Here is a 72089-nt window from a genome sequence, read left to right as displayed (position 1 = left end):
CCACCGTAGTTTTTTTCAAGGGAGAAAATGTAAAGGGAAGGAGTGTTTCAAAACACTGCGAGTATCGGAGTTGAGCAAGGGGGTTGTTGTAAGCCTCAGTGTTTAAACGGCCACGAATACAGAAGGCGATCTGTCATTCCCTTGTCCTCCTGCAGTGAGACTGGCCAATGTTCTCCCTGTGAAATTTCCTACTTCAAAGGAGGCCCACCTGAAATGGGTCACAGTGTTCTGGACAAGGATGTATTTATACTCAGACACAATTCTCATGGGAAACCAGAAATCAGCCACAGGCATTTTGGTGTGACCAAAATCACTGTGCATTTCGTCTTAATGTTTTATGCTTGTGACTGCAAAGGAATCTTAATTATAGATGTCCCCACGAGAATGTTAAATGTGTTGAGTGCATCCCCTGAGTATACAGAATTGCACAACTGAAGCAGTTCAGCAGTCTGAGAAAGGATCCACTCAGCCAGGAGGACAGGCAGAGGCCTTGGCACAGATGTCTCAGACAATGCTTTTCCACACCCCTTCCACCTTGACCTTGAAGACTGGCCATACAGAATGCAAGGCCCCATTGTGTGGACATGACTGACCTGATGGTCTGGGTAGTGCCTTCCAGGGTGTTTCTGGGAGTGGACTGGCCACAGCCATCATATTTGTTTCTCTTAAAATTAGGAGGAATCCTAACAATGAACAAACCATAGTGCACAGTTGGATGGGAAGAACCTGAGCTAGGAGTTCCAGATCAAGGTGTTTAAATCACACTGCCAATGTTCACATCTGTCCATTGATTTTTTTTTTTTTTACAAAACCAAGTAGTGTAAAGTGTGAAAAACACTCAATGTAAAAAGTATGAACACTGGCCAGGCATGATCGCTCATGCCTATAATCTTAGTTCTTTGGGAGGATTCATTCAAGGTCAGATTGGGGAAAATGCCCATGAGACCTATCTCAACTAATAAAAACTGGCATGGTGGTACACATCTATCATCCCAGCTATCCAGGAAGCCTAAATAGGAGGATTATAGTCTAAGCCAGCCAGGGGAAAACAACAGACCACATTTGAATAAATAATAAAGCAAAAAAGTTCAGGCACAACTCAAGAGCCTCTCTAGCAAGTAAAAGGCTAAGAGCTCAAGCCACAGTCTCATCCTTACCCCCACAAATAAAAGTATGAACATGATATTATTATCATCTATTCAGTAGTGGGAGTTTTTTGTTTTTAGTTTCTTACTGTGTGTCCTGGGCTGACCTCAAAGTCTCCGTCTTCCTGCCTCAGCCTTCTAAGTGTGATACTTTTTTTTAAAAGTGTCATGATTCTCACATTAGTAGAATAATCAGCTCAGACAGGGCTTCTACTCTCTACCACTGAGATGTTCATTGGTTTATAGATTTAAGTCTCAGGAACTGATGTTGTGAGGGCTGGTGCATCATCAGCACTGTGTGATAGCTAGTTCCTTAGAGTCAGGATTACCTGAGCACTAGACAAGAGCAATTCCCTAACAGGAATCCCTCCGTCCTACCAGGCTTTAACGATGAGAGCTTACCTGTGCCATCTGTTCCTCAGTGTTTCCCTTGGAACCCAGGTAGACCATGGCCATGGTGGATGAAATGCTCCATGGGGAGAAGAAGAGATTCTGGGTGGGGCTTGTCTTCAGCAGATGCTTGAAGAAATTGAGGGCGAAGATGGTGTTCGCTACGTAAAGATCTTCCATGGTCTCAATCTAGAAGGAACAAAGAGGAAGGGAAAACAGCTGTAAAAGATGGGATCGAGTTTTGGGTGGGATCCATAGAATGATAGAGGCTGTCCCCTGTGGAGACTCGGGGGTCCTTCCCTGTTCTTCCTCCACAGGAGACAAAGAGTTTCGAGATCATTACCACGCCACCACCATGCTCATGCTGGGCGCAGGACGCACCTGACACCATCTTGGAATTCCCAAGGCCATGTGTCTCTATTGCTCACCCAGGCCCTCTAAATTTCATAGCCAGTCGGAGGCAGAGTGAACAGTCATATGATGGGTAGGGACACCTTCTGGTGCTTCATGCAAGAACATGGACAATACCAACAATAGACAACGGTTATTGACTTCCTACGATCTAACAAGAATGTTTCCACACACTTTTCTTGTACTATTTCATCCTCGCTGAAAGGCTGACAAGGAAGTGTTGCTGTTTACAAAGTGTTTACAAAGGAACAAACTGAGTGGCCACCATCAATCAACTGCAAAGCGCAGGAGTGGGAGCTGGAATCACGTAAGCTACCTCTAACCCCAACTGTCACATCTTTGCTACACCCATGGGCACACACATACTCTCTCCTTCCCTCTTTCCTGCTCCTCTCTCCTTCTCTCCCTCTATCTCTTCCTTTCTGACTCCCTTCCTCTCTCCCATTCTCACACACGTTCAAATGTACATCAAATACACCTATGTTCTTCTTGGCTTCTATGGAGATAATCAATCTGCTTTCTAGTAGTGGTTAGACTTGTGTTTAAGGGTCAGCTCTTTACCAAGCTATGTGCGCACACACCCTACTTACCACAGTCTTGCTACAAAAGAACTTCTTACACAGGGAGTTATTTCTTGGGGCCCCATTTTTGTCACCCCCACTCACCAGTGGAAAGTCAGCATCAGGAAGGAGTGCAGGGACAGGAACGGGTAGATGAAAAAGGACACACATGCACTCAACTTACCACCTGTGACCTAGGACTGTGTAACTAGACGCTTGGACAAACCCAAGTGAGCATATGGATGTGCATGTGTGTGTGTGTGTGTGAGAGAGAGAGAGAGAGAGAAAGAGACAGAGAAAGAGAGAGCGCACACATGTGACTGGCAAATTATCCTATTTTTAATTGTATGTATTTCTTTTATCATCACAGTTTAAAACATACCTTATAATTACCAACACGCCTAAATAGACCAACCAACCCTGATAGGCATCATCTGTTTAGAGAGATCAACAGCAGCAGTGGCTTCTAAGAGCAGCCCGGGAGCGCCGGGAGCCCCGTGGGAGGAGGCATGCCGGCAGCCATCAGCTTCACCGTCTCCAGCTTTGGTCCTACCTGGCTGCGGGGATGGGGGGGGGCAGCTCCCCAACAAGGAGCAGCCATCACGTGTCACTCATCCAGGAGCACCCCTCAGGAAGCCTGGATTGATTAATAAGCTCTGCATTGTTCATGAAAGTGATCAGAATTTGCACGGAAATTTGTCATTTGAAATAGGATCCAAATTTTATTGTATCGAGACAAAAGTAGTAACTCTGTCCCTGACATTCTAGCCCTTTCCCCTTGTCTGTTCATTTTCATCTTGGTGGCAGCCACAGGAGGGTAAGTATCTGTCTGATAGGTTACATCCAAAAGTTCCTAGAAGTTAAGGAACCCGTATAAAGTCGCACTGCTCATATACAATTGGACAGGGATTCATAGCCAGGTCTGTGACAGGAAACCCTCTGTCTCTCCCCTGTGTCACTTTTCATGCATAACTTCACTATGATGTGCAAGACTCTTGATGCAAGTGATAGCTTGAGAAACGCTGGAAAGAGGAAATAAAATGAGGAAATGGTGGCTCCACTGCTCCTAGAAAGTTTACTAAATTAAAACAAAACACGTTTCCTCTTGTTTCATCACAGAAGCTAGATTAATGTGGACGGTTCCAAAAAATTGTTTTTTCCCCCTACTGACTTCATAATTAATCAGGATTATTCAATAAACTTTCTAAATAAATTATCTCAGCACTTGCTGGAGACAGACTGATTAAAAATATGCACAAAATATTTTTATTTCCATCTGAAAATCAAACAAGATAGCAGAGCTAGAAAAGGAAACTTCAACTCCTTTTCTAGATCTTTTATCACAAGTCACATAGTCCATCCATGACTTTGGCTTTAAACAAGATTTACATGTCCAGACAAAATCTGAAAAAGGACTCTTAATACTTAGAATTTAAGGATGTTTGATGAAGAACAAAAAGTTCATAAAATCAGAGGAACATTGTCCCCAAAACATTTCCTTCTTTAAAAAAATCTATGGCTGGAAAGACAGCTGCCTAGTAGAGACCTTGCCTACCCTGTGTAAGGGCCTGAGTTCAGATCTGTAGCATTGTACTAAAAAAAGGTAATAAAACCTATTCTACCTTTTAAATGAAGCGCAATTAATGGCATTTCACATAAATGATATTTAAGGTCTATAATGTCGTTGCCTAATGACTTCGGGCTACTTTTTTGTTTAATTTGTATAATTACTTGCCTCAATAAAGTTTAGGAATTCCTGTTACACTACGGACAGAGATGTAGCTTGTACAGATACTGCCTTTCAGAACCCAGGCCAGATTCCAGGTTTCTGATCTCAACTCTAGTGCTTTTCCTGCCAGCTTTTCAAATCGTGTCTAGAAATTTGTAGCATTCAAAATGAAGGATATAATATATATATATATATGCAATATATAATATAGTGTATAATATATATGTATGTAGATGATTCCCTGACACTCAGACAAGCCTTGTATTTGCATGTCTTCAGAGACAATACAAATCTGAAGTCATGGAGTGACATCAGGAACTCAGCCTTCGGAAGCAGGCTCATTGTTGAGTTTCCTAATAGTATAATAAGCCACACAGCTCCATTTACTTCCGAATAGTATGTCTCCATTATTATTTAGTGTTATCATTGGGATGAGTGAATGGAAATCATATACAGGACAGGGCTGGGCTCCAGATGGCTCTGTTGTTTCCTGCAAGGCAAATTGGCAAATGCACCACTGAAACTTGGCAGAGGTAATGAATTTGGGAGGTGCCAACAGGTACATTCCATACACCCTCTCCTCATTGGCCAGGGATGTTAGCTTGGAATTCTTTCTAGCATTCAGAACAAGGTTTTGAGGGACTATTGTAATGTAATTGTGTTGAAACTGACCACAAAAATCAGTAAAAACTAAGATCAAACAATAATTACAAGGACCACTCCCACCAGTTATGACATTTCCCTCCCCAAATAGTTGATTTTCATAATAAATTGCTACCTGCTTCTGAGGTAGTAAAATAAGTATTTAGTTGACCTGTCAATAAGTTAACTGATTTTTCTGTGTCAAGAAATTGGACCATTCTTGAATTAGATTCAGTAAATATATTCTCATATTGGATTGACTTAGCTCAAATGGTTACTAAAGTCTCATATCTCATGACTCTTAGTTTTAGATAAAAACAAAATCCTCTTTCTCTTTGACTTACACATAAAATTGGTTAAGGGAAAACACTTTATGTAATAATTTCTGTAAAATTCAGTGTCCAAAACAATCACTGCTCTACAGTATACTTGCTCAAATATATTCAATTACAGTAACATCACGACTTGAATGAATATACCCCTTTGGTATATTCATTCATACCCTTTGGTATATTCATATTGGCTCCTGATACTCAAAACTCAAATCTTATTTTACATTCACCTCAAATATAAAACTAAAATAGATCAAGTCAAACAATCAAAGAATGAAGCAGCACTATAATTTGCACTCACCCTCTACAAACATCCCACAGCTGGATTTTTAATACATTAATAATATCTGTAGGAAGGAAGACAAGAAAAGAAACCATGTAGCCCACAGAGCAGGCTATGAAAATTGCTGAAATACCTGAGTCTCTGAGCTGTGTCTGACAGGAAGTGCTCTTCGCAGAGTTGTCCCAGCCTCGACATCGTAATGACTGGGTTTATAAAGCTCTGCCCCTCCCACACAGCCTCCTTTTTTTTTTTCCTTCTTCTTACTTTGTATACTTTGGGTGATTCAACTTTTTACTCAGAAAGGCATCATTAGAGAAGAAACTCTTGTTTGTAAAAGGCACAGTTTAAGAAACTTGAGAGGATGACATCATTGAGAGGTTTAAGAATTTAGAAATATCTGAAAGGAGTCTATCAGAATTGGCTAAGAGTAATAGGAGGAGGGTCAATAGAGTCAAAGTATATTACATACCTGTATGAAAGCAACATCACTTCCCAATACATACACATGGTACAATTAATAAGAGTTAGTAAAAATAAAAGTATGGAAATGTAAACAAAAAGTGCTTCTCCTCACCACCACCCTTCAATACTTTTTCTTCTCCACTTGGGCTCAAAGATAATATTAAATTCTTCTAACATCGAACATCTACATTTTCCTTACTCTACAATATAGAGAGATAATGTGGTGCTTTTTCTTTTGAGGGTAAGCAGAACCAAGCAGCCTTTCAGACAACTTTTCTCTTTCCCTGAAATTCTCTATTCCGAACGATTCTGTTTTCTCAGGATATAATATCCTACATCAGTCTGCTTCCACCATCTCCTCCTCTCATGAGCCCCACCCAAAAGACTTTTCCTTGCCCTCGTTTGCACCATAGAGCACGTCCTACTTTAAATAGTGTAACCTGTAATTCAAGCTGAGTTATAATTCCGGGCAAATCACACATGGAGATTGTAAAGTAGGAATTATTTTTAAACCTATCTGAGAAAAATCATCACTTTTAGATACAGCAAATAAAAACAGAAATAAGACACTATTGATGCATCACTAAATATCATCATGAATCTTAAAAGGTTGATATTGTTAGAGCTCCTTGAAAAGCTTTCTATCAGCTTCTAATCTCTTGACTTTCGTGTCTAGGAGATTCAATGGACAGGAATGAGGAGAAAGGAGGGCCATGATTCCCAGCTCCCCTGTTACTGGAGAGGTGGGATGTCAATCGGAAGTGTCAGTAAAGCCAAAACGGGTTTTGTTTGTGTTTTAGAGACACAGTCCAACTATGTAGTTCAGGATAGCCTTGAACTGGAGGTCCTCCAGCCTGAGTCTCTAGAGTGCTGGGATTGCAGGTGTAAACTACCACACACAGCTTCACACACGAGCTTCTCAGCAGGGCTGTGAACCAGAGCAGCAGGCTTAACCTTACCTTGTCTTGCTGATTGTGTCTCTGGTTACAAGCAAATAGGGTGACTTAAACTCTGATTGAATTATTAAGGAATAGGGAGCTGGCATGTTCTTCAGAATCTGTCTGGCAGTCCCAAACCAAGTTTATTTTTTCAATCGCTGGAAATTTAACTCACATCAATAAAAAGAACTGAAAACAGACACCAATTCCTTAGATGATGGTTCCAGTACAGAAAAGGAAACCGTGTAGGCACACAGACTCTTTCCCCCATTTTGTAATACGTCATTCCTCAGTTCTCTCCAGTGCTCAGTGCGTGCTCTTGCTCTGTTGGCTCTCTCCTTTCTAATCACAGTCCCTGCCCAGCCCCCTCTGACGTGTCTATGCGACCACTCTGGAGGTTTGTGCGGCCATTCTTCAGCCACACATTGTGAGTGCAACAATTTCCTGTAGATAAGAAATAGATCTAGAACTTGAGGCAACTTTTACTCCAGTCATTCATCATACTGTTTTCTTCCACTCAAGTTATTCTTCTCATGGGAGATAGTAAGATGTTATTCTTCTGTCCACCGGTCCAAATCTGGGAGGTTTTATTTACATCTCAGCTTCCAGAGCCTTCCATAACCCTCAGTGAACCATAGGTGGAAAGGCAGCTCTTCACATGCAGGTGTAATTCATTCTTGCTGCTTTGTCACAGTTAGGCTCTTATCTGTAAGTATTTAATACACTCTGGCAAGAAGAATGCTAAGTAACATGTGGATTGTTGGGTTGTGCGCTTGTTGTTGTTGTTGTCTTGGTAAATTGAATACGAAGCTAAAAAGTTATAAAGAAGCCCCCTGGTGTGGCGAGTGAGCTTGTGGGTTCTGAAAGACTTGGGAGGGTCTGGTTTTGACCCACATTTTGTCCTTGATTGGCTGTCTAATCTTGCGTATACTTCTCTGCCTCTGTTAGATTTAATTGGATATTAATACTACATAGTTGGCATTGTTGATTGCTGAATAAAAACCATCTCCTTCTGAAACACATCCTTCTCGTGACTCCTGGATCCCAGCAGGGAAGGTGGATACATAATATCATATCTGGACCAGGAATTGTGGGAACATGTTGTGGAATGTTTGAGGAATAGCTCCCTTCCCACTCAGAAGGGAGCATGGAAGGAAGACCTCCACACCCCACACCGTCCTCTTCTACACCTTGTTGAGCCAAACAAGTTGTACAAACCCACAATACCAGAAGATTCTGCAGCTGTGTTCAAATCCATGGAGGATGACTCAAAATTTTGTAGATGCCAAATCAGAACCATGACATGGAGAGGCTCCCAGGCTGATGCCCGAAGCTTCTGACCTCCAGTTTTTGTTTGTTTGCCTTTGTCATTTGTATAGGAGATAAAAGTATAATAAGTCTGTACTGTGAAGCATTGTTAGGCACTTTGTATGCTCTGAAATTTACAGCAAAGAGAATTCTTAAATAACATGAGGTTTCATGACGAATGGATGAAATACTATCTATACCCAGCCTTTGTTCTGTCCTTCCTATGGTAAGTGTTGCACAGAGAGGCTGGCCCTCCGTGGTCATGTTTGTGAGTTGCCATCTTGCCTTGGTTACAACAATCTCACGTACATCAAAACAAGACTTCCACACAGCAAACCACTAGAGAAGAAATCCTCCACACAAGGCTCTTTACCATTACATCTAATTGCTCTAAAAGAACCTGAATGGTTCACAAAGAACCTGAAACCTCACATTGCTCATTCTGGAACATATCACTTCTATGCAAGCTGAGAACCTCAAACCAGAAAGTCGCCAATCCTTTCTTTCCTTTTGAAATAATCAAAAGTAAGGAAAGGATATAAAATTCTATATGCGGTAGGACTCCACCTGGGCAAATAAAATATGTACAGAAATACGACATGAGAGAAATATATCAGGAGGTAAATCTCTCTCTCTGGGTAGTGGCTCTAGCTATTTGTCGTTGGTTGTCATACTTTAATATGTTTCTACATGTTTCCAGAGAGAGAGGCATTTTTTCAAAATCAGAAATAGCTATCAATGCATCTATTTTCAGTGTGTTTACTCTTCCCTTCTTACACTACCAAGCCTGAAGTAGAAATATTCAAAAGAAGAAAACAACTTTTACGATTGAAGTGCTAATATTTTAATTTGGAAAGTTGTGTGCTCTGTACTCCACCTTGGAAATGCTTCTCTAATGGTAATTGAATGGAGGCATAGAGTGTCTCCCCACCCCTGCATGGCGATGGCCCTGAGGTCCGAGGTCATGCTGGTCTTCTCCAGTAGCTACTATAGCCCCGTGGTCCGTGGGAGGTGCTCATGAAGTGTAGGTTGCTGACTGACTTAATCCTGTCCAGCAATGCATTCATGTTCTCCCCACTCGGAACAGGCAGCCATAATTGACATTTCACCATGAGTTGCTGACACGTGGGAAAACACAATTAGGAAAATGCATCACCTTAGATGGGCAGAGGTGCCACTGAAACAATCCAAAACAAACTACCAGAAAGGCAGCACCTAAAATTCCCATGAAATAACCTTATCTTATTGAGGAGTTGCAATTAGACACACCGCTAATTTATCATTATAAAGATGATTTGTAGTCATTAGTCATAGGATTTAGATAGGATAGTTTAGAAATTTAAGCAGTTGTGAGTAGCAGTGTTGTGAACTTAGTGGTCATCTTAGGGAAACCACCCTCCATAAGCCTTTAAAAAAAATAATAGCAGATCAAATAATTTACTCCTAATAGCAATAAGACAGCATGTCAGTAGCTCTAAGGGAAACATGAGATATAGCTAACGCAGGGAGATTTTAGTGGGTGGTGGTTAGGTAGAGAGTTTCAGGGTGTGTGCAGAGAATAAGAAGGTTTTAAACAGTAATGAGCCTGTGCCACAGACAGAAAGGTCCCAAAATCCAGGGTAACAGGAAACAAACCTTGTGTATTTTAAGACATAGCCCTAGGCCAACCATGTGTATGAGAAAGTTTGCAAGAGAAAGGAGATTTGTTAGGGGAGTGTAACACCTTTGGCAAAAGAGTATTTATCTTGTTACTAAGTGATAAACCCAACACAGAAGCGTTGGCTAGTAAGCTGTGAGAACCGATCGCTTATTCTATGATTCAGCTTCTTGAGAAAGCCATTGAAGATCCTTAGGCCTGTCATGCCCAAACCATGCAAGGCGAGAACATGTGCAGAGCAGCCTGTGATGTGCTGTGACTCACTCACCACATCCACCAGGTGAAACTCAACGCACACAACAAAATAGGGCCTTATGGAGGATCTAATAATATAGGGGTTGGTTCATAGAGTCTTACCTACATCTGCCATCAAATCCCTATTATTCTTGTGAATTAGTATGGATCAATGGATAATTGGTATTAACTGAGTTTTACTTCTTTTGATTTGGTTGCATTGGGTCTCATGCTTGCCACCGATTGTCCTGGGCTATTCTCCTATTTAGGCCTCTTGCCATAGCTTGGATGACAGGCACAACTATCAAAACCAGATTTTTCTGATAGGATGGGGAATTGTGAACATGCTTCCCAGGATGACCAACTAGCACAATACTCTCCACCTCTGCTGCGTAAGTAGGTAGGGTTACAGGTGTGAGCCACCACACCTACCTCTAGTTTAGTTTCTGTTCTATTGAGCATGATGCTAGTCTGTCTGGCACACACACTATGCTTAGGAAAAGCAAGTATGCTTCATGAAACATAGTTGGTAGATAAATGCTCAACCAAATAATTATAGGCTGCATTCTAAATTGAATGTCAATTACTTATGTTTAGTCCTTTCAGTGTTTTCTTTTTTATGCCAAATATTTAAAAATTACTTAATATAAATATTTAACCAAATTATAATTGTTCATTAACCATATAATCAACCATAATTAGAAATGGTTCTTTGATATGCAAATTAATATTTTCAGTTGATTTAATTTTATGTTCCTAATAGGATGTTAAAGCTGTTTTTAATTTTTTTCTAAATAAAGAGAGAACCCATCCTTCCAGGGCTTTCTAGATCTTTTCTCCTTACAGTTGGATACAGGAGAAGATTGGTCAGCAGTTCCAAAATTCCAGTGACTTAAATGGAATCTGAGATGGTGGGGGAAAAAACGTACAATGACTTGCAAAGGTATCAGATTAGTCCTCTATACATTCACTAGGGGAAAACACCTAGATTTTTTCTGAAGCAAGGAAATATCAATGAAAAATTAACAAATTGTAGGACAGTCATACGTTTTACCACAGGGCTGGACAAGATAATTGACATCACTTTCCAGTTGTGACAGCCTTATTTAGGCTTCTGCACAAATGAGGAGGAGTCAGAAGAGATGACAGCTCAGTTCCTCCTGCAGATTAGTCATGAGGCCTTGGTGCATGGGCAGGAAGAGCAGAACACACATGGATGTACATGGTAGGAAGGGGAGGAGAAGAAAGGAAGAACAATGACTCTATAACTCTCTCCTGGCTTGACCTCTCCCTTCATCTTGGGGCTTTTAACTCCAACCTCTTCCTTTAGTGACCTGTCCTTGACAGGGCCACCATCATTCCAGTTTCAGTCATCTCACCCACTGATGATCACATCACGCCTCCATCATTTTCCCAGACCTGTTTCTTATCTACTCCTACCTAGCAGTCCCCAAACGGAATACCCTTTGTTCTTTAACCCACTGTCTTATTTACCATTTGTTAATTATGTCCCACCAATTTTACTTTCAAATATTTTTGAGCCCATGTATTCTATTTTCTTTTCCTCTCTAAAATTATTCCCTGGGCTCTACTCTTTATCTTTGACCTGATTTCTACATATCTACATCCTCTCCCTCAATCCATGAATTTGACCCCATAATTAAAATGTGATCTAGACATAATTGTTCTTAAAAACCTTCAATATGTACCCATTAAACACAGAAGAAAGTCTTAACTGGATTCATGAATACACCTCATCTATGAACTAAACATGGTTCCATCATATTCATTCAAAAAACGTTGATAAAATCTTCATAGATGTTATGATAAGTTGTGATTCATTTGGATATAATAAGATTAGTAAGATGGTGTGTTTCATTAGAATTAATAAGAAGCACTAGAATAATACTCTTGCCTCTATTAGCATTCTTAGACTATATCTAAGTTCTTTTTTTTTTTTTACCTATTCTATCTCCCTGCATAGTTTCTGACAGCAGAAGACATGAATTTTAATTTTTATACACATAGATGTATTACTATTTGGCCCATTGAACATTCTCATGTACTGTTTTTTAAACTAAGTTGAAACCTACTTTCTATCTTAAATTTAACCCTCCCCCGAAACTCAGAGACAGCTTCAGAGCAGACTCTCCCACATTCTCTTTGCTTCAAGGAGAGACAAATACTTTTAGGACAGGAGCAGTGATCAGTCAGGGTACATTCCAGGACTTGCTTGAGAGGCCAATCTGGGGAACAAGAATAGCTGCTTCTGGAGTTTTAAGTACACATGCTAGGTGGGCCTTCAACAGCAAAGGAACAGAAAAGGAGCCTGGCTGGATTCAATTGACTTCAATCAGCAACAGAAGAAAAAGTTTTTTTCTGCCCAGGGTTCAGGGAAGGGTCCCATTGGATCTGAAACCCTAATAGTTCTATGAAATGAGCCAATATTGAGCCCGAGAGACAGTGGTCAATGAAAGGCTGCAAGAATGAAAGCCATTTTATTTGCCTTAATTTCGTAAGTTTTCTTTCTTTCTTTTCTTTTTCCAATTAAACACTTGGCTATAAACAAGTAAACAAAGCTTTCAGTGGAGATACTTTTTGAATATCACATTTCAGATAATAGATTCCCTCCAATTGGCACAAGCATTAGCCTCAGAGAAAGAAATGAATTATGTGATTTATGGCATTAGGTTGGCATTAAAGTGAATGGGCTAATGAGATCATACAAAGATCAGAACATCTCAGATTTCCATCAGGCCAGAACTTGTAATGCCCTATTTCTTTTTCTTCTGCCACTTCGTTGTAGGCATTTAATCTAGCCCTTCAGAGCTAGTGTTTACCTGGAATCTGAGTCAAAACAATGAAACAAATTAGTATTCAACAGGTTTTGTTTGTGTCACCCTTCCAACATGATTTAAGTCCTATTTCTTGGTGATCTTAATATTCACACCCATATGCTATGGCTTCTGTGCTACTTTATTTTGTTATACCCAGACCAGGCATGGTGCTGGCCTGTTAAGTTGATTTTCCTATGCTTGTGAATTCTTTGTCTTCTATAGCTTGTTAATTCATCACAGCTGGCTACACTTTCATCTAGTTCCTCATCAAGCTATGCTAGGAACCTCAACTACAAAAAGAGACAGGAATCAACCAAATATTCAAGATAGACTTGACTTTCTCCTGTGTTTAAGCATGTGTATCTTTGTGACCATATGAGCTATACATGCTTAACTGTTCTTCCTCCACAACAAATTCCTGTTTCCATGGGTAGACATGTATAAAACCCATTTCTTAAAATATTTGGAAGACTTCGATATCAATGAAGGACCTTTAGTCATCACATTTTTGTTTAATGATGGATTATGACCTTTTCTCCTCCGTAACTCAGATGGAAATGGCACTGCATGATTTTCTAATATAGCTTCAAAAAAGTTGAAAATGAGATCTTCGTCTTCCTTATGGTATTGATATGGGAAGAGAAGTATAAAGCTTCCCAACCTTCAGATATGGCTCTTTAAAATACAATGATATGAATGGGTTCTAACAGCTCTGCATAAAATAATGAAGCACTATAGATTTGAAAGAGGCCTACACTATACACATATATATTTAAATTAAATTAAGTATTTAAATATATATTTAAAGCATTATTGGTATATGTGAAGTAACATACATAAAGTATAAGACAGATCATATAATCAATTACTATTATTACTTAGTATTGTGAAAGTACTGCTGGTAGATCTCTCCCCTGGGTACTGTAGTGAAATCTGGCATTAGCTGTGCAGTATTCTGCAGACCACCAACGTCTTTGAACTTCCCTTCCTTTACATAACGCTCTCATATCAGTTATATGGCCCCATATCATTTCAAAAACATTCCAGTGTGCATTGTCATATTTGCTCCTTCAACCAACTGTTTGAGTAAGTAAGGTAAATGCTCCTTTTACAGCTGAGAAAAACAGAGTCAATGGATTCAAGTCATTGGGAATGAATGGCGACAGATTAAATTAATCTCAAGTGGTTTCGATGAGCTCTCTTTTTCCCTGGCACAGCTTCTCATGCTCTTAAGTTTTGCACTGTGTGTTTCTGTTTCTGTGATTGCTTACGGAGTTTTCAGAAATATGACAGAAATAGTCATATCTTGACTACAACCCCGCCTCAGTGCCCGGCACTGGAACTAACCAGTGATAAATCTACAATACCCATGTCAAGTGTAACTTTCTCAGGCCCCACTGCCTCAAGCAAGGCATTTTCTAACGTCTTCTTCTACTGTGTAGCTCTAGGTTCTGAGCTGCTAGAAAGGAAGGGGAACTAGAAAAAAGATAAAGTTGTAAACCATGAAGCAGTAACATTGGATCAATCACTTCTGGGTGAGCTAGTGGATGTGTGGGGTTTGAGAGGGAGGACAGTGACTTTCTTTAAATAAAATCTGTGTTTAGACAAGACAAATCAAGAAATAGCCTTGTCTTGTGTCATTTTATCATAGTCCCAGAGGTCTAAGGTTGGTGTTCTGTCTGAGAACAACATGGTGTAGGTGTGAAAACAGCCAAGTTTCAGAATATCAAGATTGCTGCTCTTTTCCATTTTTTTCGTAGTTGAAAAGTGATTATTTCTAGGGCATTAAACTTTATATGCATTCAAGGATAATGTACTGTGCTGAGGACTTTTTTTATTGTGAAAATACTGTACAGAGGGGTTACAATTACATGGGCAAGGTAATGAGTACATTTCTTATCAAGCATTGTTGCCTCCTCCTTTGTTTCCCCTTCCCATCCCTTCCAAGCTCCCCCTCCCCACCCCCCTTCCCCCTTACCACGCCAAAATTGTAAAGTTTGTTTTTCAACATAGCGCCTTGTACATCTCATTGTTGCAATGGGTCCACCTGTATCCCTATTTAAACAATTTGTTTTTTCCTTTCCCCTCCACAAATTGTACCAACATCAAATACAGTGAAAGCAGGGGTCATACCATTGGAGAGGGACATATAAAACAACAAAGAAATCAGCTTATAAATATGTTAGAAACAATCTCAAGAAAGGAAAAAAAAACATCTGAATCCTTATCTTGGGATTCATTTCCCTAACATCAGCTTATCTGACCGTTTCTGCTTGTCGTGCTGAGGAATTTTTAAAGATAGTATCACATCCTCATTGGTTTACATTCTGAGTACTTTAAAGGCAAAAGCCAATTCCAAGTATTGCCTTATATTTTTTATGCTGGTCCTGGGGCTTAAATTCAGGACCTGGGCACTGTCTCTGAGTATTTTTGCTTAAGGCTGGTGCTCTACCACTTGAGCCATAGCTTCACTTCAAGCACTTTTGGTGGGTAACAGAAGATGAGTCTTACAGGCTTTCCTACCCCAAGCTGGCTTTGAATTTGCATCCTCAGATCACAGCCTCTTGAGTAGCTAGGATTACAGACGCGAGCCACATTTGCCGGGCAAGCATGACCATATTTTATGGGTTAATTGGATGGTTGTGTGGCTGGATTGGGATTTGATGGTCCTATTTAACATATCAGGTCTTATTCTTGGTGTTATTTTTCCAATTTTTGAAATTTCAATTAAGTCTATACATATTTGTGACTTTTCCTCTCATATTTCCCATTCCTCAAAGCCAAATATATTTAGAATGCCAAAGGTTTTTATCTTCATATCTCAAAAAACTGCTTACATTGCTTCCATGAACATTTCCAATATAATGTGCCAATATCTGTTGTTGACATTATGATGATTATGTGGCTGGAATTCATAGCTGGACCATATTCTATAATTGTAGCTTCTGTATCTTTTGTGTCCCTAGAATTATAAAATATCCCCGTTGTTTTATATACTTAGTGTTGTGGATACTAATCACCAATTCAACCACAAAATCTCTCCTAGCTTGACATATCTTTACATTCTAGTACGGTTAGGTTCTTGAGATTTGAGATGAATTGATTTGCCTTTAAATAATCATCAGACTCAGGATTTCTAACTGGATCTAACCTGAAGGAGGTGTTGCCTAGTCTCCCAAGGGTCTTAGATACCTGATGACTTGGACTCCTGAAACCTTTGCTATCCTGGTTCACTAACTTGTTTTAGGGGAGTAAACACTACAGAAACGACTTGAGAAAAGAGATTGACATTAAGATTTTTAAGGTCTTGAATGTCTGGAAATACTTCTCTCCTTTCTACTAAACCAGTAATTTGATGATGCTTAAAATTGCAGGTTAAAAAATATTTTCCCAATGGACACTGTGTTGAAAATGAACTATACAATTTGTGGGGAAGGATGGGGAAGGAAAAACGGAGAGAGTGAAGGAAGAGATGGCATTGTTCAAAAGAAATGGACTCTTTATCTGACTCCTGTAACTGCAACTTCTCTGTACATTACCTTTATAATAACAAGAAACAAATCAAAATAGTATTTCCCCTCCACAATGAAGGGGTTATTCCCTCACATTTTTAGATTCTAGTCTTTCTGTTAGAAAGTGCAACAACATTCTAATTTCTGGTGTTTGGTGTATGACTTAATTTTGGTCTCCAGAAATCTGTAGATTCTGTTTGCAGTGTCATGAACTTTGTTCACAAAGATGGGCCTTGGGGGTGGTTATAGTTCTTCAATTTTATTGGCACTTAGTAGGACCTTTTATCCTAGAAGCTCTTGCCAATCAGTTCTGAATTGCTTTTATTTATATTTTTGAAAAAAATCCTTTTTTCCTTTATATTTGGTGTTTTCTCAATATTCTATTTTAATTCATGGAAGGGAATATACGATTACTTTCAATTTATTCTGGGTTCTGTCTCATCTCGATTTCTGTTTTCCCTTCCCTTCCTCAGGCAAACACAATTCTATATTGATATGCTTCGGCCCTTAGTTTTATTCTTATATTTTTTCCCCTAGGAAACTCTGTCCAAGTAGTGTGTTATAAGATTTTGCCTCTGTGTGAGCTTTATAGAAATCTGATATTTGCTGTTGTGTATCTAGAGCATAGGTCATCAAACTTGTTTGGTCAGGAACCAAAATAACAAGTATCTTAGTCTATGCAGGCCAACAGTCTCTAGCATTCAACTATGTCTGTGGTAAGCAGGCAGATACCAACAGGTGAACATGGCTACCTTTCTATACAATTTTACTTACTAAAACAGCCACTGATTTCTGCTTCAGAAATGTTCTAAATATGTGAACAAAATGGCAGAACTTCATCTAGTATAGATACAAAACTGGACAAATTGTTTATCAAAAAGTTTTACTTACATATAGTTTTATATATAGTGGTCTGGATTCTTTATTGTTCCATTCTATCTTATGTTTCTAAAATGCAGCCAAGTTATTTCTTATAAGCATAGCTTATATTTTCATTCATCTGTTCCTCCTCGGAACAAATTATCACAATTTTCTTATCCACGCCCTTGTCAATATATATTTATTTCCTGTTATTTTTATATGCTTTTTTCAAATATATTTGCTCACCCAAAACATAACTCAAAAAACACACCTTCCCAATACTCACTACCATAAACTCTCTTGATTTTTGACAACCTAGGATGCATACACATAAGTCATAATTTGCATTTCCTTGACTGCTGAAGAAACTGAATACTCCTATGACATAATAATGATGTGATTTCCTCTTCTGTGCAATGCTTATTTGAAGGCATAACAATGTCCCCAGACACTGGACAGCTCAGGGAAGCGCTTGCGGAAATAGTGCCCTTTGTTACAGAACTTCAGAAAGAAAAAGGAATACATTTACAGGTTCATTCTACATTCTCACTGGTCCATGCTTGCACAAATTCTGTAGAAAATTAACTTTCCCACATGCTGTCTGGATTATAGCCCACAGCCTCTCTGTGCAGCCAGCTGCTGGGAGAAACATCTCTAAAATGAAAGAAAATCTGGTGTTACTTTTCACATTAGATATGTGGCTTCAATGTCTGTGGATACTTTTCAGCCTATTCATATTTTAGAACAGGACCTCACAAGTCACCTGGAACCTTCTCTGGGAAGCTGGTAGAAACATGTGACTGGCTTCGCTGGGCTGTCCTGCTGGTATCCTCACAATATATCCCCACAATATTCTTGAGTCTCTAGAAGAACTTCCCAATCTTCTCTGCAGAATAACAGCTGTTATATTTCAGGAGGCCCATGAGGCCTGTAAAATTCAGATTTTAAACCTGCACTCATTTTCACTTTTACCATAGCATCCCTGATCTTATCAATCTGTTGTTCTGTAACTCAAAGGTCTACCCTATATTACACTCTCTCCAGAGAAGCAACCCTTCAATCTCCAACCTTCTCCCTGGGAGAAAAATAGAGAGTCCTAACTGCTTGGTGAACAAACTATTAGTCCTTGGGCTTTTGCTATTGTTTAAGTCTTCCATTCCCCAGATACCTGGTGCAAATTCTTCAGATTTTAGAGACACAAATTTTTAGTTTTCCCATAGCTCGCTTTCAAAGATTCAGTTTTCTTGGTTCTACTGAGCCAAATTTTTTTACTTGTCATGGAGAATCTACTTTTTTGCATCTAAGAAGTTACTGTTGTATTCTCTTTGATTTCCTTTCCCTTTATGAGTGAATGCTGTAAAACAAAAAACTTCCCATTTTTCTTCTACAATTTGAGAGAGCTGAGCCTTAGTGTGTTTAATCTGCAATTGTCAATCAGATGTTTCCTAAATTTCTCATCACCGTTTTCCCAAGACAATGATATTCCCAATAGACGATTGACCACGTTGTGACTAAGAGCAGGAATTTTCAAACTGGTGGAAGAGACATTCTTGTACTGTTGGCCAATGCATTTACCCGCGATGTTCCCGCTCATGTATGAGCTGTGTTGTGACTCCCTGCGTGACTTTCATCTGAGTCAAAGGTTACCTGTGACTTTTCACAATGCTTCGCCAGCTTAAATCATGGGTCAGCTTTGAACCTTACCCTAGTCTCTGTTGGTCTCTTTCCTGTGTCAGCATCCAATCTTACTTCCATGGCCTCGTGTTCGCATGCCCTCTTCTACCCCTCATCACCCGCCAAATGGAGACTAATGGAGACCGAAGTGCCTGGGGACCCAGGACCTGCAAAAGCAGAATGAGAGCATGTTGTGGGGAAATGGGCTCCGTACTTTCTCCTAGGAAGGTCTTCATTTGCTCTTGGTTTTCCCTGGTATAAGCCACAGGGCCTTCACACTGAAACTTTGTAAGTTCCCCACGGTCCAGCAACTCTGATAAGACTGTCTATTCTCTTATTCTTCCTGACCATGCCAGAAGTCAACAGATCATTTCTTCTCTGTCTAACATGCTGTGCTCTTTCAACTCAATGTGCATCAATAGCTGCAGAATATGTTCCTTAATATGCAGATTCAGAAGGGACTAGGTCTTTGATGAGATCTTACATTCTGCATTTCTAGCAAGCTTTTAGGTCATGCATCACCTTTCCACAGTCTAGTCTGAAGAGCAGGCAGAGAAGCACACCTGGAGTAGTATGGTTCCAGGTGTGCCCTACACTTCTTCCTATACTACCAGAACCTTCCACACTGGCAGAGGGTGGTGGACTCGGCTCCTCACCCACATCTTCATCTCCCATCTTCTGTCTGGTTTGCAGCTAATGTTTTAAACCGAAAGCATTCACAGAATCTCTGTTGAGTGCTTGAATAACAATGATCCCAAAAATGAGAGAGAGAGAAAAAGAGAAAAAAGGGAAAGAGAGAGAGAGAGAGAGAGAGAGAGAGAGAGAGAGAGAGGTGCTTGGAAGTATTGCAACTCCCATAGTAAGCCCATACTCATGAGCTGATGATGCAAAGATGTTTAAGTCCATTTCATTTGTTCTAATGTGATGCAAACTCTGGTATCTGTTACCCCCAGCGCTCTCTGAAGATCAGCGTGTTCTGGGACTGCACGGGAAGTCACACCGTGTGAGCTTCTCCTTCCCTATTCTGCTTTTTCTCTCACCTCTGCTTTCCTTATGTTCATTCTGACTCTTCTGAAGACTTCTCCTTCACAAATTCTATGGATCCTAACCTGCTAAGGGTCTACTTTTAAGAGAATGTAATCTAAAATGAGTAGGCTCGTAGATTCCAGGGGAATGTAAGAAGAGAAGGATTATAGCAGACAAAAATCTCTACCAAGAGGCCAGGCGCTGGTGGCTCATGCCTGTAATCCTAGCTACTCAGGAGGCTGAGATTTGAGGATAATGGCTCATAGCCAGCCTAGGCAGGAACATCTGTGAGACTCTTCTCTCCAATAAACGACGGGAAAACGGGAAGCGGCGCTGTGTCTCAAGTGAGAGAGCACTCACCTTGAGTTGAAGAGCTTAGGGACAGTGCCCGGGCTGAGAGTTCAAGCCCCATGACTGAAAAAAAATATCTCTACCAAGAGACTGTGGCTGGTACTTGCAAGTACCCAGTGCCTAATGGCAAGTACTTCATCAAATTTGGCTGAATGGCTGATTGGATCACCTAATCCAATTTCTTAGTGGCCTAATCTGATTTCGGGATCATGGGGCTCAAGCCGAGCCTGAACATTCACCATACCCAACTACCAGCCTATCCAGCCCACCAAACCACCAAACCACCACAATCCTGTTCTTAGATTGCCAGGTGTTTGGGAAGGTTAAGCATCAAATACTCCAGGGCCCCGCGTCAACCATAGGATCTGTGCTGCAGGCCTCACCTGTACCCCTGATCCCCACTTCCTTGAGTGTGCCCCCCCCCGACCTTGCCACACTCTGGAAAGAAACAGCAAGATCTCTGTCCTTGCCACATCAGCCCAGAGCTGCCCACTGGACACTCCTCTAGCACTATGATCTCCCAATCGTGAGGAAAGGCAGGAAGATCAATCCACACGCAAACACCACTTCCTGCATCTTTCAGGGCCGCCCTGTAGTGCATGTGGACCCCACCCCCCGCCCCGTGCATGCATTCTTGCACTATTTGGGGAAGACAGGCCCAGGAAAGGGGCGTGGGTATGAAACGTCATCACTGGAACAATGAGTTCACTTGGAGTACTTTGAAGAAAAGGTTTGCAAAATCTTTTGTACGGTTCCTTGAAATTGCTGCATGACCTATCAAAATGTGAAATGCAAGAAATCACGTATTGTGGTTTGTGTGGGCAAAATGTGAAATGATAGGATTCTGTCTAGGCAAATGATATTGGAAACACATAAATAGAAAATGTGGAAAGTTAAGACAGAATATTTGCTCAAGTCATAGTTATCATCTCTGAAGAGAGGAGCACTTTATTTCAGTTTTCAGAGTGAAATCCATGATAAGGATACTTGTTTATCACTCTTCTTTACAGCTTCAAACAGTAAGGTTGTTTTTCTCTTTTGTTCCACTCTTGTTTTCCATTGTACTTTGCATCTGGCAATTCTTCACACAGTCTTCTCTTGCTTTCTATTTTATTATGCCACTGACCCATTCAAATCCCTTTGCATTTCTTACTTCTTGGTTTCATAATAGATTATGAGTTTTGCTAGGGTAGAAATGAACACTGACATTGTTTCTTTGTGTTTAATAATTATGCCTCTTTAGATCATTAATAGTGTGATCATTGAAACTGGTGATAGTCCCTCAAGTAATAAACCCTAGACTCACAAATAGAAACTATTATATTTTTTATTTTTTGCTTTTGAATGTGTTAAGCTATGTCATGACCCTTGTAAATTTGACAATGGTTGCATAAATGTTATTTTTCTATTATGAAAGTCATAAATTTGGAAATCTTGGCTAAGTTTGCACATTTTTCTTTCCTCTGAAGCCTGAGATTTACTTCCTTCTTTTTCTAAAATGTTTCTGCCTCTGCCTCTTTCTTTGATATTTATCTACCCAAGCCCCACCTCATAAAGCCCACACAAGTTCTACTGTTTGGTGCACTTTGGAAAGTTCACCAACTAAGATATAATAAAAAAAATGTTCAATACTCACTTTTATCTCTTAGAGGAAAATTAAAGGTTCTCCAAATAAGGACCAATGAGAGTAATACCATCTCTAAATCCTTTTACAAATCTTCAACTTTCTGAAGACTAACCTTGCCCTTACTCTCTGAATTTGTTTTTGAATTCTGAAGTTCTGATACGGCTAAATGTCTCACTTTACCATTCTGTCTGACCTTCTTTTCTGCTCTCCATCATCAGTTTTGCTTTTTAATCTCTCCACGTTCTCTCTGGCTTTTTCCTGTTTTCTTCTTCTTTTGTTTTTTTGGACGGGGGTCAGGTCGTGGGGCCTGAACTCTGGGCCTGGGCGCTGTCCCTCAGCTCTTCAGCTCAAGGCTAGCACTCTACCACTTGAGTCACAGCACCACTTCCGGCTTTTTTCTTTTTTTGCTTATGTGGTGCTGAGGAATCGAACCCAGGGCCTCAGGCATGCAAGGCAAGCACTCTACCACTGAGCCACCTTCCCAGCCCTTTCTTGTTTTCTTCTTGTCATACATGTTTCCCAGCCTCTCCTGCCTGGGAGCAAGGCCATGAAGCAAGAACTCTCTCCCAAGATAGAAGCCAAGGGTACAAGACGGAAGCAAAGTGTGGAGCAGCCTGGGAACACTCATTTATTAGTCATTCATTAATTTATTCATTTAACTCAACATAAATGATGAATAATTTCCCATTGAAAATGAAGATGTAGGTTATATTCAGCACAAAAAGCGTCGTGTCCCTGCATCAAACCTACCCCTGAGCACAAACGGCTGTGCAGAACAGCTGCCTCTCCTGCTCCTCACCACACCCGCGTACCTGCGGCTTGTTCTACCACACTAAGCGCTCTCAGCGATTCCTCGTTTCTGGTTCCAAGCCCAGTTTTACTAGCTGCCTTTGAGCCTCTTTTCATTTGGACCATTTTTACATTTCTCTTCACATAGGCTTTTGTCTGACTAGGGCTGGGTTTGGAGAGGGGAGATAACAACCTTCTGATCTAGCTTTTCATCCCATTTCGTTCTTCCTTGGTATATTACTGTCTCCTGGGATTAAAATGTCCCCCATCCTTCACTGGACACATCAGATTCACACAGGGAGTGGCTGACAGGCTTTTTTCACTAGGAAATGGTATCAACATGAGGACTAAAATCACAGGTATTTGGGACACTGTAAGCATTCAACAATGTTGACAGATGTGAATTTAACTGACTTATTTTCATAATTCCAAGACAACTTCTCGACCTAGCCCAGAGCTCTCCCCTTAATGCTTCTTGTTGCAACTGGAAGGAACTCCTCAATGAACTGCTTCACCTCTGCCTTCCTTCTCCCTCCCCCACAGCATTCTTCCTCTTGTTCTGGGCTGAAATAAATACTTCCCATTGCTATATACTCCCCTTTGCTGGTACTTAAATAAGGTAGATGTTCAATTGACTCAAGCTTTAAGCCAATGAATAACAATATAACGGTAACATTGTCCTGGTAATAGAGCTATTTTTATCATCTCCTCACTCTGTTATCACTATATGATAACAGAGATTGTGTCTCCTCCCCTTTTACCTCCCTGTATCCTCTCAATACTCACAACTGATTTCAGTAAAGAATAAACCTGCATGTTTGCTCAAAGCAGGATTTTGGAGCCTGGCCACTGTGGAAGAGCAGGCTAGCTTTGTTGTGGAAACTGTTCTTCCCCTCCCAATCTCTAGAGGGCAGTAGCACCCACTACCCATACACGGGACATTGCCAAATGCCAGCCGGTGGCATACATCACTGGAGAGGCATGATGCATGTGCTGCCTCCATTCATCTCTACAGAGATCATTCAAGGCTGAGCGGAAGGCCATCATATGAACTTCACGTCAAAGGAGCCCATTACCTGTAAGCATGGCATTCATCATTGTAAACAACAACAACACTGCTTCCCAGGCATGAAAACAGTCCTTTAATATTTCTCTGGTAACTAGTGATGTTATACATTTTTATGTACATATTGGCCATTTATATTTTTGTCTGTATCTGCACCAACGTTTTTGCCTGCTTTAAGAAATGGAGTGACTGTCTTGGAGCACAGCGCTTCTTTTATCTAGGACACATGCGCAATTGTTTCTTCCAGTCTATGACTTGCTGTTCTTTGTAAAGAGCTTCTCTCAGAGCAAAAATTTTCACTTCTGATGAAGTCTGCCTATATGAAGTCTGATTATATTCTTGGGATTCTAGGGAAGTTTTTCTTAGCCTAAACTCATGAAGAATTTTTTCCTACAATTTTGTCTTTCCTTTAGGTCTATTATCTCCTTCAAATTAAGTAAAGTAAGATATATCAAGGTAATTGTAAACTACTCATAATAAAAACTGTCAGATTACTGATTCTTGCAACTTAGGTTCATATCAAACTCAATAGGCTGAGTTAAAAGAAGACACACACAAAACAACACCATATATTTGCATTCATTTTAGAAAATATCAGGGGGGGTAGGATCAGGTAGGGGGGATATGGGAAGGGATGGGAAGGGGAAACAAAGGAGGAGGCAACAATGCTTGATAAGAAATGTACTCATTATCTTGCCCATGTAATTGTAACCCCTCTGTATGGTATTTTCACACACACACACACACACACACACACACACACACACACACACACACACACACACACACACAAAATTACCAGAAAATGAAGCCGACTCCAGAAAGAATATTAGTAGTTGTCTGAGGATAGGATTTAGAAATAAAATGGTGGGCTGGGAAGTTGGCTCAGTGGTAGAGTGCTTGCCTTGCATGCATGAGGCCCTGGGTTCCATTCTTCAGCACCATATACGCAGAAAAAGCCAGAAGTGGCACTGTGGCTCAAGTGGTAGAGTGCTAGCCTTGAGCTAAAGAGCTGAGGGACAGCGCCCAGGCCCAGAGTTCAGGCCCCACAACTGACACACAAAAAAAATAAGAAGTAAAATGGTTTTGAAAGGTGGATGATGAAAGTTTAGAGGGCAATGGAAATGTTTGGTACTGAGAGTATTTAAAATTGTCTAACTGATGAAATGGATCAACATAAGTGCAGTTTATTAAGCCTAATCTATGCATTAATAAAGCATATATATGAGATAAAGGAGTTATAGGATTTTCCTCTAGCCAGTTTATGAAGACTTAAGATCCTACCTTTACACCATACCAACCTCAGCATTTGCCTAACTCCACATAGCACCTGAATTCTCCATGACTTACCAGTCTTGGCCTTTTGCTGGGTTAGATGCAACTCCTGTCCTCTAGGGGGCAGACTTAACCAGGAAAACAGTTCAGGAAGCTACTAGAACACTGGGTTGGTCTTAGGTCTCTGGCTTTTCTCAGCTTCCAACTGCCAATTCAAATGCCATTTATTCCTCAAGGTCAACTCCATCCAGATGCTCCTATGACATGTCTTCTAATTTTCACACAGAGCAAAAACGTTTCTGCACGCCAAACTTGGATCCAATTTTCCTTTATTCGCTCGTATTGTTTCATTTATTTTATTTGATAGATCTTAAAACACCCAGTCTCCAAAAGCAGTGCCAGGCTTTAGAGACAAAGTAATTTTTACTCATTTTTCCTTCCTCCTTGTATTTTTCACAGAGGTATTTCTTAATAAATGTTTCTTGAGCTAAGAACAGCATTTTATGCATTCATTTTATTATTCCTCTATGCTACCAGAAGAGAGTACAGTCCCTATTTCCTTCCTTCAGTTCAGGTTAATGGTGTTTCTGAGAAGTTTTGCCATTTGGTCCTGTAGATAAAAACACAGGCAACTTTCTAAGTCCCTCCTGATTTGATATTTACAGCAAGTGACATGATTAGATTTTTTTTCTTTTGAAATGTCAGAAAAGCCAGGCCTGGCCTGCATGACCATAATCCTAGTGACTCAGGAGGCTGAGGCCAATTTGGGAAATTTAGTAAGACATGGCATGAAAATAAAATGGTCTTAAAGAGGAGTATAAGGATAGAACTTATATAAAAGTATAATATGCTTCCAAAACCAAACAGGGAATTTTTCAGGTGCTTTTTGAGATTAGCCCAACTGATACATATTGAGAAAGATAATGAGTGATTAATCATATTTCCATTTCAGTAGAATAGCCTGCCCAACTTTCTTATCTACCTTGCTGAAATATTACTTTCAGAACAAGTTCATAATCTAAATTCTTTCTGTTTTAGTATTTGAAAACTGCACAGAAGCGATCAAACCCTATAGTAACAAATTCTGTAATCCTTGTCTACAACCTGGATTGCTTGCTTACAACCAAGGAAGAAGGTCTTCTACAACTGAGATCCAATGTTCAGCCCCACACCAGGTCGTCACCTTCAGCTTACCAAGAGTGGATCGCAGGATATCTGTCTCTGATGTGATGTTACCCACATAATCATCATGGCCAAATGTCTAACGTACATCAAGCCACTTCCTACGATAAGATAAATTCAGGACATGAAGATTTATTATACATGACCACTCTCCTGAACTCTTCAGAGCATCAAGATCAGGAACTCAAAAAGCCAAGAACAGCTCCCTATTAAAAACAGAGATGGGACACACATCCAAATATAATGTCAACACTTTGTGGAATTGTGGGTCACTCAAAATAACTGTATGAAGCTTTAAGGCAATTCAGCAATTTATAGTGTCTTTCATAAAATACATGTGGTAATAATATTAAGGCTTTTGTTCCTCAAGTGTTATATATTGTGAAAAATATATTATGGAAAAAATGTCTTTATTCTTAGAAAAAGCATATTAAAGTATTTAGAGGAAACTATCTTGTTATAGTTCAACTTATATTCAAATTGTTTAGGAGGTGATAGATGCATAGGTAGATGTGTAAAAAAAATAAATAACTCGTGAATCTGAGGTGTGTGCACATGTTTTCTAAATAGTTTTTTTTAATTATTCTATAATTTTGAAGTTTTTCAAAATTTAAGGCATGAAGATTGGGTACAAGTCAATGACAATTTAAAAACTGTACTGCTGGACACCAGTAGCTCACACCTGTAATCCTATTCAGGAGGCTGAGATCTGAGGATCCCGGTTCAAAGCCAGCCTGGGCAGAAAAGTCCATGAGACTCCAATAAAGCACCAGAAAACCAGAAGTGGTGCTGTGGCTCAAGTGGTAGAGCATTCACCTTGAGCTGAAGTGCTTGGGGAAAGCACCCAGGCCCCATGACCGACAAAAAGAAAAACAAATAAGCAAACAAAAAACTGTACCAAGTTTCACTTCTTATCATCACCATTTCTACCCTTAGTAATTTTTATTCTAAATCTCTATAAGCTTTTGAAGAACTTCGTTGCATATGGAAGTGTATTTTCAATACAAGCGGAAGGGTCTCCTCTCCTCCTAACATTCTACCAAAGACAGGTGGCTGATAGATTTTAGATATTAAATGAAATTTGCAAACCCTAACCAGTCATGGACATGTGAGTCCCTAATGGAGGCATCAGTGGGTCTGAGTTTTGCCGTCACCTGCAGTGACTTACAGTGTCCCCAAAGAGGAGGATATAATCCTGAAGGAAAGCTCTGGAAGCCACAGACATCCCTGTGGCTGCTGAGTCAAACTTTATGCTTTTGCTTGTGCTCAGTTCAAGCTAGGAATGACTCAGGCTGATTAAGGTGAATTAGCTGATTAAGATGATCCATTGTTATAAAGCAGAGGAAGCAATTGCAAAGTGCTCTCCACACAGGGTAAGTCAGAATTCTTACCTGTACCACATAAAGGGCTTCAGCTCGAACTCATTTATTTTCCTCAAGAATTCACACTGAAAAGATTCTTTCTGTGAAGATTCTCTCGGCTGAACCCCATACTTTCATTCCATAGTCCTCATCAAAACGTGTAATTAAACATACACTTCTGGATTCGCTTTTGAATGTGTTTCTGAACTCCATGGGGTGAGTGGCTGGGTCTGTGTTGCTATGGAGGTGTGCTTAGTACCAGCTATGCCAAGCACCTAGCAGCAGTACCTCAGTATGTATTGCCAGAAGGCTTACTGAGGTCCCTCAGCCGGCTCCTAGTGTACCCAGAGGAGCAAGCAACACCTTCAAACCCATGTGACCACAGCTGCAGTCTCCACACCAAGGTAGTTCTCACTCCCCAGAGGTCAAGTCCACATCTGGGCAGCCAGAGCCCCAGGAAATAGGCCCAAGAACTGAGACTCTAGGGTTGATGTCCCAAGATGGAGGACCAATAGTAAAGCTCTAGTGTTTCAGTCTGTGTTCCCTCCCCAGTACCACCTATTACTTGGTTTGTATTTGTGCACTATTCCTCAGGCAGCTTTTTAAAGAATCATGGAATATGAGGGGCAGAAAACTAGCTATCTGGAAAACAATCTCAGAAAGTAAACCAACAAACAAACCTATGTTAATTGCATGAGTTAAAAACCTATCCTTGCTAAGCCTCACTCAGACATGTTTCCAACATTGTAGTGAACGCATATACAAGTAGCCACGAATTATCACAAGAAGAATTAGAGTAGCTCATTGTACTTAACTTCACTACCTAGTGATTATATAATTTTTAATAATATGTATAATATAGTAATAGTATGCAATCATCTGTAGCATCTCAATATAATATGGTCATACCATAATGTTGTATATAGTAAGTCATGTAATCTATGAACACAGGTACACATAAAGAAGTCCACTTTTATAATTCATGTATGCAAATTTCTCTGGAATTTTTGATAGGTATATTCCACAAAGATTATCATCACACACTAGGCTGGGTTTGAGAGCCACTAACACGAATGCATATAGATATGTGTATCAATGTATTTTATTCTGGATCCATTGTAAAGTTAAAGAGAAGATTAAAGTATGAAAAATCATGTGTGAATAATCAGATAATGGATCAAAATTCTGACTATGTAAAGAACTAAAACAAATTAAACAGTAAGTAAACAATTCAATTACTATGCCAGCAAGAAAACTGAGCAGATAATCCCACAAGAAGAAATATAAATGACTAATAGATACATGGAGATGTGCTCAATATCCTTAGTGAAAAGGAATATTGTTGAACCACACCACACTGAGTCCCATTTCACCCCAAGGAGAATGGCAGCCAACAAGAAAACAAATAAAAGCAAATGCTGGTGAGGATTTTGGGGGGGGAACCCTCATACACTGTTGGTGGGAGTGTAATTATGGAAATCAGTATGGAGGTTCCTCAAACAACTAAAATAGACCTTCCCTATGGCTGCTCCATACTGAAGCAGAATAAGTCAATATATCAGAAAGACATCTGCATAGCTATATTTATTGAAGCACTGTTCACAATAACCAAATGATGGAATCACCCCATCTACATTAAATGTCATATGTATCATCATAATAGATATGGTATATATGTGTTATACATATGAATATTAAACATCCATAAAGAAAAATGAAGTCATGTCATCTGCAGGAAACTGGATCACAATTGTAGGGCATCCCTACAGACCAAAACAAGTGAAACTAAAAAGACAAAACACCATATGGTTTTATTCATATGTGAAAGATGTCAAATACATACATATTTAGGGACATTATGGACATCTACTTGTATAACTACATGTATAGATGAGCTGAGCATGAATCTAAGGAACTATGTAAGAGGAGATGGAAAAGGAGGAAGAAAAAAATGGTTAAATAATTATTGAAATATATTTTGGAAGACGATGAATGTGGTCAAAATAGATTGCTTGCAACTATAAAACCTCAAGGAAAGCTGCTGACATTGTCGTGAAAAGGGAAGCAGGTGGAGAATGGGATTAGGTTGAAGGGGCCACACTATAAATGGGTGAACTCTAACTGAAATCTCCTCTGTCTGACCAACGTAAGCTTATAAAACACTATCCTAATTAAAAAACAAAGGCACGTCATATTCAAGAAAGATGCAAGGCCAGTTTGGAAATGGAAATCACACTCCTGGATTATTCCTCTTACCCTGGTGAGAGTGCCATGTGGAATGAAAGGCCAGGCCAGGGCAGGGAGCACTTCGAAATTCAAGGCCTCTGCTTGCTTCCTTTCTCCAGTGTCTTTTCATTGATGGAAATCCCTACACAATTTTAGAAAGATGTGCGCCAGCTTCTGACCTAAGCATGTCATAATTTTTTAATTAAAGCTAATAAGCTCACTCATCTTAATTTTTACATTGTTTCACCAGCACAATTTCCTGTTTCTGATTTCTATTGCAACACCACCTAGTTACTCCCTTGTTAAAACTGCACACCATCAGCATGGTAGAGCATGCTATGTGTTCGTATGATTCTATACAACAGTTCCAAAAGTGGGGGAATCCTTCTTTCTAGAAAATTCTACATTTTGATAGAACAAACTATGAGAGTGTACCAATTATAAGATGTAGCTTTAATGTCTGTTTCACAAGTAATCTGAAGTAGAAGGCCCTTCTCCACAGTTTTTTAGTGTTATTTACAATTCAGATAATATTATACTTCCTATAAATCTATCTCTAGCTATATAGATATAGAACATACTATTCACGTTATGATTCATATCACATATATGATATATGTCATATGAGTGACACCTGTATTTATATGCATATAATAGCATGTATACACGTAATCATTTCCATATGTGGCTTTTCTGCTCTACATGTTTAATTATTCCCATAAAATACGCTGCAACTATTTGCTCCTGATCTTTGGCCCCAGTCTACGAGTGTACCAGGTGGCACTTACTTTAAATGTTCAATTTAATGATTTATTTATTACCTTGCCATCTTCTCTGCCATAATTCCTCTTTCTGAAATTTGAAATACCAAGATCAAAGAGATGGATCTGTAACATGTTTAACCTCAAATGTTTATCTTTCATCGTATGCCAATGTTTTCTAAAAACAGAGAGACAATGATTAAGCATAAGCCTGCTGGAACAGGACTGTAGACCGGGCCCGGGGCGGGCTCTGCGCCGCCCCCTGGAGGCGAGCTGCGGGACTTCTCTGGAGAAATGCCTTGCTTAGATGCTCTGGACAAGAAGGCCTGGAATCTTTGCGCGTTCCTTGCGCTAAGGGGACGGACTGCAAGGAGCTTCCACAGTGCTCGCATTCTCTCTTTTTTGCTTGTCCCCCCTCCCTGTAGGTTGTCACGTGTCATCCAGGCTGGCCTCGAACTCCAGCCTCCCCACTGCTAGGATGACAGGTGTGTATCACCACACCCAGATTCTTTGTCAACTCTCGGACAGATCCAAGTACAGGAGTACATTTAGAAATCAAGTAAGCTACGTCTGGGGCGAGGCGTGTAAAGACACAAATGTTAAGGAATAGTGACTGGGGTTTTTTTGATTTAAATATCAAGCACATAAGGAATTTCTTTGAACATAAAACATTACTCATCTAACTTGGTGGCTACTTGGCATAGTCTTAATGTGCTCTTTATGTGAAATGAATGAAGTTTTTATTCATGCTTTCTACTAGAAGATGTTCATTTCTCTTAAGCATTTATTTTTTAGCCAGCATTTGTGATGATAAATTCTAATGATATTTAACATTACAATATCAGTTTATTATTCGTTTTTGGCAGTGGTGGTAGTACTGAGATTTGAGCCCGGGGCTTCATTCTACCACGGAGGCACAATTCCAACCTTCTTCTTCTGAGATAAAGTCTTACTTCCTGGCTGTGTGCATGACTGGGACATGATCTATCTATTTATCTATTTCAGGCTTCCTGTCCCAGCTGGTATAACAGGCATACAGCACCACACCTAGCTTGTTTTCACTGAGACAGAGAATCACAGACTTTTCTGCCCAGGCCTACTTGGAACTATGATCCCCCTGATGTCACGTCTCCCAAGTAACTAGGATTATGCACACAAGTCGCCCATGTCTATCTTTATTACTTCTTCAAATTACTTTTGCTTTTCACAAATCCACTGCTCCCTTTCCTCTACTTTCCTTCATGTTCTCTCTTGTGATTGAATCTATTTCTTCTGATTTTTTCTTTCTTCTTTCTTTCTTTATTTCTTCCTTCCTTCCTTCCTTTCTTCCTTTCTTTCTTTGGTTGTGAGGCTTGAACTCAGGACTTGGGCACTGTCGCTGACATTTTTCACCCAAGGCTAGTGCTCCACCACTTTGAGTCACAGCTCCACTTCCAATTTTCTGGTGGTTAGCTGGAGATAAGAGAATCTTATAGACTTTCCTTCCTGGGTTGGTTTTGAACCACAGTCCTCAAATCTCAGCCTCCTGAGTAGCTAAGATTACAGGCCTGAGCCACTGTTGCCCTGCAATTCTGATTTATTTTTACTTCTCTTCATTAGGAAAGTGAAATTCACAGATTCCTCATTACAGTATCAGTCTTGGGCCAGGGGGAGGAGAGCATTGAAATAGTTCCTACTTAGGGGACCTAGTTTATGTGACTCTTGTGGTTCAGCACACAGAACACACCTTGTCTGTATTTACACTAAACTTCAATGCAATCTTGACTCCATTATGTTGCCTTCTGTCCAGTTATACAGCTTAGAACAAAATACATTAGGCAAATATGTCAATTTACTTTTACATTTAGCAATGATTTTACAACTAAAGTTACACCCTGTCACAAATAAAACTTTCCTCTATTATACAGTGTTTAATATCATTTGAGAGCACTGAGTAACATCTTAGTTTGAGGAGTAATTCCTTACAGGAAATGATGTGCCCCCTGAGCCCAGGATTCCTCTCTGTCTCTTTCTCTGTCTCTGTCTCTGTCTCTCTCTCTCTCTCTCTGAAGAGAAGTAGGAAAAAAAGCAAGACTAAGAAAGTTAAACAGAGAAGTTCAAGGAAGATCCAAGTGAGAGGATAAATGTGAGAATGGGACTGCCCCTGAGGGCTGATGGAATGAAACAGAATCAGGAGGAACAGGGCAGAGAGACGGAGGAATCAAATCCCACACTTTCCAACCACCATTGAAATTCAAGTTCATGCCAAAAAATCACAAAACACAAACCCCCACAACAGTCAGGATGGCTGACATTGTAGAGGAAAACAAATCCTAATGGAAAAAGGAAGCTGGTCCATGGTATCAAGCACATCAGAAAGAAGACCATCAATGGATTTATTCCCGGACAAAGTCATGGATTTGGTAAGATCATTGATGAGAATTCAAAAATATTACACTTCCTTTTCTTTTCCACAGTAGTGTGTGTGTGTGAGAGAGAGAGAGAAAGAGAGAGAGAGAGAGAAAGAGAGAGAGAGGCTGGATTCAAAGACACTTCATAAAAGGTCAAGGCCAATTAAGCATCAAGATTCTACTTTCTGTGAAGCTCAAGGGTTCGCTTCACATCCATCAGCTGAGCTGCCCACCATGCTCCCCAGGAACACAAAACACATAGCCGCTGGCGAGAAGAAGCCTGGCGGAGGGACACGTTTTCCTCGGGGGTATCGCTGCCGTAACTTTAGGTTCTTGGGAATCTGTTCATTTTGCCTGCTTGTTTTGCCTGTAATAGAGAGTGGTTTAGTACCCAGCACTATGTGTCCCATTCAAACTAACCATTTCACCCTTGGAATCTTAAATTCCCAGAGAGGTCTCATTATTACCTACGTCCTGTAAGTACCACTTCTCTCAAGCACATTTGTTTTTGTATTTGTTTCTTTACCTTTTTCTTCTTTTTTGTTTTGTCTTGTTGATCAGACTGACAAGAAGATTAGTGAAATTTTTTCAGCATTGAAAATGAGGGAGTTCAATTAAGTTGGACTATTTCAATATTTTGTATACTCTATCTGGGTTTCCCATATCTATTTACTTACTTTTAACTTTCTTGGGGTGGCAAACATCAATTGTCTTCATACACTTTCTTGGTTGCTTCTGGAACTATTTAATTTGGAAATTATAGTGACTCAGATGCCAGCTAAGGTAGTGGAAGGTGCTTAGAGCAAATTAGGGAATGAGTTACTAGGGCGCACAAATTTACTCAATGAAAAAGATCTCAAGAGGCCAGTAAAGGTTAATAATAGCCCAATATTACCAATATTTCATTAGTTACACACCCATTGATGGCTTTCAGTTCTGTGAAAATCTAATTGGAATGTCCTATCTTAAACCTATTATTAATAGTAGGTAGAGAGAGGGTAGAGAGATAAGAAAACTATCTCATTGCATGGAACAATCATCCTTAAATGATTTGTCTGGCAAAGTGACCATGCAAAGGTGCCACGGGAAATAGCATGGTATCAGAAGATACCACAACCTAGTGAAGGAGGCAAGATTAGAATGCCTGTTTTGCAGAGAGCAGCTCAGCTCTGAGAGTTTCATGCCTTGCCCAGGTTTGTTCATTACCAAGTACAGATTCAGGATTTAAATTTCTGTCACTAGATACTGAGTCTAGTGATTTCGCCACCACCTTCTCAAGACATGCCCTAGAAAGGGAACTCAGGCTTTATTCTTTACATGTCTCATGAAATTTGGTGGTGAGTCTGTCTCATCCTTTTCTTCGTTGAGAGACTCTTGATTATTGTTTCAATTACATTGTTTGTTATAGATTTGTTTCAGTGGTTTACATCTTCTTGGTTCATTGTGATCTATCAAGTGAATCTAAAACCGTATCTCTTTTTCCTAGGTTTTCCAGTTTAATATATGTTTCCAAAGTGTTCCCTTATGCTCTGGATTCCATTGACTTTTGTTGTGATGTCATTTCCATCTCTAACTTTACGTGGCTCATTTTCTTTCTCCTTTTTAATCTAATCTATAGGCACATTCTAGTTACTACAAGTGAGGGAAACCATGCAGCCTATGTTTCTGGCTTACATCAGTTTCTACATCTTTCTATTTCCTTATGAATGGTACAATAGCATTCTTTCTGATGGATGAGTAGAATTCCAGTGTGTGTGTGTGTGTGTGTGTGTGTGTGTGTGTGTGTGTGTGTGTGTGTATGTGTATCACATTTTAGCAGGGCGCTGGTGGCTCACAGCTATAATCCTGGCTACTCAGGAGCCTGAGGTCTGAGAATTGTGGTTCAAAGCCAGCCTAGGCAAGAAAGTCTGTGAGACTCTTTATCTCCCATAAACCACCAGAAAACCAGAGGCGCTGTGGCTCAAAGTGGTAGAGTGCTTGCCTTGAGCTGAAGAGCACAGGGACGGTGCCCAGGTCCAGAGTTCAAACCCCATAACCTACCCATACATATATTTTTTTTCTGGACCCATTCACATTTTCTTGACCCATTAGTTCAGTGAGGAGCATCCAGGTTGATTCCATATCTTGGCTATGGTAAACAATGCAGCAATGAGCATGGTTGTGCTGGTCACTTTAGTGGCCTTGTTTGTGTTCTATTGGTTAAATACCCAGGAGAGGAATTGCAGGCCATAGGGAAGCTCTGTGTTTAGTCCTTTGAGGAACTGGGACATGATACATTACACAGACCTCTAGGAACTCACACAGAGTGAGATGAAGGGGGATATTCTTAGGAGTCACAAAGGAGCAATAGCCATCTGTACCTGACTACATAAAATGGTATTTATCAAAATCAACTCAAGGAAATGAAAACGAGATTTTTCATGCTCTTTGTTGCTGTTTTTGTTTTCATTTCCTTTCATCTTGCTTATTTATCTGTTTTGAGGAGGGCACGAGGGGCACAGAAATGCAAGGAAAAAGGTGAACAAATGCAGCAATGATACTCACTAGACGCTATGTTGAAAAGGAACTATAGAACTTGTGGGTGTGGATGGGAGGGAGAAACTGGGAGAGAGAAGGGAAGGAGTGACACTGTTCAAAAAGAAATGGACTCATTACCCAACTTATATAACTGTAACCTCTCTGTACAACACCTTTACAATAACAATAATGGCTTTAAAAAAAAGAATACCTGAGTCCCTCTGATATCTATCACCAGTGCAGAGCTCAGTGAGTTACTTGTCCCTCCATGGACAGGCACAGGGGTATCCCGCCTGCTGCCCCAGGGGTACACTAAGGAGACCACAAACTAACAAGCACTGAGTGAGTAGCAGTGTTTTCAGTAGCCAAAAAGGGAAGCTTCCAGAGTGGAAGTGAAGAAGTGAGCAACCTCCTCTTACCGCCCTTCTCCCAACTCACACGTAAAGCCAAATGGAAGGGCATTCTCTAAGTTGTGTTTAGGGGCCCAGGGGGCCCTTGTCTCGCAAGTTCTCAGACATAGAAATGCATCCGTACATGTATGCCCAACTCCTGAGACACAAACCACAGCTGGCTCCAGCTCTTTCATTTCACCCACGCCTTCCTACTGTCCTAGTCATTTGCCAACAGGCTGAACAGGGAACGCTGCATCTCAGAGGCTCTTCCTTCTGTGAGGAGAGCCATAGCTTTTCGAGGAAGTTGAATGATTTCTGGTTTTCTGGTCTCTAAGAAACATCAGCCAGTCACGTTATTTCAGCTAACCCTTTTTATGTGTAGGAGTTCCCAGAGCCGTTTTATTAGAATCACACCTCTAGACTGGGAGAGTTGCTAATAAGACCTTTGGGTATTGGCAAGACATTAATTAATAGCTCCAAAAATTAATAGCTTTGAAAAGAATTATGACTTTCTCATTAATATTCCAACCCACACCTAGCAACTACAAGTTTTCCCTTTTATGTGGTCTTACCATAAGGAGTCTCTTTCTCCTTTCAGGACCATAGAAAGAAAAGGCATCTCCTTATGCTTATAAAGCAGTAGAATCACAGTTTGCCAGTAAGAGAAAAAAATTACTAAGACCTCAGCTCATCTCAGCCAATAAACAGGAAGGGTACCTGGGGTGAGAGCCTGTCATGCCAGCTATGTGGAAGATATAAACAGGAGAATCAAAGTCCAAGTAGACCAGCTGACCTGGGATGGGGAGAGGGGAGAGACAGATCCTATTCCCCAAATAATTAAATAGAAAAAGGGCTGAGGCTGTAGCTCAGGTGGTAGAGCATGTGGCTAGCAAGCAGAAACCTCTCAGTTTAAACCTCATTACTGCAACAAACAAACGATCATCAGTTGGATAAAGATACATATATTACTAGCTCTCTTTCTTGATGAATAGAATGTGTTCTTCTGTAAATATATATGGAAAATTCTGGAGAAGAATTATCATTGGAATAGAGAATAAGTGTCCCTTCTGTCAGAATTAATCCTCAGAAGTACTTCTTAGATTTTTACTATTGAGATCATGATTATATAAACTCTCAGAAATTTATTGTAATAAAGAATACCAAGCCAATGAAATCATCTAAAAGTATAAACAACCTAAAGTTAAGAACATATTGCTATGTAATTACAGGCTTGCTCAAGTTTATAAGAGGTGTGGTATTCCAGAAAAGTCTGAGATCAGTAGAGTGAATTGGTCAGTCAGTAATCATGCCAAGGTAGGAGGGAGCTATGTGAGGCGGGGAGACACAAGAGGCCTCTGAACACCGCCAGTCTAGAAGTGATATCTGTTATAAAGTTTGTGACAGCATGCTCTAACGGAAAGAACACACAGGATCTGGAGCAGTTGCTAACCTCTCTGATCTTCACTTTTCTTATAAACTGTAAATGACAATAATGAACACAAGCCTTAGTGACCATTGGGATGAAAAATGTGCGAATGTTTTATCCTTGATGATGATGATGGCAATGAAGGTGACTGTGATGGCAGAAGGTTCTTTCTCTGCATGAAAAGAGCAATGAAAACCACTTCTCCTGGTCCTGTAGAAGGGCGGGGATATTCAACACCCCTGGGGTAGAAATGTCGATTCACATTTCCAGTATAAATAAGGGAAGTACAAAACTGGGATTGCTGCTTTATACTTGAACTTTAGGGAATACGTCACTAAAAGTGAGCACTCAACAAAGTGTAGTGGGCGTGAAGAGGACGCTGATGTGTTTCACCTTAGAAATGTTTGGACTTTTAAGCTTCTTGAATTTAGATAAAGTTACTTAAATATATTGCTGGCTCTGCAATTATTAAAGCAATATGACAGACTGAAATCATTTGAATAAGAGAGCCCTACAGTTAATACCCAATTAATAAGCAAGAAAAGATTTTTGAAGTCATCTTTATGTAAAAACAACTTCATTACAGGGCCAGCAACTTCAACGACCCCTGAGCGTTCCTTCCTTTCCAAATCAAATCCTATGGAGTAACAATTATATTAATTTTTAAAGATATTCAGAGGGTCTCTGATGTGTCAGGTTGTTTTAGGGATGTGGGAATACAAAAACAAACCCAACATGAATGTGGTTCAATGGAAAGAGCTACACAGCTATTGCCTTTGCTACCACTGAGATGAAAACTTACTCCATGTGGGTCACATTTTCAGAAGCCGTGTCAGCCTTGTGCCACATCCCCCAAACCAAGACTAGGTGAGAATAACACATGTAGACCTTCCATGAATGGAATGGAACTCTTTAAACACGAGGTAAACACAATGAAGAGATGAACCTGTCAAAAGTGTGGGGAACGTTTGAGTTTATCTATATTGCTCTGGTCTAATGCTCATCCCAAATCCATGCACTGGAACTTAAACCCTCCATGCAATAATGGGCTCTTCGGAGGTGACTAGACCCCAGGACCTCCACCCGTATGAACAGGATCAGTGCTGGTGTAAAAGAGATGGCAGGGAGCTGCCTTGTGGCTTGTGCAGCTCCAGTCATGGAAGGAAACAGCAGAAAGATGCTCCCTGAGGAGAGGGTTTCTCATCAGCCTCTGGATCCCCTTGTCCTTTGATGTGAGCTCTCTAGCTTCTAGAGCTGTGAGCAAAAAGTTCTATTATTTAAAAAACAAATCACCCGGTCAAAGTTATTCCATTATAAAAGTTTAAGCTGACCAGTTACCCATGTCATTCCCCCACTTTCACACTTTCCGGTGTTCACAGCGAACCTTGGAGGCTTTGGATCTCCCCGCAGCTACCCAGAGAAGCCTGTCAGCAGCACATGTCCCTTCCAATGTGAACTTTATTGTTGCCATCAGAATACGTGCTCCTGCCCCCCCTTCCCTGGGGGCTACACAGGTTTTGAAGAGTCATAGATAGGAATAGTAACCAGGATGATCAAGTTCTCCCTCCAAGCAAAGCGCTGCAGACCACTTAGATTTATCTCCTACCAAGTTCCCACCAAGGCAGAATAGGTATTCCAGATTATGGCATACAATAGGCATATACTATAGAATTGTTTTGTCAGGAGACTTTCTGCATCTTTTATATTGTGACACATTTACTCATTTATACCATATTGGTGAATTCCACAACACTTGCTGAAAAAAAATCAAGTATCTTCCAGGTCCACTGCTGAGCATTGTAAGCTACCACTAACTTCCCCAGTTCTCAGGAAAATGCTTTTCGAGAAAAGCATTTTATGAATCAAATATAAACCTATGAGCTGCTATTGCTTATAATTCATAAGTAAGTTCAGCATAGTCTACTGACCTTCAATATATTTTCTGCACATCTGTAAAAATAGCTTGTGACTTCCTATAAATATGTATATCTGTGAATATTTTCCCTTATAACCTCAAATCCTTGTACAACTTCCACATCTTTATAAGTAATTTCGTGTGTAAAACCAAATTAGCCACATCGAATCAAATCAGACTTAAAGTTACAAAATCATTCTTTCCCGGTATTGCTTGCTTCATATAGAACATACATGCTCAAAATTAGTCAGAGGAGTGCAATCACACTGAAGAGATACATTGTATTTCTTTATTACGATAAATAGGAAAACTTGTAATTTTTAGAGCATATAAACTAATATAAACAACAACTACCAATAGTTGAGAGGTACTTAATATTTGAAAAACTATGTACATATTAAGTCTTATCAAGGACGGCCCAAAGGATTTTGACCTAACATTATTAATAAAACATTTTGGTTGGTCCTCAATCTTTTATGTTTTCTTAAAACATAGATTATGCACTGAGTTTAAAAGAATCAAATGTATTCAAATGAACTTGTATGTCTTCTTAAGTCAGCAAGGAAATAAATGTGATATCCTTCACATTTACATTTAAGAAGCAGTAGGGCTTATTTCCTTGATAATTTATGATGAAGTTAGAATGTCTTCAATAACAGTAGAAGTCAAATGTCATTGCCAGGGCCACCTCTACAGTCTCATTGCTAGTACAGCAAGCTCAATAATTCTCAGACAGAACATGGGATAAAATAGTCTCAACGATGGTGGGTTAAAAAGTCAAAGAAATTAGAAACAGATGACGCAAAGCAGAGTAGAAATTCGAGAAGCAAAGACCAAGCCCATCAACCAAGGGCCGCTGAGGAGCCAAGTCACCAATATCATCTGATGACCCATGTTAGGAAGAAATAAACACCAAGGCAACACCACGTACTTTTTAATGAAACAAATTGCTTCTGTGTCTCGTGTGTGACAGAGACCAATAGAAACCAATTGGGGTTTTCAAGGGCAAGAGACTTTACCAATAAATAAGATGATGTCATTCTTCCTGATGACAAACATGAAAGGGTGGTCCACTCTGAACACAGTGGACTCCGGGAGTTGCTTCTCCACGATGTTGTTTTCCGTGGCGGCCGTGGCCTCCGTGCCATCTTCACTGACCTCGATGTACGACTTGTGCATTAGTTTTGAGATGTAAAGACGACCTCCTGAAGCTATTCCGGAAAGATCAGCTTTGGATTCTTCAAATATATCTTTCAGCCCAAGGGCTTGCAAATAGCGTTTCATTTCATAATTCTTCTCTATCTTGAACTGAGGAAGAAACACTTCCACATACTGGGAAGTCATCTTTCTTGGATTGGTCCAGTTCATTAGATTCCGAAAACTCAGTTTCTTTTCAATCTGTAGGGAGAAGCAGAAGGTAATTTAGGATCACATGGGAAAGAAAAAGAATGAAACAAAACCTACAAAAAAAATATGGTTTTCCAGGGGCTGGGAAGGTGGCTCGGTGGTAGAGTGCTTGCCTAGCATACACAAAGCCCTGGGTTCGACTCCTCAGCACCACATAAACAGAAAAAGCTGCAAGTGGTGCTGTGGCTCAAGTGGTAGAGTGCTAGCCTTGAGCAAAAGAAGCTCAAGGACAGCGCTCAGGCCCTAAGTTCAAGCTCCAGGACTAGCAAATACACACACACACACACACACACACACACACACACACGATTTTCCATAATATCCTCCTCCTCAAAATTGTGGGAAATTAGTAACTAGCTTGAGTGGTTTGTAATGAATCACATATTTAATTTACTCTTGGATACTGAAGCATGATTCATTTGCCCTTTAGGACATATCTCTTCTCCTCATACATATGAACAGATTCAGACAAAGTCATGTAATTATTGTTAGTTGGCAAAAGAATATAGGAATCAGAGATCGTCAAAGAGCAAAAAGAGCTCAGTGATTATTTAAATCGGTGCTTTCTAACCATTTTACCCATCATAAAATACACAGAAAGTAGTCGTGTCTGTACAGTTGACAGGAGTAAGCTATGAAAAGCCAGATAGACTGAGGAAAATGACCCAGAACCCCAGCGGTAGGAGTTTGGGAGATAAATATTTCTTAACATATTCATGTTTCTTAATCATATTCATCAGAAAGCTTGGATTCAAATTGAGTCTTCTACTCAACAGATGAGACACTGAAAATCAAGAGAATGTGCAAAGTGATTCCTGGGGCATACAGCTAATAGCAGAAAAGCCTGGTTGTTTTTTCATTTGCTTATCTTATCAGTTATGCAGAAAGCATAAATAGGAAGATCATATTCTAAGCTGGACAGGGGAGGAGGGGGCGGAGCCTCCTCACAAATAAAGCAAAATGGGTTGGAGGTATACTACCTGCCTCGAAAGTATGAGGTCCTGCAAGCAAAACAAGCAACCACAAAACTAAAGTAAATTTCAAATCTTTAGAGATATATTGTCAAAACATAGGAAAAGCCTGGGTAGAAATAATGCCCTTGGTTAGCAGAAGCATTTATTTCTTTATATTCTTTGTATTTCCAAATTGTTCTATACTAGTATTTCCTTATTTTCCAGATCACAATACAGTCAACATTTTAATTACATTTGTACCTTTTAGTGTAACTGAAATGTTTGTGTGTATTTGCCTGCATACTCACAGATACATGTTGGGTTACATGTATCTACCAGATCTATTACCTAAGTTCCATCAGTTTCCTTTTCCTTTATCACTTGTCTCCTCCAAGAATATACTATAATACAATCATGTGCTACCACAAAGTAATATACATGGAATGCAGAGTGCATGGCCTGGCATATGGCAAGTCCTTTTTTTTCCCAGCACTGGAAAGGACAGCGGGAACTCACCTGAGACACGTCCTCCTCGGGCAGCAGTACATACATGCTGATGCCGCCATTGTATCTGAGCTGAAGAACTTGCATGGGCGGATCCTGAACAGCAGACAGATTGAACCTCCGCTCCTGGTGCATCATTGCAACAGCCTTCCCGGAGCACTGCAAGTCAGACCACAGACAGTTACTGAGAATCCCATTTCATCTGACTGGTCCACCAGGGGCAGTATTTTCCCGTGCTCTTGGTCACAGAGTCCTGTCGATTTCTTCTGACGTGTGGTTACTATGGATCACTATGGTCACTATGTGCCTCCACCTGCCCCCCCCCGTTCTATGTCTGGAGGGGGGTGCAGTTCCCCTCTGCAGAAGAGTATGAGGACGGGGGTGGGGGGGGGGGTAGTATGTCCAGTTGTTGGAACATTGCCTCACACTTAAGGTTTTAATTGAAAATGTCCTTATAATAAGTAACAAAGTGCAGGATGCTGGTGGCTCACATTTGGAATATTAGCTACTAGAGAGGCTGAGACTAGAAGGATTGCAGTTTAAAACCAACCACAAAAGAACAATCTGAGATTCTATCTCCAAAAATAACAAAAATCCAGGCCAGAGGCCTGGCTCAAGTGATAAAGCACCAGCCTAACAAGCAAGTCATGCAAGTGCAAGACTCTGAGTTCAAACCCCAAATTGGCAAAATAAAATAAGATGTAAAATAAGAACTAGGATAGTAAAATAAATACATTAATTAAATAACTAACCAAGTGCTTCAAGAAGTAGAACACTTAGAGCACATCAAGTGCTTTATTTCTCATACATTTTCCTCATATATAGCTGGGATTACAGGAATGCCTCATCATTCATGTTGTGTATGTGTGCTAGGAAGGAAGGAAGGAAGGAAGGAAGGAAGGAAGGAAGGAAGGAAGGAAGGAAGGAAGGAAGGGAGGGAGGGAGGGAGGGAGGGAGGGAGGGAGGGAGGGAGGGAGGGAGGGAGGGAGGGAGGGAGGGAGGAAGGAAGGCAGGCAGGCAGGAAGGAAGGCAGGAGAAAGGAAAGAAGGAAGGAAGGAAGGAAGGCAGGCAGGAAGGAAGGAAAACAGGGAAGAGGGGAAGAAGGGCAGGAGGGAGGACTAAACAGAGGGAGAAAAGATAGGGCTAGTGCATTACTCCAGGAGAGGTGACACAAAGGACAGAAAGAAATGGTGAGGTCGTTATTTTGTCTGTGTAAAGATCACAAGTGCCTGCAGAGCAGAACTTCCACATACCTTGGGAGATCGGAATCGGCAGTTGACTGTTTCACTCTTGGTGAAGGCCGACTCCCACTTGCCTTTGAAGTAAACAGCATTGACCAGCACCATGACTGCAGATGAGCTAATGCTGCTGTCACTAAACACCTTCCTTATTTTCCCTTTTGAAACACAAATTGAAGGAAAAGAGTCATTTCTTTACATACATTTCAAAAGATATATATATATTTCCAAAAGCCATTAATGGGCATGAGTTTTTATTCTTAACCACACGATAGTTATACTAATGATGGTACTATTAGTAAGCAATGAATGTATCTAAATTCTTTAAGCCTCATAAGATTTCTGAGGCACTCTTACCACATTCTGTTGAGGAAATGGAGGCGCAGAGAGATAAAGTAACTCATCCAATCACAACAAAAAAGCAATGGCACTAGGATTCCTCCCCAGGCAGCCAGCCTCACAAGCCGGGCTTCTAGGCCCAGGATTGCCGGTACTGCTTAGACCAGGCTACCTGTGGTACCCGCCAGTCCAATGTCATTTACCTCCACCAGGTTGAAAGCATTAATCCCGCCCCTCTGATTCTAGATGGATGTGACTTTGCTAGATGCCTTGCACTACACAGGGTGCTTGCATTGCAACAGCCGAAGCCATAATTCATGCCATCACTGAGGCTCATGGTGTAACATGCAGGATTCAACAACCAAGAAAGCAATTGTGACACACCATTGGCTCAGAGGGGTGTCGGCTGGTCAGTGGTGAGGACGCAGAGTGTAGACTCTTACGTGTGGATAGGAGTGTCTACTTAAGTGGAAAGCCATAGCAGAAGGGGGCGGAGAGATCTCCCCAAAATAATGCGAAGTTTTGTTTCCATATAAGCATTTTATGCATGTTTAGCAAAATGATCATAATCATATATAAACTTGCATGAGAGAAAACAATGCAAAACTAGTTCAAAAGGAAACAGTATTAGTAATCTAATATCCTTAAAAACTCCTTAAGATTCCATTCAGTTGCTACAAAAGTAATCGTTTTATGAGGGTTTTTTCGTAAGTGCTGTATTTGAAACATAATGGCTAATGTAACCCACCAGTGATGTGATGAAAGGAAAGTGAGCAAAAAGGAATTTGAATATACTGTATTCTTATCATCCAGGACTAAGTGTACCTTGCTAATTTTTTGCACCTAAAAGTATAAATTCTACATCTCCTATTTCCCAACTAAGCTCAATGTTCAGAATCAATCTTGACGTGAAGAAATAACAACTAGCATTGGAAACAGCTGATTAACAAGACAAAACATGAACAGATTTTCCTCTTTCTTTCAAGCTTAACCAGGACAAAGTTAGAATCCGGTTGTTAGGTGGGAAAGATGCTTTCACAAACGAATAGTTGTCCCTTGTCAGAAAGGTTCAATACCATCATCAAATAGGTTGATTTGATAAATGAGAAAGTTCTGCAAACATTGGTTACTCAATTTATACTGCAGACAAATACAAAAGTAACTTTACCTAATAGTAATCATTCCTTTAGATTAGAAGCAGCTGCATTTTAAGTGTACAAAAATTCTCACCATTAGAGTTGACAGTCCTAAATATTCACATATGACTGACAAATCTTGTAGAAAAACAAGGCATTGCACTTACCATGTGTCTCATTTTCAATCCATTTATTAATTTTGTATGTGGTGTCTTCTATATCATTCGTAAAGTCAGCTCTTGCTACTTTGGCATTGTATAGTTTCTCAGCACATTTAATGTAGTTCTAGAAAGAAGAACAAAGTTCTTGTGCCTACAAATTACCACCAACCAACATAGAAGAAATTCACTTTTGAATTTGTCTCTTAATTCCTTCTGCTTTGTTCAAGGACTCAAGTCTGCCTCAAAAATTAGTCCATGCAACTGGCTGACACTGAAAGGGGATGGGTAAGCTCAAAACTGAATTTGTAGAACAAACACACTCTTTTTTTTTTTTTTTGGTGGGGGGGTGGTCTGGTCGTGGGGCCTGAACTCTGGGCCTGGGCACTGTCCCTCAGCTCTTCAGCTCAAGGCTAGCACTCTACCACTTGAGCCACAGCGCCACTTCTGGCTTTTTTCTTTTTGCTTATGTGGTGCTAAGGAATCGAACCCAGGGCCTCAGGCATGCAAGGCAAGCACTCTACCACTGAGCCACCTTCCCAGCCCCAAGCACATTCGTTTAACTTCACCTGAAATAGATTGAGGGATGTTACCAGTGACTATGGTTACAACCCATTGCTTGGGCTTTAGGGCTGTGTGTTTCATTGTAAATAATCTGATAGCATCTTAGCTACAATCCTCCTGCTACAAACCCCCAAAGTGGCTTAGTGTATTTAAGATAAAGGGCAAGCCTTTGATCTCAGACTGCTAATTTTCACCTATATCATTTATTTCTAGTCTATTTCCCAGTCACACTCTGCTTTCTTGCCACAACTAATTCCTTGCAGTTCCTCAAATATACCACCCACAGTCCTCTCTCACAACCAAGGCCTTCGACATGGATATATATATATATATATATATATATATATATATATATATATATATATATATATATATACATATACATATACATGTCGAATATATATATATATATATATATATATATATATATATGCTGAGTGCCAGTGGCTCTTGCCTAAAATTCTAGGTACTTGGGAGACTAAGACCTGAGGATCAACATTTCAAGTTATCCCAGGCCAAAAAAAATAAAAGTTCATGAGACTCTTATCTCTAATTAACCAGCAAAAAGCCAGAAGTGGAGATGTTCTTAAGTGGCAGAGTACCAGCCTTGAGGGAAAAAGCTCAGGACAGACCCTGATTTCTTCAAGTCTCAGTAGACCAAAACTAAATTTAGTCAAGCTGTAGAATTCAAAATCAACATAAAATTGTAACACTCATATCAATAAGCTTGCTGAAAACAAAAAGAAATTGAGAAAACAATCAAGCAATCAATCCCACAGTTAGTTGTTACAAAAAAGCAGTAAGAATTAATTGAACCAAGGAGGTTAAATATTTGCATACCTAAAACTGTTAAACAATGATGTATAGATATTATTAATTATATTTAAAATAAAAGTCATTTTATAGAAAACTCCCTTTGTAAATGCTTGGGAGTGCAAAATGTGTAATCTTCTCACATTCTGTGTTTTTGATCAGTTCTTACCTTTCTTGTGTCCTTTGTGCCTCTGACTACATCTTTTCTCTCTCTCTCTCTCTCTCTCTCTCTCTCTCTCTCTCTCTCTCTCTCTCTCTCTCTCTCTCTCTCCTTTCTTTTTTGGCCAGTACTGGGACTTGAACTCAAGGCCTGGTGCTGTCCCTGAGCTCTTTTCCTTAAGGGCTAGCCTTCTACCTCTAGAAGCCACAGTGTCACTTCTTACTTTTATTTTTTATATACTATGAGTATCAGACAACATGAACATGAGAATCTACTATGAATAGCAGAATGAGGGCCAGGTCATGGTGATGCATATTAGGCATATGCTGTAATCCCAAGCATTCAGGAGGCAGAGATAGGATGATTAGAGTCCACAACTATCCAGCCAAAAGTCAGAGACCGTAATTGAAAGGAAAAAAGACATAAACACTGGTGTAAAACTCAGTTGGTAAAGTATTTCTGTAGCAAACACCAAACCCTGAGTTCAATGCCAATACTGGGGAAAAACACCCTAAGTAGCATGATAGACAAGTCAATACCAATGTAGAAGAGTGCATGGTCCCTCCAGGTGCAGCAGTGTGCTGTGAAGGATACTTAGATGCCCTCTGTAAAACTTGTGTGGAAATCATTTGGGAGGCCTGAAAAACAAATGCTGGCCTAATGCTTCATAATTGGAAAGGTCCCAACGGGTTTGGGAGTGGCTCTAGGGTGGGGCAAAGAATTTGAGTGGGTAACAGAGGGAACAGTAATGGCTGGGTGGAACACAGAGAGCTGGGTGGAGATTAACCCAGCAATGTCACAGAGATAGAGTTCGATAGATAGTTGTCTGAAGTATGGAGAAATAAAAGGGAAAGAAAATGCCCAGATTAACACAAGGGCACTGTGGCAGCTAATTGTCCTGGTCAGGTAAGCAGCTTCTAGTAGTCCTAGCAGTGTATGTGGAAAAGAATAGGTTGGCTGTGTTGGCTTGAAAAACACCTTTCAGGCTCAAATGATCTTTGATTAGACAGGATGCCTTGATAAATAGAGTCATAATCAACACCAGAGAGAAATACTATTAATCTGCTCACCCCCAAACTCTCCAGACTGGAAGCTCAAAGGCATTTTACTTTGGGGTCTCTCCTCAGTGTTCTGGAATTCCTATACCTCATCCTACCACTAACAATTATAACTCAGCAACATGGCCAATGTAGAAGTTCTCCTCTGTTTTGGAGCCCCGCAACCTGTACATTTTGAAGACGCAGATTTTTCAGGGTGAAGTCAATCTTTGGAAGAGGTGAGGAAATTTTAAAGACCTATGAGAACCAATTCATAGCATCAAGGAAAGATCCCTTTTTTCTGGCTCAGTAGAAAGGCAAAGCATTTATTCACATAATGGATGGAACATGATTCTGGTCCAGGATGGAAAAGCTCTTCTAAGATGTACACCTTCACCTACCTTGTGAATGTCAAACACTTGTTCTGCAAAAAGACCAGTAGCAATGCTGAGCTCATAATCCTTGTGAGATGAGTTTATATCAGAGAGAACTCTGTGCAACTGAGACTGGAGTCCTGGCTGTTTAGAAAAAGATGAACCAAAATTTACCCTTACTATCATTAATTTATGCTTACTCTCATTAACATGTGAACCAAATCATGTATATTTTACTACAAAAGAATTGTAATATAATGGTATATTACAAAAGCAACAAAGATGCAGCATACATAGTCAATGGCTTTATAAATAATGCCTATCTGCTAAAGAGCTTATTGAAAAAAATCAACTTAGAATTAAAGTATTATTAAGAAACAATGAGCTTTCCTTGTACACAATGAAATAATTTTACTAATGTAAATTGGCTGTGAAGAATGAAGGATAAAGCTGACCATTTAGTTCTGTGACATCTTACCAATATTTAGCCAGTATATATGCAAAATTCTGATAAATTAATATGACCTAATAAATTGTCCAAAATTGTATTTGAAAAATTTATAATCTGAGAATTTGAAAAGCCTCTTTTAGAAGATATAAGGAATACAGTTAAAATTCTTCATGAAGCAGTCATTTTCTCAATTTAGTCTCACCTTTTCTTTTTCTTTTTAAAGAACACATCATTAGAAAAACAAACAGATAAAGAACACATCATGTTTACCTTGTTATTAGAAGAGTTTCCTTGTCTTGAAGGGTTGTTAAAGTAAAGCATCTGCAAACAGGCCACAAGTAAAGCAATCAGACTCAGAGGAACTGGGGAATAGTCAGCAAGAGGTTTTTAAAATTAAGAGGTTCCTCAAGAGACTCAACATAGAACTCCCCTATGATCCAGTGATCCCACTTCTGGTCATTTATCCAAATGATCCCAAACTAGACTACACTAAAGCTACCAGCACAACTATGTTCACTGCAGAATTATTTACCATAGCTAAGATATGGAACCAACCCAGAGCCCCTCAATAGATAAATAGATCAAGAAGATGTGGTGTGTTTACACAATGGAATTTTATGCTTCTATCAGAAAGAATGACGTCCCTTTTGTAAGGAAATGAAAAGACTTGGAAAAAATCATATTAAGTGAAGTAAGCCAGGCCCAAAGAAATATAGGCTCTATGGTTTCCCTCATTTGCAATGATTAGTATAAGCATGACGTTAGTCCTGACAGAGAATCATAACAGCTCAAGATCCATGAACATATGACCATACTAAAAGAAGCTAATTGAAATGAATTCCAAGCTATGGAAACAAGAGGTCTTATTTTTTTAGTTGTCAACCTTGATGTCACCAATGCACTTTATCTAGTTCTTTCTTCTTATTTTATTCCATTTTTCTTTTTCTATTGGTTTATCCCTGGCAATCTCTGTCTTTGATTCGGGTACCCTACATCTTGAATGTGCATTTCTCTGATTGGGAGAAGGGAAGGGAATAAACAAAATGCTGAAAGATAACCAATTGTAACAATGATACTCACAGGACACTAAGTTGGAAATGAACTTTACAACTTCGTGGGGGGAGAAGTAGGGAGGGAGAGAAGGGATAGTGGGAATACAACAATGGAGTGGGTAACAATGTTCAGTGAGAAGTGTACCTTACTCATGTAAATGAAACCCCTCTCTGTACAGCATCTTTACAATGAAATAGCATTTAAAAATATTTCTTCCCTAAAACATGTGTTTCGTTTTCAAGTTCACTAGTGTCCCAGTTTCCAATTCTTCTGTGACTACAAGTGCATACTGATGGGCTGTTAGGAAAGATGATCTAGCTTTTATCTTCATCACATCTTCCTTTTCTGCTCTCAGGATCACCAGAATTCAGGGATTTGTGTTGGTTCACATCAATGCTATAAAGCTTTGCTTCCACTGTAACACTTCAGCCTAGTGGTCAGCCCAAACACAGATGCTTTGGATTAGTTTGGGCCTGAAAGATTCCCAGAGCTCACGCTCATGGACAGTAAACTTGGTGTAAGGTTCCCGGCTGGATGAATGGATTAACCCATTTGTGGAGTCACAGCTTGACGGGTTGTAATTAGGGTTCTCTGGCTGCCATGGAGGGAGGGAGCTGCTTTCACTCCACTGTGCACTCCCCCTCCCAGGATGTCAGCCCTCATCACAGGCCCCAGGCAGCAGGCACAAGCCATCACAGACTGAAACCTCCGAAAATTTAAGCACTACATTCTGTATGTCAGCCATGACTGTGATTAGAAGATGAAGATGTCTGACAGGATTTTCCCATGGCGATATGTATAGAGTTAGGAAATATTTCCTCCCCAAAACATTTTTTTTTACAAACTGTTATCATTAACTCTGTCATCCTCCTCGCTCGGTCCTGCCCTCAGAGATTTTGACTCAAGGTCATGTTCCAGTGACTTATGGCAAAAGACTCTTGCCCTCTCTTACTTTAATTCAACACAGTGCTTATAACAATTTAAACGTTTTAAATGTGAAGATGTTGGTGTTAGATGGGTTTATATTTAAAAGAAAAAGAATGCTAGAGCCACAATCTACTCACACTGGAACACTTAATATATTTTTATTTAAAGAAAAAGAATGTTATAACCACAATCTAATCACACTGGAAAGCTTCATATATTTTTATTTATAAACAGCTATAAGAGCAGTATTGGCTGATTTGCAAATGTCTTTAATCAAGTAGAAGACAGGAGAAGTATAAATTACCAGAAGCGCCATGACACAAGTAGTGAAAAGTAGTCATTTACTATCTAGGAATTATTCACTGTGGAGCTCAGTCAGAAATGGAGAGGCATTTAAGATTCTTTCATTATTTGAAAGGTGAAGCAGTTTAAGAGGCTTTTTTTTTCTTTTCTAATATGGCTCTCCATTCATTTTTCTAATGATGTTTCCTATAGTCAAATCTCAATTTATTCTTTTTTTCTAGATTCCTCTAGAACCTATGAGATCTAAAATGCAAAACTCATCCTCAATTAGGAAGCTATAAAAAGTGCTGTCCTGATGACATCCACTTAGGATGGGCAAGGAGGACATGTGCCATGTGTCCATCGATAAGACCCAGAAACAGCCATGGGCTCATTCGGACTCTGCTCCTACAACCACTGTGATGAAAGTTCTGCAGCGTTGACAGATGGTCATAGATTTGTTCTGTTGACACATGGTATGACTGTTTCAAAAAATATATATGATTGTCTCTTCGAGTCACAACTACATTTTATGTGAAGTTATTTCTTGCCTTACTAATGGGTCGTGTGTGCTCTATTTGACCACAGCTTCAAGGAAGAGAGATGAGACTTGAGATGGGGGAGGGCCATTCTGCATATAGGTGACTAAACATTCTGTGGAAATTGAATTAAAACAGCTAACGCTACTTTCTGTGTCTCGGTAACTTCATCGTAAGGCTTCATAGCCCTAAAATGAACTGCATCACTTTACAGACTGAAGTCGAATGGCTCTGGAGGAGGTAAGAAAACTTACAAGCTCTGTGTCACCATTAGAGTTCACGGGTTACCTGGAATTGTACTTATCCTCAATTTCCACCTCTTGTTAGTCTGGAATAAAATGTGGCATGGAAAGAGTGATATGGCAGAGTCCACAAGGCAGATCTCTCACATGCAAATTTAGTAACTATTTAACATTCACAGATAATGTCTTTACAGGCAACAAGGAACAGCCTGGACTTCTCAGATCAACCTGGGTGACATTTATCTCCTTTGTTCTGACTTGTTGTGTAGGACATGAAGAATTGAGCATTCTTTCTTATTTTCCTTTGGCCAAACACAGGTTTTCAGTGTCCTAAAGAAATATAGTAGTCATCTCACACCAATTGATAGAAGGATCTGGAAATATGTCAAGGTGATTTAGATTCTCTTGCCTCCAGTTTTTAGTCAGTTTCATTGTGACTGAGACTCCATTAGGAGAGGAAAGCTCAAGGACCTGCTCCTTGAAATTTGAAGCATGAATTTTTATATAATGAAATATGTCCTTGTATTTCTTGTGTCTTCTTAATATCGGTTAGAAAATAACTGAGGTTTGTCTCTCAGTGTTCCCCAAAATGGAAAAAAAAAACCCAAAAGTGGAATTTGTTGCTATCCTTAGTCATCTCAGTTTAAGATGGGGAGGAAGAGAAGCCGTGGTCCACTGGTATGCACTCGCCTTGAACTTGAGTGATTCCTTCATACCTTTTCTTCCTAACACTAATGGCCCAGAGTAGGAAGGGCTTTGAAACAAGTGAGGAACAAAAGTTTAACCAACGGAAATCTGCCATCACAGTGGAAGCTATCTTTGATTATGGTTTAATGTTGTCTTCAATAAACCATAAATGGCTTTGTAAACTTGTATAAATATATATATACATATATTATAAGACATAATTGGACTGCTATTTGGTCCTCAGAGATTGGAAGCTTTTACTCAAAGCGTGTCAAAGACAATTAATCTTGTCAAAAATAATTGACATGAAGTCTAAGAAGGGGAAAGAAGTCTCTTCTTTGGCCAACACTTACGCTAAAGCAGATGCTTAGTTAATTTAAAAAAAAAAAAAAAGGAAAGATCCTACAGAGCTCTAGAAAAAAAATCCTAAAGCTACTATTGGATACACTGTTACCTGAGAACAAATGGTATTGAGAACAAAGGAATGATATTTGAGAACAAATACCATACTATGATGTTAGGACTGCAACACGCAAATAGCTTTTCTGAGTTAACTCTCAGTACACTTTGGCAATACAATAAAATTACATAAATATTCAGTGGACCTCCCTTTTAAGTTCATGAGCAAAGTTTTAAAGTTATACAGGTCTAGTGTCATTCTTTGATAGTTATTAATTTTATTCCATTTTGACATTAATTTGTTGATTTTCTAGTATTTCTAGCAGGCTTTTAGAAAGTTGAAATGCTGCACTATTAAAGGGAAGCATGTTCATTTTTACCTAAATATTTCTAAGTTTCAACAAAGAAGAATCCCATATCTAAAATGCAATAATGACACTAGTAACTATTCATCTGTGATAAATATTCAATAAAATGGAAAAGGACTTATCACAAGTACTCTATTTCTAAATTTTTCCATCAGATTCCTTGGAGTATTATGCTTTCATATTTCCTAGGTAATCAGTTTCATCACTTTCCAATAACTAGTTAACACAATCAGATGATGGTAAAAAATCATAGATCTATGCAATATGAGTATTTTAGGATGGGGATGAAGGTTAAAATTAAAGACAGAGAAGGTATAAGACATGTTTTACCCTCTTTATGTACTCATGCCACAAGTTACTGCTTCTGAAGAATAGTAAAATCAAATTATCTGCTATGGCTAAGTGTCAAGCATTTTCATTAAAATAGATTTGTGTTTTAGAAAGCTAAAATATGTTCAACTTTTAAATGAAACTGTAGTCCACACATGATGTAGAAAAAATATAAATATGGTCCAGTGTATTTCAATGAAAATGTTATAGGAGAGGAAATAGAAGTCCCTCCCTCCAATAAGGTGAGGAAGTGATACTTCCACACTTGAATTAAAACTAGCTCCAAAAAGACAATATTATTAGAGCTAAATAAAAGTATGTGAGCCTGACCAGATGAGTTTATAAATATAAATATATATAGAGAGAGATATATAAACTCTTTCACCAAATAGTGAGCAGCCTTTGCGGTTCTTTTGAACTCTATTGAATCAGGATGCTGATTCTTGATTAATCCAGTAAATAAGCTAGCTCTTCTGAGAGAATGTCTGAGCTAAGAGATGAGCCAAGAAAATTCATGACAAGCAGAATATAGGTAGATTTTAGTGCTACTATAAGGGATCTGTTTTTAGAAGACAACCTTCATTAAAGGGATATCTACCATGACAATGCAAGCACACTTTTTCAAAAGTGACAGCACTAGCCAGATACCAGTGGCTCATGCCTGTAATCCTAGCTATTCAGGAGGCTGAGATCTGAGGATTGCAGATCAAAGCCAGCCCAGGAAGAAAAGTCCATGAGAACATCGCTTGTTGAACTACCCTACATATATAACTGTAACCCCTTTGTACATCACCTTGACAATAAAATATTTTTTAAATTTTTTATTGTGAAAATACCATACAGAGGGGTTACAATTACATGGGCAAGGTAATGAGTACATTTCTTATCGAGCATTGTAGCCTCCTCCTTTGTTTCCCCTTCCCATCCCTTCCCATCTCCCTCCCACCCCTCACCCCCGGCCAAAGTCGTGTTCATTTTTTAACATAACAACTTGTACATCTCATTGTTGCAATGGGTCCACCTATATCCCTATTTAAACTGCTTGTTTTTTCCCTTCCCCTCCACAAATTATACAGACATCAAATACAGTGAAAGCAGGAGTTATACCATGGGGGAGGGACATACAAAGCAACAAAGAAATCATCTTATAAATATTTTAGAAACAATCACAAGAAAGAAAAAACATTTGAAAAAATATGGAACACTTCATGAATTTGCGTGTCATCCTTAGGCAGGGGCCATGCTAATCTTCTCTGTATCGTTCCAATTTTAGTGTATGTGCTGCTGAAGCGAACACTAAAATAATTTTTTAAATGTCCATGAGACTATTATCTCCAAATAAGCACACACACACACACACACACACACACACACACACACAAAATCTGGAAATGGATCTGTGGTTCAAGTGGTAGAACATTATCCTTGAGCACAAAAGCTCAGGTACAGCATCCAGGTCATGAGTTCAAACCCCAAGACCAGCACCAAAAAAAAAGACACAAAAGATGCCCCCTTGCAACACACACACTGAACACTGAACTATGCAAGGAAAATAGAAGGATCTTTATAATGTATCGACACAAATAATCTTTGACAAGTATTGTGGGACATGTTACAGATGGCCCAGCCCGTAGCACCTATCAATGAACTATAACAATGGGCAGGATCTGGGGAAGAGAAGGATAACTCAGCAGCCTCTGCCTGCAGCCTGCATCTAGTATCTTATTGCAGTTGAGTTGCTAGACTTGCATGGCAATTTCTTGAGAGAAGGAAGCAGTGGCCACTACAATGCACATAGCTGCGTTAGGGGACACAATGATGCTTTTGGAAGATGGCGGAGAAGGTGCCAGTGATGGTGACTAATCAGCTAGTCTCCTGTCATCTGGTATCTCCTATTATGTCATTCCTGTCCATTTATCATGAGCCTTTAAACTAGGACATTTGGTTCAGGAGGTGTAGCTAACTCAGTGGTAGATCACTTGCCTAGCATGTGCAAGGGTCCAATACTTAGAACCGCAAACCAAACAGTACTGAACTAGGACATCACTAGTATCTCTCTAGCTCTCCTATCTGCTGTCATCTTCCCAGGCAGTGGTTCTCAAACCTTTGTGTACATCTGGAGAGCTTATGAAAACCCAGTTTTCGGGCCCCACACCCATAGTTTCTGATTCAGAGGACCTGGGGTGGAGCCAAGCATTTACATTTCTAACAAGTTTTCCAAGTGATGCTGAGAATGTGGATCTGGGAAAAAACACTTCGGGAACCACCATATGGAGGAAAAGAATCCAAGTTCCAGTGCTACAAGGAGTCTTGCTGCCTTCTGGTTTAAAAACAAGGTCTCAGGTGTGTAGCTTCATGGTATGGCACATGCCTAGCATGCACGAAGCCCTGAGTTCGAGCCTTAGCCCAAAACAAACAAACAAAAAGAACAAAAATACTACAAGCTGTGTGTTTCAGTCATACATGAAGCAGGATGCATGGGGATGTGTGAAGATGTGACCCCCCCCCCAACCCTGACATCATCCTCCACTGACAGAGGGATCCCACAGTGAAAAACGCTTGGTAAAAATGATTTGTCCTGTGAGTGATTGCAAAAGCTGAGACTGACCTTATCGATTTGGTGTGCGCCATCGCCACGAGCACCCAAACGAACCAGGGCCAGTGCCGTCAAGATGCTCAGAGAGGAGAAGAACACATTTTCATTTCCTTGATTGCTATCCATCTCCCGGAACAGGTCAAAGCCAAATTCTGCATTTGCTGCAGCAAGGGAGGCCATTGTGAAGTGGACTGCAGCCTAGAAGGCGATGGAAAATCACGTTACTTCACAGCACGTTTGCTCTGCCTATGGTGGTCTTTAGAGTCATTTGGTTTTTGATCATTCAAAAGCTTCATTTCTTCACCATGGAAAGCAATCGTGTAGTAACAGGAAATAAATAACTAATAGGACAGAAAGACAAAGTTCCTGGGGTTCAGCACCCTTGGTATCAGCAGTCTAAACCTAATGTTTTCTGGAATATATACATATATACGTGGTATATATATATATACATATACATATACGTATATATGTATATATACATATATATCTTAATATATATACACATATGTGTATACATATACATATATATTGAGATATACTAATTTTCTCACATTTTTTTCAGCAAAATATTTCTACTTAAATTCTCCTATTCATATCAAAGATATATATTTTATTCTCCTTGAGAAAAATTTCTAGACTTTCAGGTCTTTGAGTTTCCAAAGCCACAGTATGAGAACTAAATGGTGTATGTTCTCAAATCGTTTCAGCTTTCTCAATTGGAATAGAGCAAAAGTTTTTACAGCACTGCACAGATGACAGAAGGTGCTGTGAACTTTGTTTTCTAAATTAATAAAATATTAAACTAATAGTGATTTAATTAGGTGTTAATATTTGAAACTTTAACACATTGTTTCCTCACCCTTTTCTCCACTGTACACATTCTTGAGCAATTCAGATATGCACTCTGATGATATACATATTTGAATATCTTTTATAGATGACTACCTTTTTGTATGAAAAATATGATTATCATCATATGTATGGTCAACGTCCTCAAGATATGCCAACACTAACTCTGCTCACTAGTAGAAAAGCAGTAGCACATTTAGAATTAAGGAAGAACACTATTCTTTGAATTCTTGATAACATCATGTTTGAACTACTGAGGACTGACAAATGATGAGTCTTTCACGTATTGGTCCCAATATCGCATGTACAGCTGCCTCAGAATCCATCAACTTGCATGAGTGCTGTATGCAAATTTATTCCCCTTGAATGTTACAGAGTATGACAAGCAACAAGATCTAGGAATCAGGAGTGTTCAAGGTGCCCAATGCCAGCGACAACCAACATCCCAATAACTGTGCCATCTGGGCCAAGTATTTAATTTCTCTGTGCATCTGAGTTTGAGCTTGCTCAGTGAGATGATCTTTTTACAGCATACTCAAGGGTAAACCATACACTTTTCAACCCTTTGCCTGATAAAAGGAATACACCATTATAACAAATCTCTGGTGGGAAAAACATAATGTAGTAAACAAAGAAGATGCCAAGAAGAGAGATACATACAATTCAAAAGAACGAACTGATGAAAGTAAGTCTTCAAGTTTTGTCAGATTCAAGCTTGAGCTTAAAAAGTTAAGGAACAGCTGTTCTAGTAGATTTGATACATTGAAGATCTTGCATTCATTATTCTCTGTAAAGTGGTAAGAACCTATTCTGTCTTAAAAGACCTTTCCAGAAAGCATATTCCCGAGCATTTCATTGTCTGCACTTTGCAATTCCAAGCCCAGGAAGAGCATTGAGCCGAGAGACCACAAATTAGTAATCTTTCGGGGTGAGCCATTTGCGGTTCAGTGCAACTCCCATTCCTTGGCGGCATTCCTCAAAAAGATACCACGTATCTTTACTTCAAACAACAATAGCTATGTTCTTATTCAGGGTCTGAAGTGTAGCTCAATGGTAGGGAGATTGCTTAGCATGTGTAAGACCCTGGGTGCAAACCCCAGCAATGTCAAGCAAGAAAATAAAAAAATCTCCAAAAGTATTATATTGTTTTAATAGCGAATCCAAATAATCCAAAGCCAGGAGCTGTGGCCATTGCCACTGGTGCTACAGGAGAAACTCCAGAGCAGCCAAGGGGAAGAACAGCAGAAGTTGAGGCTGAGGTGAGAGCCGGCAGGTACAGGCCAGCCTTGCACGCCGAGCCACGCTGGCAGTGACTGTGGAAAAAGAATCTCGCTTCTAAAATACTAAAATATTAAGAAAATAACATAAATATATGTATGCCAATTTGGAGGAATTGTGTGCAGGATTTTCTTCCCTCAAAAGAATTTTCAAGGCCTTATGTTGATCAGTGGAAACCATACACTCTGCTAGTGAAATTAGTTGCTTTGAGGAAGTAACTTCATAGGCAAGGTCTAAGTAACCCTTTCTAATATATATAATGAAAATCAATAGGTAGAAGATTGTGGGTCTATTTGAATACATGAAAATGAAAGGGGCTAGCACCTTGAAAAAGAAAGATTTTAGGACCTTGTTTGGGGACTTGCTTGAACAGATCGATGGAGTCTGGAAGCTACTAGATGGTATCATCTCCCAAACTCCAAACACACATCTTACAGCACATTTTATTTGGAAAAGGCCCAATGCTTCTTGTTGCTTTAGAAGTTATGTTTTACTAATTTATCCCGAGGGTTAAAAAATGACTTTCTTAATTTTCAACATCATTCTTTAAGTACTATCTAAATGGCAACCACAAATCTTCATTTTCTAAACTTTTAATCTGCTTGGTAACTTTCCATCAAACTGTCATCAGATTGAAGAGAAGAAGAGCTACACAGGATTTCGTTCATTCAAGAGTCATAATCTTTTTTTTTTTGCCTAGGATAAATTTTACGGCAGGAACATAATACTAAATGAACATAATTACAGAAAAACACGAGCCAAGACATTCCTAGACAATTATAAATTCTCAAATAACTTTCAAAATGATAGACAGCATTACATTCTATCCATTTAAACACTTTTCTCCAGACAGGTTCATGCATGCTGAAAGTAAATGACAAAAATGTGTTCTACTTCACATAATTGTTTTGTGGTTCTTAGCACAGTGCCCTATAGTTTTCTGAAATGTAGGTTCTCATCTAATATAAAGTCTGAGTCCTAATATAAAATAGATAACTTTATCTAATAGTAAATTAATGACTTGATGCCCTAAAATTCCATCAAGTGACAGATGAACAAACATCAACATGGAACCAAAATAATGGTTTACTTTTTAGTCACTTGTATAAGAACAAATAACTAAATAGATATAGAAAATGTTTCAGCAAAAATAAAATATATTCAAAGAAATACTAGTAAGGGCCAAATGACTTGGAACTTAAGTTAGATAACTACAAAACTTGAAAAAGGAAAATAAGCTATATTAGACCACCAGATGTGATTTCCATTAGCTAGCATATCATTGAAAGACAGAACAACAAAGGAAAATTCTTTTCTAATCATAAATAAAACCTGAATAAATAAAAACTGAAGCCAAAATTACTAAAGAGTGAATTTCATTTTACCAAAAATATATTTATATGTTTCTTGCATAGATAGTTAGCTTAATATACAAGTAAGTAGTTTATCCTGTGGCCTTTAGGAAATTTATGGTATTTCAGCCTAAGAAACATTCTACTTTTCCATTCTATTGTCAGTAGACTGTCAAACAAACAAAACAACAAATGTATTTTCACCGAAGTTTTGTTGGAAAAGTCTAATAAAAAGAAAAGGACCTTTAAAAAGAAAACACATAAAAACCAACCAAAACACAAACTTAATAAAATGTGCCATTAATGATAATATTTCAGGATCTCTACTGCTACACAATTGATAAGATGTGCCTCAAAGTCTCTATAAAAATATTACCTAACCTTAAGCTAATTCTGACTGTACAAGGAAAATTAACCATGGCTCACAGAAAATTATTGAAGAAAGGCTTTTCTATTTGCTGAATTAAAATTATGTATTAGAAGGGGTAAATACTAATGTGGACAATTTTTATCTTTATCAATAAGTTAAATGGATATTGAAAAGATAGTTGCTACTCTACAGGGGAATCTTCAGAATTGTTTCCATTTCTTTCAGAAAATAGTTGCAAACTTTAACAATCTCGAATTAGATGAGTATCCCACTTTACAATTAAAGGAGTTGAATCTTGCTCCCAAGAATCAGTACATTCCAGGCTGCAGTGAGTTAAATAAGAACATAGCAACAACAGAATCCAGATTTGTACTTAATTCCCTAGTTATCTGTCCAAAGTTGGAACATAAAATTTGTGACCGGCACCCTCCTCTGTGCTGTTCTTCATGACGCTGCTTAAAATTAGTCACAGAGAAGCCAACCGGTAAAGCAGCGAATAGGGTGAGACCATTCTGATAGTTTTATGAGTTTAACACCTCATTTAGAGAGGTAGCCACAATTCCTTCATTGCTCTCCTCAGTCTGTCTGTCTAGTTACCCTTCAAGTTGAGTTGGGACGTATTTACCTTATTGTCTTCATAGAGGAAGTTGCAGCTGGTTGGGTGAGTCTGAGAGAGTTCTCTGCATTACTCTGAAATATAAAGCCTCTGACTAAGACACTCCCTGTTTCCTTTGGTGATCATCATGATAGTTTGAAATAATTCCATTAAGTGAAACTGTGTTCAAGCCCTTTAGAAAATGTGGGAATTTAGCTATAGCTTCTGTGCCAAGTAGTTAGAATAGATAATGCTTTAGTAAATCGGATTTTACCAGGAAAGTTTATTCATTGGTATTTAATATTATAGGACATTTTGGGATAGCATAAAAAATCCTGTATCAGGACACAACCGGTAGTTCTTATAAATGGAAATTCGATCATTGATTATTTCTTTATTTGCTTATTTATGTATTTATTTAATCAGTCATGGGACTTGAACTCAGGGCCAGGACACTGTGCTCAAGGCTAATGCTGTACCACTTGAGCTACAGCTTTACTTCTCCTTTTCTGGTGGCAATTGGAAATAAGAATCTCATAGACTTTCCTGCCTTGGCTGGCTACACTGCAGTCCTCAGATTTCAGTAGCTACGATTACAAGCATGAGCCACCAGTGCTCAGCTCAATCATTGCTGATTGTTTCGTACCAATTCTGGCATGGGAAAAGAAACACAATAAAGCTATCCTTCAATGATTCATATTCTAGCATTTCCGAGTTCATTATTATAATAGGAAGCTTTCCATGCAACCCTAGAGGTACAAAGAAAGTAAAGTCCTGGAGAATAGAGTGGGCATCTCCTAGTCTTAAAATAAAAATTCATATCATACACACACAACACACACACACACACACACACACACACACACACAGTGATCACAAGCCTAGGGTTTGTCTTTGGAACTGAACTGAGAACTACTGCCTTTGGGGTGGAAGGGGAGATGAGCAGCAGGAACATATTCTAAGTAAAGTCGCTGGCTTTACCTTGGGCCTCGGCCTCGGCCCACACTGCTTCCATCTTCATGGCATGGCTGAGTGTCAACACTGATTTCCATCAAATGGCTTAGTGTTAACATTGCATGTCTTGATCACTGCTCGCAGAGCATGTGGGGAAAGCCATCCAAGTGACCAGAAAATAGAAAAAGAACAAAAATAAAAGATAATAAAATAGGAAAAGAATAATTCACAAAACTAAAAGATAAAACGTGTTCCTTATTAACTCCAGAGATGACAAAGGTTACCTGTGAGCTCTATTGCACTTTGTTATATGTCAGCCACGGATAAAATTCTCTTCGTTTTAATGATAAATATTGACTATTAAGCTGAACCAAATATGATTTTTTTCTCAAGGGAGATTAGGATGAGGTTAGAAGGAGTGGGGTGAAGAGCAGAGTATTCAAGAAGCACATCCTCCTTCCTTGAAAACAATTCTACAGTTCCCAAAAGCAAAAGGCAGACAGGAAAAGAAATACCATTCTCGTGTTACTGAGGTGCCTGGAAGAAGATTCAAGATATGCACTCACGCAGCCATTTGTGGATGCTGCTGCGAAGTGGGAATGGAGTTAGGATGAAGACTACACATGAGCTTTTCGCTCTCATTGGACCCCTCTCTGCTTACCTAATGCATAACCTGGAAAAGAATAAATGCCTAAATCTCGCAACTCCGTAGTCTGTGTGACCTAGATCAGTTCATTTCTCAGTCCCTCCATTCTCTCACCCATAACATTAGAATTTACATAAATTTTTATTATATATATTTTCACCACACAATATTAAAAAAAAACCTCAGCCACCCCTGCTAGTCTCACATAGCACATTACTTTGCATGTTCTAGGCTTTTGCCACTGAACCCCTTCTAGGGTGGTGATTCTGACTTCCTCAGGAAAGTTATGCAAAGGCTCCTAAGAGAGACTTTAGCCCTGGATGAATTGAGGATGTTTGGGCCGTTGGAAGAGAAGGCTCAGAGTTAAGGTCCTGGGAGGATGACGTGTGGAAGGGAACAGGAGGATCTGCCCATGTGCTGGGACTTCCTGGTTGTATTATCCCTGGACTTTCACATCTTGGTTGGATGTTCACCATTTCCTTCTTCCAGGAATATATGCCAAGCTTCTCACAAGAAATGTGCTCACTGCTACACTCCTGAACCATGCTCCACAGTGGAACCCATGTCTAAAGCTAACAGAAGGGATTCTGTACCCCTCAAAATATGCCATCATCCACTCAGCCATACCTAAAACATCCATGATAGGAGCCAGGCCACAGAAATGAGGTTTAGAAACCCAGGATCACCCACAAAAGATCGCTATATGATCCCCTCATGAAGAGATCAAGGCAAGCATGAGCATCAAGTTTAACAATGTTTCTGTGGGTTGATATACCATGTCAACAAAGACAGCCCGGGTTTCTTTCTAGTGGGAGAAAGATTTTTATAGCCAAAGAATGTGGAGGAAGGTGTCAGGACTTCTGGCGATGTTCTGGGCTGTTGTTGTATGCTCATGTTGGGTGTACTTTTCTGTACCCAAGTTATCTATCACAGATTTTAAAAAGTCAACAGAAAAAGATTAAATAAAGAAAGGTTAAATGATCACTAACCCAATCCTGAGAGCAAGTTTTGTTGGAGGATAGACACAAATCCAGAGACCTAGAATAAATAAGTAATGAAGAGAATGTAAACTGAGGCCTGAAGGACTGAAGGGCATGGCCCACAACAGAAAAGAGGGGTCACAGTATTACCTCCACCCCTACACATCAGCAGATCACAGGCTACCAGTTGCCCTCCTGGAAGAAGAATCTGGTCAGGAAGCACTCTGGGGAGACTTCAAGTTCCACACGATCATTTGCCATTGACATCTTCTTTTGAATTCAACTGTGAACTGAACTCTTACCCACATGAACAGAAGCAGCATATTTGGGCAGGTAAGTAAGCAAGGTGCTCACTCCAACATCCTAACCCAGAGAGGGAATATTTTCATATTGCTCTTGACCCCTCAGCCACAAAGCTTTTTCTCCAGGCACTTAGGAATGACAAAGAAGGTCTGAGGAAAGAGCCTGATTTCTAATGTATAAGTCTAACAAATCTAAAAAGACATTTCTCTTTTTATTAAGGTAGAGAAATTACCAATATATCTCATAACAAAGTCAAAAATACAATATCCCTGTGTTCCCAAGAATAACTATCTGCAAAGGAGTCACTCACGACAGAATATGATGGCACAAATACACGTGCACACATACTCAACACTCAATATCCATATATTATACATGCTTCTCCAATCTTGGAATTTTTTTAAAGTTGATTATCTTTAAGTATACAAAGGAGTCACCGTTGAACAAAGCAGTTTGTGAATACCATGCATCGTGATCAGTGCCATGCCCTTCAACATTCTCACCCCTCTCCCTGTGGCCCACATCTTCCCTTACTTTTCATAAGTTTCACTTCGGTCTCCCCCCACATCCCTCCTCCATTTGTCTGTCCCTTTCCCTTTGTCCCACCCCACCTCGTAAAGTGGGGTTTCTAAACACATAGTTGTTTTAAAAATCTTAAGATCAGGTCTCAGTGGCGGTGCCTGGGGGCAGTCTGCACCCTACCCAAGCATCTGCTGATTGATGTTTGCTGTTCTCTTCTGAGATGGTTTCTCTGTGAGTCAGAACACAACACTGTCCCTAAAAAAGTTTATGAGCATTTAGCTTTCCATCAGGTTTCAAAATAGTATCTGACTAACATGATCGTTATGCGATTCATTTGGTGTAGGTGAATCAGAATTGAAGAGGTGATTTTTCCATGTCTGTTCTTTATAATGTGACCATGCAACTAACTTAAACATCAGCAGTGTTTATCAGCCTTTCTCAAAACACATTCCTCTGCAAGAGGACATAGTAGTATACTAATTAGCTATAAATAGATTAAAGCAAAACAGCGTTAATTCTGAGAGTTTAAGTATCTAATTTTACTGCTTTTTGTCCCTGATCTCATGACCCACTGTCTTTTTTGCCCTATCCTATGCAAATTTGTCTGACCTAATGACTCAAAATGGAATTTGGTGAAAAAAATTTTAATTATTCTTCAAACTCAGATATTGAGTTGGACCCCAATTTCGGGAACTGGCTTCACTTTCTGCTGTTTTTCTGTCCTTACTTGTTCCTTCTTCTTCCCATTGGCTGTGGCCTGGAATTTTCCGAAGACATATCTGTTGGGTTAGTTATCTCACCTGACCTCTTCAGGTGTTTGCCCAAACCAAGGCAGCTTCAGATAGCACTTGAAACTGGGAGAGTTGGTTCATTCTTGTCACCCTGCCAGATTCTTCTCCACCCTTCTGACTAGCAATGGAAAGCCGTATCTGCACCACCCCTACCCATCTCTGCTATAACCCAGACTGGGGAATCAGCCCCCTGAAAAAGTGACAAGATGTGAGGACCAAAGGTAGATCAGAACCAAGCAATTGCTTATAAACAATCACTTCTCACTTGCCATAAGAATACGCACACAGGAGCACCAGCCCAATCCAGTCTTGGCTCTAGCATCATGGTAATGAGTTCTGGGTTGTGTCCACTTTGATTGGCTACACACGGGAAGAATTACAGCCCTGGTTCTTCTTGCTTATTGATTTCTAAAATAGAGTTGATATTACCACAGTGACTGGTACTCTGTTGTAAAAGACTATTAGGATTGGAAACCATCATCCACTTACAAGGGCTTTACCCTTAGTGTGCCAATTTTTATCTTCCTTTCCAAGAAGGGAGGCTGAATAGTATGTTAAAAATTAAAGGGATAGATGCTTACCCAAACTGAGTTTTCTTGCTGTATGCATTCTAGTTATGGTGATAATTGTCTAAAGTAAGCTAGGGTAACTTTTTGGCAGTCCTGGGGCTTGAACTCAGAGCCTGAGCTCTGTCCCTGAGCCTCAAGGCTAACACTCTACTACTTGAGCCACAGAATTACTTCTGGCTTTTTCTGAGTAGTTTATTGGTGATAAGAGTCTCACAGATTATCCTTCCTTGGCTAGCTTCAAATAGTGATCCTCAGATCTCAGCCTCCTGAGTAGCTAGGATTACAGGCGTGAGCCACTGGCACCCAGCTAGAATATTTTTAATCCTACACTTTAATTCTAGATCCATACTTCCTATTCTCTACCCATTCTAGAGATAAAATGTTGAAATAGGTGGCAAGGAGACCGAGTGGCACACCTACTGGATAATCCTCCCGGAATTACCAAGAGTCACCGTAATTAAAGGTCTGCTCACCATTGTTCTCTTCTTCACTTAACTCACAAATTCCTCCCACTATGATGTCGGCAACAGTTTATTTACATCTAACCAATCCCAAACTGGCGCAAGTCCAAGAAGGAAACTCAGTCATGGGAACTGAAATCCCATGTACTTCCTTGCCATACAATGATAATCCAGCTTTTGATAGGTCTTCCCAGCTTACAGGTACAGACAAGGTCACAGTAATTGTAGCAAACTAAATTTGATTCCTAATCCTTTCTTACCAAGGGCTAGGGCTCACGACGATGGCAGAGAGCCCCATAAGGAAACAAGTCTTCCTTAAGCTATAGCTGCTGCACTGGAATCCTGAGTTTCTTTTGACCTACTCTGGCTTCTCACCCATAGTCTAAATCTCCAGGTAGCATCACGGTGTCTGCCTATTCATAGGGGTGGTCAGAACTCTCACTCGGTCCCATGAAGAAGTAGGAAGAAAGGATGATTTCTCAATCCTATTATGGGCTCCTAGCCGCAATACCTAGTATATGTGCAGCTTCTAAGACACAGATCATGGAGTTCAGGTTAGACACAGCCCAGTAATGGGAAGAAGCGTTGACAGTCTTTACAATTTCCCAGATTTCTTTTTCAGGACCATGGACATCTACCCCTGAGATAGTTATTAGTTTCCTTTGTGCCTCTCAATGGGGACCAAGGGAAGAAAATAAGAGCTTTCTTCTTGGCCTCTGTTAAAGGGCACAAAGGAAATAAATGGCTTCTACTTGAGAGTTATTTGAAGAAATATTAAAGATAAATTGAAGATTATATATAGAGGAAGTTGTAGACTCTGGTTAGAGAAATAGGCTGAAAATATATAAATTCTCTTGTAATGGTGTACTAATAGACAGGAGTTCTAGTTTGAGTGCGACCCTGCAAAAGGGAATGATCTGGATATAAAAGATCCAAGCCAGGCAAAATTCCCTGCATGTGCTAAGGTACATTAGCCTATTCCCTGGAAGTGAAGTCCTTTTCATTTGTTTGTTTGATATCTTGCTTGTTCCAAATTCCAGGCGATGAATTTTTTACAAACTGTGTTTACCATATCTAATCCTTCCAATCTATCTAAGTTATTTATTTGAATAAAATCCAGTAGTAGCCAGTTCTGGAGAGTAATTGCATGTTGTAGCATAATGAATTCATTCTAAGTGATTTCATGATAGGTCTGTTTTCATTTCTTGGTAATTTTTCTGCTGTTCTACCATGGGCAAAACACAAAATAATTCAACTAGCCTACCTTTCTCATACTTACTCCATTTTATTTATTTCATCCACTTACTTCTTCTCTTCTGGCTACTTATGAAATGACTAATCTTGGCTTTCACTTGGCAATAAATACCATATTAATCTTCTTGGGCAGTTAAATAAATGTCATCCTCTCTTAAAAGTCTGAAAGAGGGGAGATGGAATTAGCCCAATTCTTCATCTCCCATGACTCAGCTATAATAACTGGAGGGCAATATATAGACAGATGTGTGAAAGTAAAACTGCATTGTACTGATTATTCAATACAGAGTGAGGAGTTTAGTGTTCTTCCCTCTCTCAGTCCTATCTTGAATTCAGCCCAGCCCAAAATCTTGAGTCGACTAATGAGTAGCAGACAAAGCAAAATCCAGAAGAAGCCTTGTATTTGTAGCCTGAATAGCCACAAGGAGTGCTCCAAATGGTTCAGTGGATGTGAAGGAAATCCTTCAGAAATTTATTCTCTCCATTTCCTGCTCTCTACCTACCAGTCCTCAAGAGAACCCAGGGCAGGGTTGGTCATGGCTGTTGCAGCAAGAAAGACCTGGGATGAAGCCCTCTCCTATTCAACATAGTGCTAGATGCAAAAGACATGACTTACCGTGAGGAAAATTTCTAGATAATAGGTTTATGATAAAATTTATGGGAGACACGATTACGTGTACACAATAGCATTCTCACTCACACCAGAATGAGATGTAAAATAGTTATTCAATAAAATATATGCAAGAATCTTTATGCTAAGAACTACAAACCACAGAAAGTCCAACACCATCTAAATAAGCATATATATTTTACACTAGGAGACTCAGCATAGAAAGATGTAAATTCTCTCCAAATTTCTTTAAGACTTAACATAGTGACAATGAACAACACCCACAGGATTTTTTTAATCAATAGAGCAAGATCATTCTAAGGTTTGAATGAAATAGAAAAGAAACCAGAACAACTAAAATAAGTTTCAGTAGGAGATCTGGAAGAATCACAATGTTGACTTTCAGAACTAGTGATCAAGGTGGTAGGGTACTGATGAATGTATCTCAGAAACAGAGTGGATACTTGCAGGAAGTCCTCACAAATCTGGCCAACTTGTTTTTGGCAAATGTGCAGAAACCATTTGATACAGAAAACACCATCTTTTCAAAAAATAGCTTTGGAACTAGATGCAAAAAGTGTAAAAAGGAACTTCCCATAATATATAAGAATTAGATAGAAATGGGTCATGGGTCTAAATCTAAACTATGAGAAATAGAATTTTTTAAATTTCTGCAAGAAAACACAGCAAAACATTTTTATGCTCCGAACTATGAGAAGAATTACACATGGCACCAAAAAATAGTGATCCATAAAAGAAAGGAAAAGATACACTAGATTTCCTTAACATTTAAAAACTTTACTCTGTAAAAGACATTGAAGACAGATTGAAACTCCACCAGGTGGGAGGAAGCATCGATACTACACTAAAGAGTGCAAATAAGCATGCAAGCAGCTCAACTTCCTGGGCCATTAGTGTAATGAAAAACGATGCCTGACCATCACAGAGGATGTGGAGGGATAGGCTTTTGTAAAGTCACAATCTGATAAAGATAACATACAGATTTAAATAAATTGTCTTGGAAAGTTAGAAAAATAGCAAAACTAGATGCAAAATACACACCACACATAGACACAAACTGAAAATCAATTACAGACCTAAATTGTAAGAAATAGGACCAGTTTAGAAGTGCATGACTGTAAACTCTACTCAGCACTCAGGAAGATGAGATGGGAGCAGCACAAATTTGACACCAGTCTTGACTATAAAGGGAGACTTCATGTAGAAAAAAAGCAAAAAGGAAAAGGGGTAGAAGAAGAAAGAGAAGGAGAAGGGGACGGGGAAGGAGGAGGAGGGAAAAGACAAAGAGAGAGGGAGGGAGGAGGGGAAGAAAGGAGAGAGGGAAGGGGAGGGAAGAAAGAAGGAAGGGAGGAAGGAAGGAAGGGAGGAAGGGAGGGAGGGAGGGAGGGAGGGAGGGAGGGAGGGAGGAAGGAAGGGAGGGAGGGAGGGAGGGAGGGAGGGAGGAAGGAAGGAAGGAAGGAAGGAAGGAAGGAAGGAAGGAAGGAAGGAAGGAAGGAAGGAAGGAAGGAAGGAAGGAAGGAAGGGAGGGATGAATGAAGAAAGGATGGGAGGGAAGGAGGGAGAGAGGGAGGAAAGAAAGGAAACCACATAAAGGTTAGTTTCTATTTAACTTTGGCATATGAAAAGATTCTTTATCTACAGCTCAAATTCCAGAAGCAATGAAGGGGAAAAAGTATATGAAGTGCAGTGTCAAGCCCAGGGAGACAAAGAATAAGTGTTTTTCCTTATATATCAAAGCTAGATTTAGCTTATAAACTTATAAGTAAATACATTGAGTGGTATGCAAGTGAATACTGGTCTGTGTATGTATTTACACATGCATGCATGTATATAGTCTTTCTACCTCTGTCCACTGAAAATGTTAGAAATAATAGCATTTCTGAAACAATGAACACACAGCATTATGGTTTCTATTCATCATCAATGTCTAATACGCGAGCTTGATTTCAGCACTGGAAGAAGGAAAGCCTAAGTGAAGCTGGAATGTCATAAGCTAACAGAAAGGATCGAAGTGCTCGTGGAAAATAAGAATTGTCTAAGGAAGGCAGAAGCTGCTTTAGAAGAACTACAAAGCTGGTGGGGGAGGGAGAGCACACCAAGCTAGAAAATGAATAATTTGTAATCATCACTTGAACTTATAGAATAGCCTACACATTCAGACAAATAGAAGCAGAAAAGTCCATCAATAAGGAGAGTTTCAGCACATCTTTCCATTGAACAAATTCCAGTGAACAAATGTAGACAAGAAAAAAATAGAAAATGAATATTAGTAAAATAGCAGTCCTAAATAAATAAGTTGGCAGGCAAGATCCATGGATCTATATTAAAAGTACCCCAAAGTTGAAATGCCATCTCCTATACAAAACAAATAAATTAGCGACTTAGAAAGAGGTCTTGCATTTTGTGGTGTTCTTGCACAAATAAAAATGCAAGACCTCTTTCTAATCATGGGAAAGACATCATATAAGTCCAAACGGACAAGCATTGTATCCACAGCTAATGTTTTCATACGTGATAAATTCCTGGCACATAGAGACAATGGAGGAAATGCCAGGCAGAACTTCTTCATGAAATGTAGGAGTCAGAGGAGAGTCCCACTAGACAGAACATGGAAGTGAACGGACGCAATTTCTATCTGCAGTTCAGCCAGTAGGAACGTGGATGAAGGCTACAGAGAGATTCTCACTTTGGAATTGTTCTATCATTTTTAAATAGTTCAAGACAAAACTTTTTAAAAGAAAGCCAAATAATCTTCTAATTGCTATGTGGTGAGAGAATAAACAGTAGGAGGCCAATAGGGAACTGAGGGGAGCCGAGCAGGAGAGGAATGAACAGGGCCACAGGGTGGAGGTGGGTGAATTCACTCTGTGTTTGAGGGCTGATCCGCAGAACTTGCTGATGGACTGGCTGAGGGAAAGGAAAATCACTTCAGTTTCTTTGGTATGAGTAACAAGGTAGATGCTGTGCTTTGTTCTGAGAGGAGGAAAAGGAGAGAAAATTTCCATTTGTTTCCATGTCAGACTGCAGCCAGTTTCATTATCTAGACCCTTGATCTCATACATGGCCATATCTGGCTCAGGTATCAAGTCAGGGACGGAGTTCTGAACATGAATATTTTGCCCATGTAGATCACCAGAAACCCTAAAAGATAAATGAAGACAGGTGATGGGCAGCACTGGGTGCTCTAAGTTGGAGCAGTGAAGAGGCAAAGCCGTTAGGAAACTTTGAAAAAGAGAGACTGGGATAAAAGGAAGCCAGCAGCCGCAGAAGACATGTGGAAAGCGTATGTGAGTTGTCATCAGCCAGGCCAGAGGAGACTTGGCAAACCCAGCCACGTGGAGGCTACTGCTGCCTTTAACGAAATCCCCGTCTGATGACCATAGGAACCAGGCCTCAGAAGAGAAGGTGGAGAGATGGGAGCTGGGGACCAGAAGGATCATCACCCATGGCTCTTTCCAGAAGATTGATGCCAACAATAGTAAAGGAAGGATAAATAGATAGATAGAAGGATAGAAGGATAGAAGGATAGATAGATAGATAGATAGATAGATAGATAGATAGATAGATAGATAGATAGATAGATAGATAGATAGAGACAGAGAGAGATGGACACATGCATATGTATTTGTGTGTATAATATCTGTGTATATATCCTAAATCAGAAGATGTTATATCCTCATTTCATTGTGGGAATAGTGTAGTGGAGGGACCATTTCCGTAAGGATCTGTGGTATGGTCCACTTCAGCAGCCTGAACCAAAATGTAGACTGACTGGATGTGGGTATCTCTAGAGCATGCCCAAAGTGAGATGCTCAGGAAATGTTAGACATGATTGACAAGAGATTTATTTGTTCCACAACTTACTGATTGATTTATGAGACTGTGGATAGATAAAAAGTTCTTGAAGGATAAAACACAATTCTTCCTTCAAGGGGCTTAAAGTTTAGTACCAAAAAACACAAAGAGATTTAATAAGCAAACATATATATGCTGACCAAGAATGCTCTTTTGCTTTCAAAGAAAATTTTGTTGGGAGAAGCCCATATGCCCACTCCGCAGAGAGAAATAAACATCTTTCCAGATCCTGCTAGCTTGGGCGCCCAGAAAACATTTCCAAAATAGAAGTGATTCAGTTGCTATCTGCCTGTTCTACTTTCTTCTCTTTCCCTCCTTTTTCCTTCCTGGACTATATGATACTGGGTGTACTGCAGCCTCTTTGTGTTAAAGGAACGATTTTGAGGGAAAGAACAAAGGAATCGCAGAGATAGATGTTCTGATAGACTGGAGCAACCTAATTAAATGACACCAACCTCTTGCCTTATTGTGAATTTCTAATTACATGAGAGAATAAATACTAATACACTAAGCACACATATACACTACAAATAATAAGTGTTGTAATGAAAAACGCAAGCTCCTAGAAGGAATGAAGATTATATGATCATGGAAAGTTTTTCTAAGGAAGGGAGAACAAATAAATTAGGGTCTCTACTGTGAGTAATAATAGAACAAGAATGTACATTGGAGGGGGGATTCGATGTGGTGAGTGGAAGGGGAAAAGAGGAACATTCTAGAAAGCAAAATGGCAAGGATACAATGAGCAAAGATGAGGAAGTAAAGCTTCAAGTATCTGTCAAACAAGTGTGACTTTTATTTTTTATTCATTTTTAATTCTCTAATTATTATAAAGTTACA

General features: G+C 39.6%; 2 protein-coding genes and 1 non-coding gene across 4 annotated transcripts in view; all 3 read right to left on the bottom strand.

The window, feature by feature from the left end:
* The window catches only part of Serpinb2 (serpin family B member 2), an 8306-nt gene extending 6591 nt beyond the window's left edge, over nucleotides 1–1715 (bottom strand). Inside the window, exon 1 of the mRNA XM_042693533.1 lies at nucleotides 1548–1715. Coding sequence (XP_042549467.1) covers nucleotides 1548–1715 — 168 coding nt within the window. The remainder of the gene's footprint in view (nucleotides 1–1547) is intronic.
* Nucleotides 1716–40278: 38563 nt separating this feature from the next.
* Nucleotides 40279–56016, bottom strand: Serpinb7 (serpin family B member 7). Of its 2 annotated transcripts, XM_042693529.1 has the most exons (7): nucleotides 55849–56016; nucleotides 48684–48734; nucleotides 47990–48106; nucleotides 45024–45141; nucleotides 43397–43539; nucleotides 42156–42302; nucleotides 40279–40677 (listed from the first exon to the last, which is right to left on the bottom strand). In XM_042693529.1, exons 1-7 carry the CDS (start codon nucleotides 56014–56016, stop codon nucleotides 40279–40281), a joined length of 1143 nt encoding a protein of 380 aa, XP_042549463.1. The 2 variants fall into 2 exon arrangements, with proteins under 2 accessions (XP_042549463.1, XP_042549464.1); XM_042693530.1 differs by lacking the exon at nucleotides 48684–48734.
* LOC122119479 lies at nucleotides 54431–54537 on the bottom strand. The gene has a single exon (XR_006149570.1). It is a non-coding gene; the product is annotated as a U6 spliceosomal RNA (small nuclear RNA).
* Nucleotides 56017–72089: the final 16073 nt, after the last annotated feature.

The sequence above is a fragment of the Dipodomys spectabilis genome, unplaced genomic scaffold, assembly GCF_019054845.1.
Source record: "Dipodomys spectabilis isolate Male_0828 unplaced genomic scaffold, ASM1905484v1 ptg000169l, whole genome shotgun sequence".
NCBI classification, from domain to species: domain Eukaryota; kingdom Metazoa; phylum Chordata; class Mammalia; order Rodentia; family Heteromyidae; genus Dipodomys; species Dipodomys spectabilis.
The sequence above is the reverse complement of the archived record's forward strand: the minus strand, read 5'-3'. Positions and strand labels throughout refer to the sequence as shown.

Bases quoted from the DNA above. Each gene is read 5' to 3' on its own strand.
- Serpinb7 (XM_042693529.1), bottom strand. From the start codon at position 56,016: ATGGCCTCCCTTGCTGCAGCAAATGCAGAATTTGGCTTTGACCTGTTC. The intron at 48,735-55,848 runs GTCAGTCTCAGC...GCCTGTTTGCAG, and splicing joins GCGCACACCAAATCGATAAG to ATGCTTTACTTTAACAACCC. The intron at 45,142-47,989 runs GTAGGTGAAGGT...TCTTCTTTCTAG, and splicing joins AAGTGTTTGACATTCACAAG to AACTACATTAAATGTGCTGA.